We start from the raw sequence: 68819 nt of genomic DNA on the forward strand, positions 1-68819 counted from the left end.
ACCTCCGCCCCAGTCTCAAGTCTTTTGCAGACTCCAAGAGGTTTTCTTCCAAGATTGCCCTGTATTTGGCTCCATCCATCTTCCCATCAACTCTGACCAGCTTCCCTGTCCCTGCTGAAAAGAAGCACCCCAGAACATATTTGACAGTGGGGATGGTGTGTTCAGAGTGATGTGCAGTGTTAGCGTTTTGCATTTTGGCCAAAAAGTTCCATTTTGGTCTCATCTGACCAGAGCACCTTCTTCCACATGTTTGCTGTGTCCCCCACATGGCTTGTGGCAAACTGCAAACGGGACTTCTTATGGTTTTCTGTTAACAATGGCTTTCTTCTCGCCACTCTTCCATAAAGGCCAACTTTGTGCAGTGCACGACTAATAGTTGTCCTATGGACAGATTCCCCCACCTGAGCTGTGGATCTCTGCAGCTCGTCCAGAGTCACCATGGGCCTCTTGGCTGCATTTCTGATCAGCGCTCTCCTTGTTCGGCCTGTGAGTTTAGGTGGACGGCCTTGTCTTGGTAGGTTTACAGTTGTGCCATACTCCTTCCATTTCTGAATGATCGCTTGAACAGTGCTCTGTGGGACGTTCAAGGCTTGGGAAATCTTTTTGTAGCCTAAGCCTGCTTTAAATTTCTCAATAACTTTATCCCTGACCTGTCAATATTCTCTTAGACAACCTCTGAGGCTATTACAGAGCAGCTGTATTTGTACTGACATTAGATTACACACAGGTGCACTCTATTTAGTCATTAGCACTCATCAGGCAATGTCTATGGGCAACTGACTGCACTCAGACCAAAGAGGGCTGAATAATTACTCACACTCCACTTTTCAGTTATTTATTTGTAAAAAATGTTTGGTATCATGTATGATTTGCGTTCCACTTCTCACGTGTACACCACTTTGTATTGGTCTTTCATGTGGAATTCCAATAAAATTGATTCATGTTTGTGGCTGTAATGTGACAAAATGTGGAAAAGTTCAAGGGGGCCGAATACTTTTGCAAGCCACTGTACATGAGGGTGCATGCGAGTTTGCCCAACCAGCCTACATATGTTTTCTGGACTTGGAGAAGGCATTTGATGAGAGAACTGAGGGTAAAAGCGAAGCTCTCAATTTACTAGTCAGTCTACCCTCCCCTATGGTCATAAGTTTTGGGTAGTGACCGAAAGAACAAGATTGTGGATACAAGCGGCGGAAATGAGCTTTCTCTGAAGAGTGGCTGGCCTCTACCTTAGAGATAGAGTTAGTTCGTTCATCTCCTCCACAACGAAAGGAACCAGTTGAGGTGGTTCGACCTGACAAGAATGACTCCTGGGCGTCTCCTGTGTGAGGTGTTCCGGGCATGTCCCCCTGTGAGGGGGCTCTAGAGCAGGTCCAGGCCTGGAAATCCCTTGTTCCTAGACATTTGGTAGTTACATTAACATTTGCAAAGTCAATTTTTTATTCCCACTCTGTCTCTTAAGAGTGTTGTGAAGCATTTTTGTTGAAATTTTGTGTTTTTCATCTCTAGCAATGTCATAGATGAACAGTCTGAATATGTCAGTAAGCCTTTTAGTTACTAAGCTGAAATGTAGCCAAGGAGCTACCTATGAAATTACACAAGAAAGTAAAGCTTAATGTGGTATAACGAAAATTTGGATACCATATTCAGTAACCATTACATCTTTCACACAGGTTACAAATTGGATGTATTAATTTAAATGATCTTAATGAGCTGTCAGTTTCTGGTATATAAAATTTGATTACACATAAAAAATTGTGTGGTTTTAAATATAAAACCTTATTTCCTCATTCTACAGGAATGAGGAAATAAGGCAAGGAAAAAAATGTTGGTGTCTGACTGACAGCTTTCATTTAATAAAACGTGTACCTGACACATTCCTCAAGCTCCACTCAGTATCTTAAAAGAACCTGAAACTGGTTTTTGCTTCCCATTACAAAATACTGGTATTGTCCCACCTTTAACTGTGACAACTTACCCTGACCTCCGTTAGACTGCTGTTGTTCTGACGGACAGCAGAAAAATGCAGGGAGATATTAATGGTTTCATCTCTCACTGTCTGATTTTTTGACAACTTTTAACCAAATCACCCTAACAATCGCTAAAGTCTGTTGTGGAAAATATCATATTCCAGGCCAGATGCTGTCAGGGGTCCTGGGTCTTTGACCCAGTGTTTTCAGTTTATTCATGTTCTCTCTTTAGTTTCCACATATTCACATTTTCCTGTTGTATTATGTCAGCCCGTTGTCTATTATGTTCTAGTTCTACTTCCTATGCGTCATTAGTTAGATTAAGCTCAGCTGTGTACTCACCGGTCTCTAATCGTCATCATCAGTCAGTGTATTTAAGTCCTGAGTTTCCTCCTGTTCATTGTCTTGTCAATCCCAGTTCTGTATCTCAGTTTAGTTCAGCCAGCCAGTCATCCAGTCAGCCATCTTATGTTCCTAATCTATTATAATAAACACAATCCTTATCCTTCACTGTGAGTCATGCATTTGGGTTGTGTCTCCCTTCTCTCCACACTGCGAAGCCTGACAGAATGACAAAACCCGTGCTAGGATTGCATGCTAAGGACCCAGCGGACTGTGATTTATTCTAGCAGCAGGAAGCAGCGCTCTCCCTTTCGGTGGAGGAGCTCAGTTGGAAACAGAGGCTCACACGACCCAACCTAACCTCGCTGGAGGCTCAGGTGAACCCGTCCAACTATTGTCGTCATTTTGTGGTGGCTTGGAAGAGCTAGCTCAGCAACCTGGTAGTCCACCATTTCATCCACCTCCACAACCAATATTCCAGGCCCCAGCTAAGTCTCTAATGCAGTTAGCAGCCTTGTTCCCAGCTCAGGCATGAGCTCTATCAGCTCAGGCTGCAGAAATGCCAACATTGCCAGATCAAGCAATAGCTCAATCACCAGCTCAGCCATCTATTTAGCCACCAGATCAATCTTTCGCTCAACCACCAGTTCAGTCTTTCACTCAGCTGCCAGTTCAGTCTTTCGTTCAGTAGCCAGTTCAGTGTATGGCGCAGTCACCAGTTCAGTCTCTAGCTCAATCGCCTGGCCTGCAAACACAGCATCCAGAGCCGGCTGTGAGCTCTTCTTCATCTCAGCCAGAGGTTTCTGCACCTGCTGGCCCTGCCTCATCTTAGCCAGAAGTTTCCTCAACGGCAGCTCCCACGCCGTCGTCAACAGTTCCACCACCGGTGGCTCCCAGCCCATCGTCTGCAGCTTCACCACCAGCGGCTCCCACACTGTCATCTGCAGCTCCACCACTTGCAGCTCCCACACCATCATCTGCAGCTCTTCCACCCGCCTCGTCTGGTCCTACACCTGCCAAGGTTCAACCAGAGAGGCTCCAGTCATGGTTTCGCCTGTGCCACGGTCTTCCTCATGGCCACCCTCTGGATCAGCTCCAGCGCCACCGCTTGCAATGCAGCCGCCCACCAGAATTGATTCACTTTTGACTCAAATTTCTTTATAAATATTTACAAAATACATAATATTTAAAAGTGATAAAGATTTGTAAATTGAAAGTGTTGTGACTGAACACTTAAATGCTGCTGTTTTATTCTCCTTCACTGTGTCTACTTGGATTAGAAAGGTCATTGCACAAGACTTTGTTGTAAACTGACAGTGATCCACTGTAATAAGCAGTGGAAACACGAAAGGAGAACTTCTGGAATGTCGAGTTTTCAGGGTTTTGTTTCTAAAAGGAGACAGTTAGGGCGGTAGGTGACAACAGGTTACCAAAACAAAACAAAACAAAAATTCCATGCTGTGCTGTATTTCACTTTTAGAGTGGCCTACTGGAGTTGCAAGTCACATTTTCTTCATTGAATTCACAGGGACTACAATTATGAGCCATCGATGGTAAAAAAGTGTTGACAAGTAGACAGATGGTATCCGGTAAAACGAAGCCTCAACATTCCAGTGGGAAAATTGTCATTCTCTTGTATATGTGTCATCTGTCACACACGGCTGTCATCCCATAGTCTGAATAAAAGACTTATGCCTGCAGTTAAGTAAAAGAATTGCTTTGCTAAATGCCAGCTGTTAATTAAAGCGGATTAGTAAAACTATAAAAACAATGTGGATGTCATTTGGCAAATAAGTTCTTTATTAATCATATGCATCTGAAACATTCATGTGCACACACACACACACACACACACACACACGTGCACGTTCGTTCTTACTTAAATTGTTAGGTAATTTATGGTGGTATTGCTATATGAATTATTGTACTCGGCCCTGAAAATCTTAGAAATATGGTATCTAACCAGATTCTTACTCTGGATGGCATTACCTTGGCCTCCAGTAATGCTGCGAGGAACCTTGGAGTCATTTTTGACCAGGACATGTGCTTCAACGCACATATTAAACAAATATTTAAGACTGCTTTCTTCCATTTGCGCAACATCTCTAAAGTTAGAAATATCCTGTCTCTTAGTGACGCTGAAAAACTAGTTCATGCATTTATTACTTCCAGGCTGGACTACTGCAATTCTTTATTATCAGGCTGTCCTAAAAACTCCCTGAAAAGCCTTCAGCTGATCCAAAATGCTGCAGCAAGAGTACTGACAGGGACTAGAAAGAGAGAGCATATTTCTCCTGTTTTGGCTTCCCTTCATTGGCTTCCTGTTAAATCCAGAATTGAATTCAAAATCCTGCTCCTCACATACAAGGTCTTAAATAACCAGGCCCCATCTCATCTTAATGACGTTGTAGTACCATATCACCCTATTAGAGCACTTCACTCTCATACTGCAGGCCTACTTGCTGTTCCTAGAGTATTTAAAAGTAGAATGGGAGGGAGAGCCTTCAGTTTTCAGGCCCCTCTTCTGTGGAACCAGCTTCCAGTTTGGATTTGGGAGACAGACACTATCTCTACTTTCAAGATTAGGCTTAAAACTTTCCTTTTTGCTAAAGCATATAGTTAGGGCTGGACCAGGTGACCCTGAATCCTCCCTTAGTTATGCTGCAATAGACGTAGGCTGCCAGGGATTTCCATGATGCATTGAGTTTTTCCTTTCCAGTCACCTTTCTCACACACTATGTGTTAATAGACCTCTCTGCATTGAATCATATCTGTTATTAATCTCTGTCTCTCTTCCACAGCATGTCTTTCATCCTGTTTTCCTTCTCTCACCCCAACCGGTTGCAGCAGATGGCCCCGCCCCTCCCTGAGCCTGGTTCTGCCGAACGTTTCTTCCTGTTAAAAGGGAGTTTTTCCTTCCCACTGTCACCAAAGTACTTGCTCATAGGGGGTCATATGATTGTTGGGTTTTTCTCTGTACCTATGAAGCGCCTTGAGGCGAATTTTGTTGTGATTTGGCGCTATATAAATAAAATTGAATTGAATTGAAAATTGAATTAAAATTAATTACAAATATCAGCAGCAGAAAAAGTGGCATCAAAGCACAAGGTGAACCTTAGAGAATAGTGATAAGCTTTTCTTTATTGCAATGACCATATGCTTCTCTAAAGGTTTGCAGACACACATTTACTAGGAATCAAAAACACAGAGACACACACACGAATGCACAAGAACACGTATACATGAACACACACCTAACTTACACGGGAGATACAATGTGGTCAGAACCCTTCTCTTATTGTTAGAAAGTGTAAAAAAATAAATAGTATTTTTTTATGTATACCTTATTTTACTTGACATTACTGTACTTATGTTCATTTAGTTATTTCTGCCTTAAAAAATGTTTTCTTTAATAAAATATGATTTTGATGTGATACGTAAATGCAGGATTGAGCCTTTTTTTAAACATGTTTTGCAGTGAAAGTATTAAAAAGATTTTAAAATGAAAACCAATGAGCAATTCATTTTAAAAGACCCATGTTTTTTCTCTTTTGATTCAGGTTTCTGCTTTTCATTGTTATCCACTGATAGATGTCTCTTAAAACAGATCTTTGTCATGTTCCTCAAGTTTTACCGATCAGTCATTGTTAAAAGATAATAGCTGTTCACACCCTCAACTAACGTCAGAGATCCTAATTTTATTCTCAGTCTAAATTCTCAACGATTTACTGTCAGTGTTAGGCCACTAAACTTATTGTAAGCAGTTACTTCCTTATTCAAACTAATGATGTGTTGGTATAATGGTGATTTGCCTATGTTTAAAATTTGTATGAAAGAAGACCAAAACATGAGCCATCAAAATATCAATTTTTGTCAGTTTGTGTCCTCTCTGAAAGATTCATGTGCAGACATATTGACTGACATGTGATTTAAAAGACAAAAACAATACTGTTTAAATCTAGTGCATTAAAATCCCTACTAAAAATGTAATAACCAATTACACCAAAATGTTGATTTGTTAGGTCATGCTCTTTTATATCCTCAAAGTTTTTTTTAAAGTCCTCTCATTATGGAAGTCACATTAAACTCTTCAATCTACTTGTTATACTTGTGGTACCTTTTGCCATTCCATTTCATTCAGACTTTTGTTGTTTTCAATTCTAACAGAAGTCTGGTGGGATTTGTATTGACATTCTAAATGTAACTGTTAATTATGATGTGTAATTCCAAATACAAAATGGTCTCAAAATGCATAACAGAATTTCTAGTGCCGTCTTTCCTGGTTTTAGTCTATGATCAGTGTCACTGGCAGGTTTTTTTTTCTCAGCTCTTCCAAGAAAATGATGTAGGCACTACCTATTCCAGAGTTCAATTAATATTGAGGTGTAAATTTTAAATGGATTGCTTTTAATATATCACTTTTATATTCTAACTGACCAGTCAAAATGCTTTCTACAATTGCCTCATTCGCCACTTTTTTCTATGCTTTTTCTGTGTGCTTTCTATCTAACATTCACACACATTCATAGTCTGAAGGATGCATTGAGAGCAACTTCGGGTTAGTATCTTAGTCTCTGCAGACTGGAGCAGGTGAAGATCCAACAACTAAGCTTCTGAATAGTAGGTGACCTGCTCTACCTCCTGAGCCACAGCCACCAAAATCAAATCAGCCACATCAAATTCAGTTGTGGTAGGATGCATAGTCTGAATCCCCAAAGCTATCACTCAAACACCTCTTAATTTTCCCTTTTCTTCTAGTATAAAAAGTTTAATAGATTCTTAAGACAAACTCATTCTTAAAACTGATGATAAACAGCCAGATATGGCTTGAGAAAATAAGTGTAGTTTCAACCATATACCCAAAATATAAATATATTGAGTGGCCATATAAAGACTAAATACTTTAATTATACAAAACCATGTATATGTTTTGAACTGAAATCGATGTGCATGATCTAGTAGTGACTAAAGACTTACATTGTTGTTTTATTCTCTGGCACAGTCTTGTTCTTAAAAGCAGATGGTGATAACTAACAGCACGTCACAAAAACAAAAAAATGTTCATTAAAGATTTGTGCAAATTGTTTACAAGTAAATACCAGTTTGTTTGTTTTCTTAAAGTTACTGATATCTGGTGAAAGGAATACTCAACATTACGATGACAAAATAAACTTAGGCGCCCCAGTTTCATAATTAGTTACATGATGTGACTACAGGACTGGTGGAAATAGTCGTGGAAACATCTGGTTTTCTTGGTCCTGCCACTAATTAGAGATTTTTATGGCTGTGCTCATCATTTCTAATAGGTAAAGAGTAATTTATTCTCACAGACTTTACATATTACACTCTGACTAGAAGACTCAAAGACTAAATGCAAACTGTTAAGTGAAGTGGATTAGCCATGTCATTTGGTCCAACAACTGTTCTCTGGTATGTAGCTGTTTTATAAGATCAGATCACACCCTTATATGTGACACATAGTTGTATGTGACACACACACACACACACACGCGTGCGCGCGCACACACACACACACACACACACACACACACACTATAAGAAAGGGCTTTGTTTTGTTTAAGTATGTATTTATGCAATTAAATTTGTCTTGTACTTAAATGTTAGGTAGTTTATGTTAGTTTTGCTATGTGACCTTGTCAGTTTATCTACTCCCTGGTTAATCCTAACAGTAATTGGGTTCTTGACCTGAAATGGGCTGATTCTCTTTGATACCTTTCTCCTGACCTCCTCTGATAATAATCTTGCATTAACTAACAGTTCATGCTTGAGTTCTGACAGTGTCAAAAACTCTGACATTGTCAGAATTTTATCTTGTGTTTTGTCAGTGTTTATTTAATGTACTACTGATAAATCAGAAAAAAATATCTTAGAATTTAACTTACAGTGACAACGGTGTTGAACTATCTTCTGCACTATTGCCAGCGACCAAAAGAGAGATATTTAAATAGATTTGTGTGACACAGAAATCTCTGGCTTTGTATAAAAGCTGTGAGGTATACAAAATGAATCACTGCACCTGGTCGTGAAACAAATGTTTGAAATAATAAATATACAGACAGACAATAGTGGACATTGGACATTGGATGTGCTATATGCATAGATCATTTTATGAAAGATTAGTAAAACACTTTTTAAAATGTATTTAAAAAAAACCCCCTAATAACCACAAACACAATTTACAATATTTCCTGAATATGGTGTAGAATATCTTTTCACTCGTTTTCATGTCACTAGGATTTTTTGTTTGCGATTGCTTCCAGTTACTAGTTCTGCAGGAAAGATGATGAGAGCAAGCCAAGAAACCACAAGGCTGACAGGTGATATAATAAGATGACTGATTGCCAAGTTGCATAGCATTACTCAAATCAATTTCCTCTTTGAGAAACATCGTTTGCATTTTTCATTGACTATATAAAGGCCACGACTGATGTAGCCTGGTCCAGACGTTGAAAGGCTTGCAGAGTTAGACATTTAAATAGACTCATCTGGATTCACAGGAATAAAGTAGAAACATCAAGCAAAAAGAACATTTTATTTTCTTTTGTATTGGGTGAGTTGTTTATATATGCATGAATTGTATGTGTTGTGCTTGATTTCTGTGTATTGTTAAATCAGTACATTTGACATAAGATCAGTTTATGTCTGTTACCTCTATTATCAGATAACTTACCACTGTTAGGGAACGTGGGTCATTGACCCAGTAGTTTGGTTTATAGACTTTTTAGCACCTGTTTATTGTTGTGGTGATTTGTTTCTTAGTCTTGGTTTGGTATAGTTTAGTTTTCTTGCAGCTCTTTGTTTCCTCGTTTGTGTTCCTACTTCTAAGGGACTGATTTATTTAGTCTGTTTCCTTTCATGCCCTGTTTTTCTGGGTCTTCCCTCTGTGTGTCCTCCCCAGCATCTCCTGTGTGCCTTCCTGTTAAGTCTCGTGTCTCCAGTTTTAGTTGTCTGTTTCTCCAGTCATGTCTCTGTGCCTCTTGTCCTGCTTTGTCTTGTCATCTGCAAGCTTTTAATGTGGCTAAAATTAAACCATAAACCACCTTCCTTTTATTTCACAAACTGTTGGAAGAGTAGGTACAAAACAGCTGGGAGATTATTTGCAGATTTTGATGATTTTTGATCTGGATTAACAATTCATGATACTACAGGTTATGAATGACCATGTTTTGGCCTCTGGCAGTACTCTTGTTTCTGTGCTTGTTTTGCCAAACCCTCATAGCAGCATTCATTAATGTTCAGAGCATCTTACTACAGAGAATTGAATAGACTGTTGGTAGTACAGAAGATGTGCTGCAGTGGTTGGAATTCTATCTGATAGGTTTCAATTTTTAAAAAGGACTGTAATTCACACATGAAAATTATTGATGTAGTTCGACAGGGTACACAGTTACCTTAGTTAATAATAGAAAACACCACATATTTTCATTGCTATGCAGATGATACCTTGCTGTATTTTTCTATGAAGCCAGATGGCACACACCAAATATCTTAAAATTCCCCAATATCTTAAGTATCTAAATTTTATTGTAAAGACTTACATCATTTATTTTCCTAAATTATATTTAAAAAGAGGTTAATATATTTGGCATTAAAAATCTGAGAAATACAGTGTCTAACCAGATACTTACTCTGAATGCCATACCTTGGCCTACAGGAAAACTGTGAGAAATCTTGAGGGTGGAAATGTTATTCAGTGCCCACATTAAATAAATATGTAGAACTACTTTCTTTTATCTGCACAGAAAATGAGAAACATCCAGTCCCGGAGTGATCCTGAAAATTTAGTTCATGTAATTGTTTTTAGGCTGGACAACTTATTAAGTTATTATTATTAGGTTGTTCTTAGGCAGATATAATTTGTTCCATTTACTTTAATTCGATATTTTAAAAATGCCTATCAACTTGAGTCCACTTAGGGCAAGTGGTGTTGGAGATCTTGTCAAAACTTTTGACAAAAATCTTTTTGACAAAAGTTCTGAATGCAGAAAAGTACCACCAGAATTGGATCAATCACGCAATACCATCTGGAAAGTGTCTGATTGGCAGCAGCTTAATTTTTCAGCATGACAATGATCCCAAACATGCATTGGCAGTGTGTCTGGAGAGAGAGAAAAAAACAGCAAGTTTGAATGAACATAGCATGAATACACACTTACATATCAATATTAATAACTTGCAGTTCATAACAAATATGCACATGTCAAATATTTCAGGACACAATGGGTGCTGGTCGAGCCATGACTGTTTTGTTAACCATTTTGGGTAAGTAACTGAGTACTTTACAAAAAAATTATGATACAGGTCTCAGAAATAGAAAAAATAAATGTTACTGTTCACATGTTCAGTAGCTGTTGCAAAAATAGAAAACGTGACAACAACAACTGGTTCAACTGTGGATACAACACCAGAAACTGCGGCAACAACAACAACTGTTTCAACTGCGTCAACAACAACAGAAAATGTGGCAACAACAACAACTGGTTCAACTGTGGGAACAACAACAGAAACTGTGGCAACAACAACTGGTTCAACTGCCCCAACAACAACAACAGCAACTACAGCATCAACAACAACTGAAGGTACAGCTGAAACTGCAGAAACAACAGAAACTACAGCATTAACAACAACTGAAGGTACAACTGCAACTACAGCAGCTACAGCATCAACAACAAGTGAAGGTACAACGGCAACCACAGCCTTAACAACAACTGAAGGCACAACAGCAACCACACCATCAACAACTACTGAAGGTACAACGGCCACTACAGAATCAACAACAGCTGAAGATTCAACAGCAACTGCAGAAACAACAATAACTACATATTCAACAACAACTGAAGGTTCAACTGCAACTACAGCATCAACAACTACTGAAGGTACAACTGAAACTACAGAAAGAACAGCAACTATAGCATCAACGACAAGTGAAGGTTCAACTGCAACTACAGAAACAACAGCAACTACAGAAACAACAGCAACTACAGCATCAACAACAATTGAAGGTACAACGGCAACCACAGCCTTAACAACAACTGAAGGCACAACAGCAACTATAGCATCAACAACTACTGAAGGCACAACAGCAACCACACCATCAACAACTACTGAAGGTACAACGACCACTACAGAATCAACAACAACTGAAGATTCAACAGCAACTGCAGAAACGACAGTAACTACATATTCAACAACAACTGAAGGTTCAACTGCAACTACAGAAACAACAGCAACTACAGAATCAACAACAACGGAAGGTGCAACTGCAACTACAGCAGCTACAGCATCAACAACAAGTGAAAGTACAACAGCAACCACAGCCTTGACAACAACTGAAGGTACAACAGCAACTACAGCATCAACAACTACTGAAGGTACAACTGAAACTACAGAAAGAACAGCAACTATAGCATCAACAACAAGTGAAGGTTCAACTGCAACTAAAGAAACAACAGCAACTACAGAAACAACAACAGCTGAAGGTACAACGGCAACCACAGCATTAACAACGACTGAAGGTTCAACTGCAACTACAGAAACAAAGGCAACAACAGTTTCTGAAGCAACTACAGCATCACCAACAACTGAAGGTTCAACTGCAAGTACAGCATCAACAACAACTGAAGGTACAACAGTCACTACAGCACAAACAACAACTGAAGTTTTAACTGAAACTGCAGAAACAACAGCAATTACAGCATCAACAACAACTGAAGGTTCAACTGCAACTACAGAAACAACAGCAACTGCAGCATCAACAACAACTGAAGGTACAGCTGAAACTACAGAAACAATAGCAACTACAGCATCAACAACAATTGAAGGTACAACGGCAACCACAGCCTTAACAACAACTGAAGGCACAACAGCAACTATAGCATCAACAACTACTGAAGGCACAACAGCAACCACACCATCAACAACTACTGAAGGTACAACGGCCACTACAGAATCAACAACAACTGAAGATTCAACAGCAACTGCAGAAACAACAGTAACTACATATTCAACAACAACTGAAGGTTCAACTGGAAGTACAGAAACAACAGCAACTACAGAATCAACAACAACGGAAGGTGCAACTGCAAGTACAGAAACAACAGTGACTACAGCATTAACAACAACTGAAGGTTCAACTGCAACTACAGAAACAACAGCAACTACAGCATTAACAACAACTGAAGGTACAACAGCAAGAAATGCAGCTACAGCATCAACAACAACTGAAGGTACAACGACAACCACAGCCTTAACAACAACTGAAGGCACAACAGAAACTACACCATCAACAACTACTGAAGGTACAACTGAAACTACAGAAACAACAGCAACTTCAGCATCAACAACAGCTGAAGGTTCAACTGCAACTACAGAAACAAGAGCAACTACAGCATCAACAACAATTGAAGATACAACGGCAACCACAGCCTTAACAACAACTGAAGGCACAACAGCAACTATAGCATCAACAACTACTGAAGGCACAACAGCAACCACACCATCAACAACTACTGAAGGTACAACGGCCACTACAGAATCAACAACAACTGAAGATTCAACAGCAACTGCAGAAACAACAGTAACTACATATTCAACAACAACTGAAGGTTCAACTGCAACTACAGAAACAACAGCAACTACAGAATCAACAACAACGGAAGGTGCAACTGCAACTACAGCAGCTACAGCATCAACAACAAGTGAAAGTACAACAGCAACCACAGCCTTGACAACAACTGAAGGTACAACAGCAACTACAGCATCAACAACTACTGAAGGTACAACTGAAACTACAGAAAGAACAGCAACTATAGCATCAACAACAAGTGAAGGTTCAACTGCAACTACAGAAACAACAGCAACTACAGAAACAACAGCAACTACAGAAACAACAACAGCTGAAAGTACAACGGAAACCACAGCATTAACAACAACTGAAGGTTCAACTGCAACTACAGAAACAAAGGCAACAACAGTTTCTGAAGCAACTACAGCATCAACAACAACTGAAGGTACAACAGCAACCACAGGCTTAACAATGACTGAAGGTACAACTGAAAGTACAGAAACAACTGCAACTACAGAAACAACAGCAACTACAGCATCAACAACAAGTGAAGGTACAACAGCAACCACAGCCTTAACAACAACTGAAGGTACAACAGCAAATACAGCATCAACAACAACTGAAGGTACAACAGCAACCACAGCCTTAACAATGACTGAAGGTACAACTGAAAGTACAGAAACAACTGCAACTACAGAAACAACAGCAACTACAGCATCAACAACAAGTGAAGGTACAACAGCAACCACAGCCTTAACAACAACTGAAGGTACAACAGCAACTACAGCATCAACAACAACTGAAGGTACAACTGAAACTACAGAAAGAACAGCAACTATAGCATCAACGACAAGTGAAGGTTCAACTGCAACTACAGAAACAACAGCAACTACAGTTTCTGAAGCAACTACAGCATCACCAACAACTGAAGGTTCAACTGCAAGTACAGCATCAACAAAAACTGAAGGTACGACGGCAACCACAGCATTAACAACAACTGAAGGTTCAACTGCAACTACAGAAACAAAGGCAACAACAGCTCCTGAAGCAACTACAGCATCACCAACAACTGAAGTTTCAACTGCAAGTACAGCATCAACAACAACTGAAGGTACGACGGAAACCACAGCATTAACAACAACTGAAGGTTCAACTGCAACTACAGAAACAAAGGCAACAACAGTTTCTGAAGCAACTACAGCATCACCAACAACTGAAGGTTCAACTGCAAGTACAGCATCAACAACAACTGAAGGTACGACGGCAACCACAGCATTAACAACAACTGAAGGTTCAACTGCAACTACAGAAACAAAGGCAACAACAGTTCCTGAAGCAACTACAGAATCAACAACAACGGAAGGTACAACTGCAACTACAGCAGTTACAGCATCAACAACACGTGAAGGTACAACAGCAACCACAGCCTTAACAACAACTGAAGGCACAACAGCAACTACACCATCAACAACAACTGAAGCCTCAACTGGAAGTACAGAAACAACAGCAACTACAGAATCAACAACAACGGAAGGTACAACTTCAACAACAGCAGTTAAAGCATCAACAACAACTGAAGGTACAACAGCAACTACACCATCAACAACTGAAGGCACAGCTGCAAGTACAGAATCAACAACAACTAAAAGTTTGACTGCAACTACAGAAACAACAGCAACTACAGCACTAACAACAACTGAAGGTACAACATCAACCACAGCCTCAACAACTAGTGTAGGTACAACTGAACCTACAAAAACATCAGCAACTACATTGTCAACGACAACTGAAGGTTCAACTGCAACTACAGCATCAACAACAACTGAAGGTACAAGAACAACTACAACATCAACAACAACTGAAGGTTCACATGCAACTACAGAAACTACAGCAACAAAAGAAACAGCAACTACAGTAACTGAAGCAACTACAGCATCAATTACAACTGAAGGTTCAACTGCAACTACAGAAACAACAGGAACTACACATTCAACAACAACTGAAGGTTTAACTGCAACTATCGCAACAACTGGCAGAGTAACTACGGCAACTGAAGCTCCAACAACAGCAATTATAACGTCAACAACTGAAGGTTCAACTGCAACTACAGAGACAACAGCAATTGCAGTTTTAAAAACTGAAGTTTCAAGTGCAACTACAGCAACCACAACGGCTACAACAACAGCAGCAGCAACAACAACAACAACAACAACAACAACAACAACAACAACAACAACAACAAAGCCAACAACAACAGCAGTTGTAATAACAACAATAAACCCAACAGCAACGGCAACAACAATAACAGCAACAACAACAACAACAACAACAAAGCCTACAACAACAGCAGCTGCAACAACAACAACAACAAACCCGACAACAGTAGCAACAATAGCAACAACAACAGCAAATCCAACAACAACAACACCAGCAGCATCAACAACAACAAAGCCAACAGCAACAACAACTACAGCAGCTCCAACAAAAATAACAAACCCAACAACAATAGCAACAACAACAATAGCAACAACAATAGCAAATCCAACAACAACAGCAGCATCAACAACAACAAAGCCAACAGCAACAACAACGACAGCAGCTGCAACAAAAACAACAAACCCAACAACAACCGCAACAACAATAGTAACAACAACATCAAATCCAACAACAACAGCAGCAACATCAACAACAACAAAGCCAACAACAACAGCAGCAACAACAACGCCAACAACAACAGCAGCAACAACAACAACAACAACAACAGCACAGCCAACAAAAACAGCAGCAACATCAACAAAACCAACAACAACAGCAACAATAATAACAACAGCAAACCCAACAACAACAAAGCCAACAACAAAGCCAACAACAACGGCAACAACAACGACAACAACAGCAGTGCCGGTAGTTCGTGCACCAGTTGTCGTTCTTGCAGCAGTTTTGTTTAGACCCTTTGTGCCTGAACTCGAAGATAAAACCAGTCCACAATTTAAGGCACTTGAGGAACAAGTGGTTCTAGTGGTGAGTTAAATACTGAGATGCATTCACAAGTTTTGTTAAATTTTGAGCTGATTACAACAATATCTGAATGAATTAATTTTCTGCATGTTTGTTTTGCACAGTATGAATTCATCTATAGAGCTCAATATGGTTCACTTTTCAGCCATGTTGTTGTCATAGCATTTAGGTAATATTTTTACTTTTGTTCATTTTCAGCAACACCAAGCTTATTATTGAGAATGACTAAAAATACTGTTAATTTAGGATATTTAATTAAAAATTGACATTTTTTGTTTTTTCTTCTTTTAGACAAGCTGGGACCAGAACACGAACATCAAATACTGAAGCTGAAGTGGAAATTGTGTTTAACAACACGATAACACCTGCAGAAATCCCAGAGGCTGCAGATGTTGCAAAAACCTTAGTCACAGCTGTGTCTAATCCCAACAACACTTTCAACCTGAGTATTGATTCAACGTCTGTTGTAGCAACCCAAGTAAACAGTAAGTAAACAGAAGTCACACATGTCGCTGAAGGATTTATTTTAAACAAGGCAATACACAGATTCATATTTGACATTATATACAGTTATTTTCTGTGGCATGAACACCCATGTAGTTATTCATATAAATATTTTCTAAAAAACCCCCCACAAAGATAACAATTTAATGTGATACACTTTAAATTAGATTTAATATGTATAAAAAAAAGTGTTCAGTCAGCGATTTAGGTGAAAAATATTTAATATGATCATATTTAAAATTCACGATGTCTCAGAACAGTTTGTTAAAGCAACACCTTGTTTCCTTTTTTTTTTACATTTACAACAGCTTCAACTACACCTACAAATGCAACCACAGCAAATCTTACAAGCACCACACCTGTAACAAATACAACTACTGTGTCTACAACAGCTTCAACAACAACTGTGAACACTACAACACCAATGATCACTACCCCTACAAATGCAACCACAGCAAATCTTACAAACACCACACCTGAAACAAATACAACTACAGCTTCAACTACAACTGTGAACCCTACAACCACTACAACTGTAACAACCACTGAGCCAGTCAAAATACTGGCGGTGAAATTCAGATCTGTTAAAGGGATATTTACGACTGACTTGCTGACTTCATCATCCACAGCGTTTAAACAACGAGCTATACTGATAAGGACAGCAGTAAGTTTGTTTTTTTCAAGTTGAACAATAATTAAATGTCTGTACTCTAATTAATTGCAGAATTTCTAGATAAAGTCACATAACAGTATTTCTGTAGCATACCTTAAAAAAAGCAAACAAATGATATGCTTGTCCTTTTTCTATCCCTACTTTCAGGTCTCCTTTCTAAAGTCAACAAGTTTTCCGTTGTTACTAATATTATACAGACTGAGAAAAAAAAAAAAAAAAAATCATATACATTATATCCCATAAACAATGTGGAAAAATATTTGCACCATGTAACTGAACTAAAACTCCACAGTAAAACTGCTGGGGTTTCTATTTTTACCAACTGGATGCCATGATTTCTAAGTGATCAAAGAAGAAAGATAAAGCATAAATGTGGCCTGTGACATATTCATTATGTGCTAACCATTCAAATTAGGGGCAGCTGGATGAACAGAAAGAAAATATTGAATATTAATTGCACTATGATATTACATAGATTACATGCAAATAACATATCACAAATAACATGGAAGTGAAGGAGCACAAGCCCCAAAAGCAATGAATACATACTTACAGTGTGTTTATTCATATTTCTGCAGCTTGAACCTTTCTACCAGGCAAGATTTCCTTCGTTCCGCTTCATCACCGTGACTGCATTCAGGTATATTGTTTATGGTATACGATTTCACAAATATTTAAACTAAATAAAGTAAAAAAATAAAGTTTGGGGTTATTCCTTTTGCAGTAATGGGTCCATTGTCAATGACATGGACATTGGATTTGCATTGTCACTGGTCCCTAATGCGAATGAGATTGCGCAAGTTTTGATTGATGCAGCCAAGAAGACACCCTTTGACATTGAAACCAGTTCTATATTTGTGAACGGCACACGTAAGATATATTTAATACAATCATGTCAAACATGTTTCTATATTTTAGAACAGTTTTCTGAACGCAATGCATTTTTTTTTCTTTTTGTCAACATTTACAAAAGTGTCACATGGAGTGAGCCACAAGATCAGTCTCCTCACTGCCTCCTGTATGGTGCTGCTGTCATGGCTCCTGTCAGGCCAGCAATAACATCTGAGTTGATGCTCTTGTGAAATAACGTGAGGAAATGTCTCCTGTGACTGGGTATGAAAAATGATTTTTACAACAGAAAATCCACGAGGAACTTCTGATGAAGAGCAATCACAATATGATTTAGAAGTAACTAAAGCTAAAACGAACCTTTATGTAATCAATCAGTATAAACTTGAACATAATTTCTGACGAAGGTGTCATTGGTTGTCAATTTATAATGTAAGAGATAATGTCATAATGTAAGTTAGACATATCAGTGAGACAAAGTTTTATATCCATAAAGCATCTCCTCAGCTCCTGAATCTGGCTGTGAAAGAAATGAAGTGATACATAGCATCACCTCACCTGGCATCCAGGAAATATAAGATGTGTGAAAATATCCTGTCCTATGATACCTATGATACCTAATATCCTATGATTACCAGTCACTTTTACCAGTCAATATTTAAATATATTTGTTGTATGTATCTTATTCTTGTATTGTATGCATTATGTTTGTGTTGTATTGGATAACTTTGACAAAAAATCTAAATCTAAGTGATTCTGATATTTGTTTGTTGCATAACTGATGTAATTAAATAATAACTCATAACGGCATATTTATTTACAATTGTATATGATTAATGTTGTGTGTAGAAGTCAGTCAGTGACCTGGTGACATGGCCATGTTGTACACCTCCTGGGACTACCAAGAAGAGATATCCCAACTTACTTTGTAGGACTGTAAAATCAACATTAAAATAAATAAATAACAATAATGATTATAAATAAAATGTCATAAATAACAGGAAAAAAGAAAAAATTAAGGATGAATAAACAATACACAAAAATAAAAACTGAAAAAATTAGTAATACCATTTCAACAACCTTCTATGCGACTTCTACACGTCTACATACAGATATATAAATAAACTAACACATGCATATAATTTCTTATATCAATGATATAACAATGATGATATTTAAATGCATGTACAGTGAAATGTGTTTTTGCACCCTTCCTGATTTCCTAGTGTTTTGCATGCTTTTCACACATGTTTCAGATCGTCAAACAAATTTTATTATTAGACAAAGTAAATACAAAGAGTAAATGTAAAGAGTAAACACAAAATGCAGTTTTTAAATCATGATTTCATTGATTCAGGAAGCAAAGTAATCCTAGCTGGTCCCGTGTAGAAAAGTAACTGCTTCTGTTGTCAGATAATGAAAGTGTCATTAACCAAAACTGGAAAAACTTAATCATCGTCGCTGGCATGTTTTGTACCTTAGGCTAATCAGAGACAATCATATCCAGGTAAAATAAGTTTCTTTAATCTACGTGCATTTAGGAATTACTTAGCTAGTTTCATGGATAATTTCAGTGACTGAATTATTGCCGGTCATTCGTACACATGTACTGTATTATATAAAATATATAAACTAAATGTCTTCGAAACTTATAGAATCTAATCTTGTGGTTTCTTTTTTTTACATAGCACTTCATCAACTGTTGTCTGCTACAGAGTTAGAAGTATTATACTAATAGTAATATAGCATCCATCGTCTCCTGCTTGCATATTTCTGAAAACATGTTAGTGGTGTGGCAGCCGTCGATTGAGCCAGCACTGCAAAACTTGTGGATGGACAATGCAGTGGACAGTGGGAGGAAGCATCCTAAAGCTCTCTTTGCAGACCACCCTGTGTGATTCTCCACTCCCCAACCAGAAAAGACAAACCGCATGCACATGCGCTGCCCCATCCAAGTCTGATCTTACTTCGGCAGATTCAGCAGTACTGCCAGAGACTTCCTGTAAGCTATTACAGTTGTTAAAGAAACGGTCCAGGAACAGGTCACTCAGGTTAATCCCGTGTGACCAACTGTAAATATTTTTTTTCTTACTTTATTGTCATCAAATAAATATCCATGTAAAACTGTTCAAAGTTAGCATTATGTTCAAACATGTTACAAATACCTGTAAATAAAATGAGTTCAGTGAGAGTTATTGTTTGTTCTAATCAATTTATTAATAACACAAAACTTTTAAACTAACACAACACATATAGCAATGTAAAAAATACATTCAAATAAATATATTTCTCATTCTAGAACTAATCTTTCAGGAATTGAAAACAGTTTGTCCATCCTCTCCCAGCTCTCCTTCGCTCTACTCTCCCCAGCCTCTCTTTGTTGCCTCATGTCCTCTCTGATGAGTTCTAGCAGCTCATCATCCCTGTATCTTTTCCTCTTTCTCCCTATTGTGATTGGCCAACCCCTTCCTCATCACTTAGACATAAAGACCTGGATGGCCGCTAACTTTCTGCTTCTTAATTCAGATAAAACTGAGGTTATTGTACTCGGCCCTGAAAATCTTAGAACTATGGTATCTAAGCAGATTCTTACTCTGGATGGCATTACCTCGGCCTCCAGTAACACTGTGAGGAACCTTGGAGTCATTTTTGACCAGGACATGTCCTTCAATGCACATATTAAACAAATATGTAAGACTGCTTTCTTCCATTTGCGCAACATCTCTAAAATTAGAAATATCCTGTCTCAGAGTGATGCTGAAAAACTAGTTCATGCATTTATTACTTCCAGGCTGGACTACTGTAATTCTTTATTATCAGGATGTCCTAAAAACTCACTGAAAAGCCTTCAGCTGATCCAAAATGCTGCAGCAAGGGTACTGACAGGGACTAGAAAGAGAGAGCATATTTCTCCTGTTTTGGCTTCCTTCATTGGCTTCCTGTTAAATCCAGAATTGAATTCAAAATCCTGCTCCTCACATACAAAGTCTTAAATAATCAGGCCCCATCTTATCTTAATGACCTTGTAGTACCATATCACCCTATTAGAGCACTTCGCTCTTGCACTGCAGGCCTACTTGTTGTTCCTAGAGTATTTAAAAGTAGAATGGGAGGCAGAGCCTTCAGTTTTCAGGCCCCTCTTCTGTGGAACCAGCTTCCAGTTTGGATTCGGAGACAGACACTATCTCTACTTTCAAGATTAGGCTTAAAACTTTCCTTTTGCTAAAGCATATAGTTAGGGCTGGACCAGGTGACCCTGAATCCTCCCTTAGTTATGCTGCAATAGACGTAGGCTGCCGGGATTCCCATGATGCATTGAGTTTTTCCTTCCACTCACCTTTCTCACTCACTATGTGTTAATAGACCTCTCTGCATCGAATCATATCTGTTATTAATCTCTGTCTCTCTTCCACAGCATGTCTTTATCCTGTTTTCCTTCTTCACCCCAACCGGTCGCAGCAGATGGCCGCCCCTCCCTGAGCCTGGTTCTGCCGGAGGTTTCTTCCTGTTAAAAGGGAGTTTTTCCTTCCCACTGTCGCCAAAGTGCTTGCTCATAGGGGGTCATATGATTGTTGGGCTTTTCTCTGTATTTATTATTGTGCTATCTACTGTACAATATAAAGCGCCTTGAGGCGACTTTTGTTGTGATTTGGCGCTATATAAATAAAATTGAATTGAATTGAATTGAATCACTTTCGTTTTGCTCACCCACTGCTGCGCTTGGCCGTGGAGTGTCCTCAGGGAGAGAGGAAATTAGGACAGGAGGCCTAATGGAAGGCTTCTGTCCTATCACCTCATCCATGCGGGCAAACCAGGGCCAAGTAGCACCAGTGGGCTTCCCACTGACTCCCTCTCCTGACCCTAGATACTTGCAACCCTAAAGGCAGAGAAAATCAAAAATCACAGTAGACAAATAAAAATGATCTTCTTGTATAACTACATAGTGTATTTTTTTTTTTTAAGTTATCCCATTTCTTTCTGGCCTGCAAGGGGATGACTTTCCCCTGCAGGCCCATCTTCTCCAGAATTTTCCTGATCACACACAAAAAATAAAAGAAGAGAGAAAACCATGGGAACTATGTTAATCCCCAAATCCAAAAGTTTTCACAACAGAACACAAGAGAACAGGTTCTGTACAGCATGAGGGTTAATAAAACCGTAGTCATATAAATATGATGTGTAAATTGATTTATGCTTGTACCTCCTTGCCACAGTGGTCAAATTCTTCACCCCAGTGAAGAAGTAATCGTTATCTCATCATTTTAATAAATTGAGGAGTTTGGTCTTTGTTCCCTAAAACATATCACAAAAAGGTTAATTCGAAAAAATCAAAATTGGCTGTATGAAAAACCAACAGGACACCCATTACAAGCTAGTTCATGATTATTTTAATAAAAAAAACATGTCCGTGCCGATGCCCAAAGCCTAACAACACAACCGCTACAAAAATGTAACTTTTGTACCACCAGATTTTCATATACTCACATTTGAAAGTGTTTTCCTCTCCTGCATTGACTCCTGCCTCAAAAGCCATTGTTATCAGAAAAAAATCTCCTGTATGGCCCGCGATGGATCCTGGGATATGGTAGAGCACGAAGGATACACCCGACCCATCCTACAAATTCGGGGAAAAGAAGAACGTATTTGTTGCCACATTTGGAGGACTTGTCGAATTTGGACAGCCTTCGTCACATTGCTGTGACGTCATTGCCTCCAAATATGGCATTTCAAGCATCCTTCTCCTGAATTTGGACACAGCCACTTAATAGAAGTGGAGGATCTATCGGTTTTGTGAGGAACGAGAAGATGAGAGGTAAGTGTATTTTAATCTCATGATTCAAATAATACTGTAGATATATGGAATATATATACAAAGCTAATTATAGCAAAGATCCTGTTTAATGTAGCTTTAGAAATGTATCTTTTTAAAACTTGAGAACAAATACTAATAAGTAAAAGTTATTAAGGTGTGTTGCAGTCATCCACTTTTTTTTTTTTTTTACTGCTCTCATAATTAATTAAATAAACAATTTACTCTCATTTGCTTTTAAGCCTTCCTAAACGTGTATAGATTTCAATTTGGCATTCACTTTTTGTCTTCATCAGGCAATGTATTGTCCATATTGTGGAATTTAGCTAGTGGAGCATATTGGAGTTTTTTGTGGGTCCTGTGGAAGAAACGTTCAAGTTTTAGCACCTTTTATACAGAATGATATGAACTTCAACTCCCTAAAGTCAATTATTTACCACCAAAAAAAAAAAAAAAAAAAAAAAAAAAATTATTTACCACTCACCTTTTAATTGCTTAATGATGACTGATATACACCACAAATTTCAGTCAGTGCAGTCTGTTCAGTCTGTCTATGGATTATTATTCATGTGTCAGTCAAAAAGTACAACAGTGGTTTCCTTATTCTAAGGATTTGCATGCCAAGATAAATCAGAAACATAATTCCAAAAACACAAAGGCTTGAACAGGCATGCACTAAGAACAGTATGTTTGTTTTTAACCTTGCTAGCTGGTTCTAGGGCATAATTACAATACAGTGGTCCCTCGCTATAATGTGGTTCACTTTCGCGGCCTCGCTGTTTTGGAGATTTTTTGTGTGCAATTTTGCATGCTTCTTTTTCACAGCGCACTGTGTTCTGCATCCTGATCGGCTTTAGACCATTGCCAATCAATCTCCTTTCTGAGGATGGAAAAGGGGGAAAAAAAAGTTATTTCTAATGAGAATAAACTGAAAAAAATGTCCCATTACACTATGCCTACATAAATGTACACATTTCTACACATTCAACCAAATTTAATACCTTCTACAGACAGCAGATAGTCTTGCCAGTGGCTTAGTACTCTCGTCTCCTCTTGACGCCTGGTGCTGCCAGGTGGATGGAAGATGTTTTCCAGAACATCAGCTGTCAGCCTGGTCTCGGTGTAGCACATGAATTAGAAGAAGAGTGAAGGATGCTGTTCCAGGTCGTTAACAAAATCCAGTGTTGCTAGACTTTCTCTGAAACTACAAAACAGTGTCATTTTTAAATAATTGATTAATGTTATTTCTCAAGGTTGTGGTGCCTTACCCTAAAGCATAATCTGCATCTCAACAAGCAAGCAGAGTTAACATGGCAATATACTGTGTTAAGAAATTAACCAGCATTTTTATCTTGCTAAGACATCCTCCTAAAAAAGCTCTTGCATTTGTAATATTTGTTTTTCTGAGAGCTCATTTAGAGATGTTACATTCTTTATCTAAAGTAAAGAAAAAAGCAGGTTCACATAAATTACAATGCAATTTAACACACTCTTGAATTACCTAATCAGCAAAAACTTTAAGCATCAATTAGTTACAATATTATGTTAAGTGGATAACTACACTGAACAAAAATATAAACACAACACTTTTGTTTAAAGCTGGCTTCAAACAAATGATTCATTTGTTTGAAGCCAGCTCACCTCCTGCAACCACTTTTCCTAGAATACGGGCTTCTTTTGCGGTTGGGACTCTTTCTGACATTTCTTTGGAGGTGGAGGAACATCAAAGTAATTGCTTAAAGGAGCTTGCTTCTTCGACATCTTTAACCTCCACTTATGTGCACCCCTGCTTATACTGTCAAATACTGCAGAACCAGCCACAACGGATGATAGACAAATCTTTCCAGGTTTGTTGACATTTATAGGTAAGTTATTACTTTATTTATTTTAAAAAAATGTATGAATAGCACTCTGAAATAAAGTTTCATAAAACACATTTATTATTCTAATTTTTTCATGCAGTGATAATAATCACAAGTTATTGCACAAACCAAAAGAACTTAAAAAAAAAGAAAATTATGCATAACTGGAGGTATTCATCATACTATAATAAAGTTTTTTCTAGAACAAAATGCTGGCTGGATTAAAAACTGCTTTTTTTAATCATAAATGTTCTGAGGATGGAGAGGGAGGAAGACTCCCGAGTGGAGTGGAAAATGCAGACTCTGCTACACAATAAGCAGCAGGACTCCAGCAGTTGTGGAGTTTTAGTGTTGAAGGTACTTATTAAACAATTGTGTTTAATTATGGCTAACTAGAATTAAGATAATACATTACAATTAATATAAAATATCTTACAGTTTGCAGAACACTACCTTCTGAGTGTAGAGGTCACTTAGGTGCTGTCCACTCCAGAAACTGTTCGGCTGCAATGTATTGAAATAGCTTGTGAAGTGCTAAAACATCAAAGTAAGTTCAGTCATGTCCTTTTGAACTACAATAAGTAGTTGTAATTTAAAAAACTGTTTGGTTAAACACTGATGTGTTTCTAGGTAATGTGTAGGACTATTGTGTGGTTTGTTCCGTGCTGGAAGGTGAAGGTGAGTCCAGTATGATTGAAATGGTAAAACAAAATGAATACCATAAATGCATAATGGTCATTATTTTTGAATCATATTTATAATGTTAGTTAACACACTCACATGTACTACAACCCCCAGCCCCTTCTCCCTCTTTAGGTGCAGTGTGACTTTTGTCACAGATGGGCACATTTCAGATGTGCTCAATATGATAGCAGCCAGTTGAAGTACTTGTGTGAAACATGTACATAATTTATTATGAATACTGTTTCTTTTCCACTTCTTTCTCCTTGTGTACTGTTGTATCTGTAAATATGCATTATATATGTATCTTTAAACATATTCAGTAAATATATGCTGTACGTCTTATATGGAAAAGATATATATACATCTTATAAAGTTTGTATCTGTCTTGTGTGAAACATATGTTTTGGATACTTACTAAAACAATATATGAAAGTAATGAGAAAGTGGCCACTTTCATGAGTAAATCATATGAGCCTTATATGATTCACTATATGAAGTAGGCCACATCTTATGCTTTTGTAAGTTTTTACTATTTCTTTTCCATATGGGGTAAGTGGGGTAATGGAGTGAGTTCATTGTCAAAGATTGTATATTCAGGTGTTCCATTCACTTCCATGGCAACAGGTGTCTAACTTCACGCACCTTGGCATGCAGACTGCTTCTGCAAACAAGTGGCAAACTGTCCTACCTTTATGAATATGCAAAAAGTTTTCAGGAAAATAACTACTCAAGTAAAGGACAGATCCCAGAAAATTCTACTTAAGTACAGTAACTAAGTAAGTAAGTATTTGAACTTTTTTACTTCCGACTAATATGCACAATATTCTCAGTCTCATGCTTTCATCGGAAGACACTTGAAATCAAACAAGAATACTAATAGTTTAACAAGCCAGAATTAAACCCTGTCTGTTTAGCACTACTTAGCCAGGTGTACCAAATAGCTCTAAGTGAACAGGGGATGTAGTTGGCAACAGACTTGAGATTTGACACAGGTAATCATCGTACTATTGCAAACAGATGGCACGTGAGTACAAATGTGGTCCAAGTCAATGGAAAACTGATAGCATAGAGACTTTGTCTTGTTGTCGTTTTATCACTCCATGACATTTATCACTTTAAATCTCAACATACCAAAATTGATTTAAAGATGGAAGCTGACTGCAGGTGGTCTCAGTCCTGGTCCCTGTCTTTAGAGAAATCCTTAGAAAGTAAGATTGGACATAGTTGCAGTGATTGGGGATGTGCAGTATTCTCCAATCACTGTTTTTAGTATGCGTTTTGTTTCCTTTGTTAACAGATTTAACAACAATAAAAATAATTCTTTTTGTTGATGTGTGGGTTTTTTTTATTATGTTGAGTACAATGAAACTTTTTGAAATCCAGAAGCTTTAATAAAAACAAGATCATTAACAGAAAAATCCACTGCTGCTATTTGGTTTAGTGTCTGTTTTGGTGTGTCACGGTATCAGCTTTGTTCAGACAGAAAGAGCAGAGAGTGGCCACTGGTTTATTTATCCCAATTATCTTACTTATTCAAATACCATCAAATGGCACAAGTGATTATTGCCTACAACTCAGTTAGCTTTAGAATTGAAAAAATAATAACATTGATTTTTATCTGCCAATGACTTAATTCTCTTATTTGACTGCTCACTGAAACAGTCCCTCCCTGTTCTTATGAAAAACCAATCTTGTGTATGTTTTTATGTTGTATAATTAAAGCCACAAATGCTGACTAAATAACTATATAAACAGCAGCTAGTGCAAGTCACTTGCTGCTGATTCATCCCTGAATATGACCTTTTAACAAAGGCTGCTTGGTATTAACAGGACAAAAGGACTTTAAGCTTGTTTGTTCAAGCATTTATGTTATTAAGTCTTTTATTTACATTGTTAGGTAGTTTATGTTCCTTTTTAGATGTCAACTGTATGACCCAGCATGTAAAAAACACTTTATTGTTCAAAAGCGTGCCAGAAACAACACTGGAGACAAGATAAGAAACAATGCACTGGCTTAAAGACTAACAAAGACAGTGAGACTATCCAGGTACCACTGCCGCCAGCTCGTGTAAATACCCCTCACAAAGTCACATCTCTGGTGGGCAGGCGATTTCTGGTTGAGTGTCTCCTGGATGGCCACAGGCTTTAAGCTGTATGGGATTCAGGCTCACAGGTGTCGACCATCGATGAGAAATGGAAAAAGGACTATTTGCCACACACAGAGCTGAGAGACGTCAGAGATATTATGGACACATCTGAACTCACCCTGACCACAGCAAATGGGACCAACATGCCATATCTTGGGTGGATCGAGACAACCTTCCAACTTGTTTCCGGGAATGAACAAATTGAGAAGTAGACCATCCCAATGTTGGTAATGAAAGGTTTTCAGCTCACATGCCCTATTATAGGCTACAATGTCATTGAATACATTGTAAATAAGACTGACCAAGCTACACTGTACAGGAGAGTGAGAAAAGCATTGCCTAGCCTCAAAAGACACAAGGTGAAAGCTTTTATACAGGCTGTTAGTGCAGATACAGTTGACGAGTACAAAGTGATGACAAAGAAAGACTGTATTACTGTACCTAAACAAAGCCACATGCATGTTGAGGGTCGTGCAGCAGTAGGACCATTTAAACAAGACATGGTTGTGGTATTTGAGCCAGACTTAAACCCACAGTGGCCAGACAATCTTGAGTTTTTTGACACTTTGGTTAAAGTTAAGAAGGGTACTTTACCCGTCATAACACTAGGTGTCTCTAACCCAACTGACCATGAAATTGTCATTCCAGGCCGTACATTAGTTGGCTCAGTTCAAACTATTACAGTTTTACCTGCCCAGGTGTTTGATAAATCCACATCTGTAGCAACTGTTAACCAGACAAATACACAAGCCCAGTGTAGCTTTAGTGAAGAGTGGGACCCACCTGTAGATCTTAGCCACCTGGGTGAAGAGCAGAGAGTATCAGCGAAACAAATGCTCAGAGAGGAATGCCAGTCTTTCTCTAAGAGAGATAATGATATAGGCTGTATTGAAAAACTGAAAATGACCATTTCACTCAAAGACAATGAACCAGTCAAACGCACATACCTGTCTGTGCCACATGCCGCTCTACCAAGAGATGAAACGTTACCCGCATGATTTAATAACACAAGGCTGGGTCAGAAAGTCGGACTCATCATACTCCTCACCAGTCTTTTGTGTTAGGAAAAAAGATGGTACTTTAAGACTGTGCATAGATTACAGAGATCTGAATCAGAAAACACATCCTGACCGCCAGCCCATCCCACGCGTCCAGGACATTATGGAAAGTTTGGGTGGAAACTCCTGGTTTTCGCTTTTGGATCAGGGGAAAGTGTACCACCAGGGGTTCATGTCAGAAGAAACGTCTTGATGCATTCTCAATCATCCAGATAAGTAAATCTCCAAAAGTTGATTCTGTTCATCAATGGGCTGGGAGGTCACCTTCATCATAATTATGACACGTGCGGTGTCAAGATAGCTTAGCCCTGGGAGATAACCCTCTGATTTTGCTGCCTCAACCTCTTGCAGCAGGTCACTAAGCTCTCTCAGCTTCACAGGATCCTTGCTACTGACCTTTGGGAAGTTTGGAAGCCTGTCGAACAGTGTTTTTTCAATTATCTCTGGAGAGCCAAAACATTCCTCCAAGCGCTCCCAGGCTTTGTCCAGTCCAACTTCGGGACGACAGACGTGCACCGTCTTTATTCTTTTCACATGCCGTGCTGAGTCGTGCCCCAGCCACTTAATCAGGAGGTCCAACTCTTCACTGGAGCTGAGTTTTAGTCCACTGATTGCATTCAGAAAGGAGGATTTCCACGCCCAGTAATTTTCAGGGCAGTCATCAAACTTTGTGAGACCAGCATTAATAAGATCCCTCCGTGCCAAGTACCTTGCTATATCACCCACCTGAGCACTGCCATCTGGTAGGACTTGTGGTGTGACTCGATCAGGCGACCTTTCCCTTGTGCTCTCTGGTGGGTGCGGTGTTGAGTGGGGGTAAATACCAGACTTTGGTTCCTGAGATAGCCCTGATGTTGGAATGGCTTTGTTTCTCATTTTGAACAAATGGGATTCAACATATGGAGTACCAAAGCTTTGCCTGGGAGGAATCGTGGGCTTCAGCTCATGAACAGTTGACTCTCTATGCTCTGCCTCTGGTTTAGCACTCTCGGTTGGCTGTAGATGCTGCTCCACATACTGGCGTGTCCTTTCAGCAGTCTCTTCAAAGGCTGGTTTCCTTTCAGTTTTGACAGACTCCTCTGCTGCAACCTCAAGGATGCTGGCTTCAGCCATAGCTGCTGCTACCTCCTTTTCATACTGTAAAGTGTTCAATTTGGCTTCTATGCGAGCCTTCTCAATCATCATTTCTGACTCTATTTTGGCATAATCGGCTCATGCACGAGCTGCCTCCAGTTTAGCACGAGCTGCAGCAGCAGCTCGATTGGGTGATGATCCACTAGATGCTATAGAGGCCACTGACCTGGTCTCTAGAGCCGACAGCTGCGTTATTTCTTTTGCGGCTTGTGTGTCCTCCATCCCACAATGCTGCTGTGTGGCAAGCGTAAGCAGTAGTAGAGATGAGACGTGCTGGCAGCCGAGGTTGCTGTCTTTGATTATCTCTGCCCGCTGAGAAGCTGCTTTTTTACTATTCTGTCCTTATTGTGCGTCCCTTTGCCCAACTTGACAGACAGCTAACGGTTTCAATGAACATTGGAGGCAGAAGTAAGTTTAAGGCTTTTTACTTCGTCAGTAGTTCAGTGATTGACATCCTTTTCTTCCCGTGAAACTAAAAACAAACACAAAGTAAATGTTACAAGATGTATTTTCCTTTTAACTCACACTTCTAGGATATGAACTACACTGTTATATAGAATGCGTAATCAACAGCGACTCAGTAGTGATCACAATACAACTTAGCGAGTTTAGCTTCCTCAAAGATAAACATAACAGATGAAATAACTGGTTTCTAAACAAATCTATGTAATAGAAATGCACCAAATAAACTTGTAAACATGTTGTACATTAATACTCACAAGCAATAACTCTCCAAGGCAGAAATGTTTTAAAGAGCATCTAAGGCGACAAACAGCATATTCTGCAGGCTAACAAGCGACCAGCTTCCTGTTTCCTCTACCCACAGGAACACAGAAAACCCCCACCAAAATATAAGCTTGTGAGTATTCCCACTATGACCAGCAGAGGGTGCTGAAGAGAAAGAACCTATGCATGTCATAACAATCTGTGCAAGCAAACTAGATGATTCCTAGAATTATATAATTATTAATGGCAAATTTATACATGAAAGACTCTGTCCCAACCTTTATGATTCACTTACAAGGTTTCTACTGTATCCATGCAGGGAACGTATTTCCGGCTACTGTGGAGGTCACGTGTTTCCGGCTACTGTGGAGGTTCCAATATGGCACTCCCCAGTGGCTGCAGCTAGACCCTCCTCCAATCACCTGTGTTGGTCCGTCACCACCTTGCACAGCGTTAATGCAGTTATGGAGGTCAGCATTCTGTTGCTCGGCCTCACTTTTCATCCGGGCTTGGTGGGCGTGTTGTCACAGCTCTGTCAGCTGAAGCTGTCTGGGAATTTCCTCCCGTGTAGTAAAATGGGCCTTCGGTTTAGTGCCCTCCATCTCCCCTGTGTGAGATGCCTTTCCTGCAGCACTGTTGACATTTTCAGGTTGTTGTGGGTGGGTCCAGTTGATGCAGCGTTTGATCATTGTCACGTCGAAGAGGGTAGAGGGGGTCCAGGTCAGCCTCGGCTTCCAGGGCCTGCAAAGCAGCCTGTAATGGGGCATAACGGAAAAACATTTTTTTAATGATATAATCAACTCATAGCCCACCAAGTTGATAGGACAACACAAATATATGTTTAAATTATTAAGATCACGTTTAAACTCACAAAAGAGAATTTCATTCCGATAGTAACTCACTTGTGTTTTTCAATCAGCAGAAAACATCTCACAATTATCTTAACCAGTAAATTTATTATGGCGTTATTTTTGTGCCACTATTCTGAGCGCATTTTGAGGAGAAATTTATTTTGAGCGAAGAAAAGCTAAATTTGAGTGAACAAAATTCACTGCTGCGTGCAAAAAATGTATTTCAGTGTTTGCTATAATCCATACACACACACAATAGCAGCCCCTCTCGCTCAGTTTTTGCATTTGCGCTTGCTCGCAATGTGTTGCTTGCGCCTCAACATTTCTGCCCGTAAGCATCCAACTCTTTCTGTACACCATTATATTTGTGCCACAAAACCAGCCAATCACAGACTTGGATGCAAAAAAATCTGATAGGCTGTTTTGGTCTCCAATCAGCTCGAAATGACAAAATGCAATATCCCACAATCCCTTTTGTCCAAAACTCAAACAAGGTAGTGGCGGAGGAACACAGAGTGGCAGAGTTTGAAATATGACTCTTTCTGGATCACAAAATAAACTTTTAAGATATTTTCATGTGAGAATGATGCTGTGTAACCTTCAAATATCTGCTCTATTTATCAAGACATCACATATTTGCAAAAGTGCTCTAATGTTTTCGGAGATGCCTGTTATTATGTTATTATTATCTAGTTATTATGCCAAAATCAGGAATGCGTTCATGGTTACTGGGATTTAGATAGGGTCGTTATTCATTACTTTGTGTGTTGCGTTCGACTTAACTCGGAAATCGGAAAACGGACCTGGGAACAATGTCACACTCAAGTAAACGGCGTTCTGGTAAGCCTCGTCAGAGATGGAGGGATTAAATTATGACAACGGCCTCGGGCCGATGGTGATTTTTCGTTTTTATGGGCCGATGTTTTTTGTTTTGTTTTTTGTTTTGTTTTTTGTTTTCGTAAAGGTATAAACAATGAGGTCTAGCATGATGGAGTTTATATACTGCTGGGCGGGTGCTATGATGTTACTGATGTTGAACTTTATTTTATTCATAAGGTTAGTTATTAGCGTTGCCACCCGTCCCCTAAAAACGGAATCGTCTCGTATTCAGAGAAAATATTACGCGTTTCATATTGAGGTGAAAAGGAACGCGATTTGTCCCGTACTTCAGCTACAATGAAAAAAAGACACAAAGCTGGAGTTATTCTGTGTCTTTACGCTGCACAGCTGCCTCTTCTTCTCTCATTCTCTTCCCTTCTTTTCCTGTTGCTACTTCAATCATGAAACTAAACAATGATCAGCTGATTGGCTTTTCTGTTCCAAGTCCACTCTCTCTTGTTTGTTTATCGCCCACTTTGCCCAGAAAGAGGAAGCCAGCGGAGGTCGCGTTAAACAACAGCAGCACGTTTAAGCATGATAAGCTGTTGTTAGAATTTTGTAGTATCAGCTGATGTTTGCTGGAGCCGCAACTGTAAAAGCTGCTGGTCATGATATCGGTTTGTATATGTGGTGAGAGGGAAACATGAAGACGAAACCAGGAGATGTCCTTACTGAATTATCAGAGCTGAACAGGTGATGGAGAAACAGGATTACCTTTTAGGTGACATGAATGAATTGAAGGGAAGTTATGAACTGTTTCTGAGAGACAAAAAACACCAGGATCCTTTTTTTACATAGCTGAAAGCTGGTAATTGTGCAGGGGCGGGTCTAGCACAGTTTTGCCAGGGGGGCCAGGTAGGGCATTAACAGGGAAAAGGGAGCACAAAGAAATACTTTTCTTTCTAATTGTCTAATTGTCATTTAAAATGTCTCACTTTTAACAAATAATTATCTGAATCTTGCAAAAGTTTTCATCTGATGTAAAATGTATAGAAATCCATTCTTGTACAGTCGTGGCCAAAAGTTTTGAGAATTACATAAATATTGGAAATTGGGAAAGTTGCTGCTTAAATTTTTATAATAGCAATTTGCATAAACTCCAAAATGTTATGAAGAGTGATCAGACTATTGCATAGTCCTTCTTTGCCATGAAAATGAACTTAATCACCCAAAAAACCTTTCCACTGCATTTCATTGCTGTCATTAAAGGACCTGCTGAGATCATTTCAGTAATCGGCTTGTCAACTCAGCTGAGAATATTGACAAGCACAAGGCTGGAGATCATTATGTCAGGCTTATTGGGTTAGAAAGGCAGACCTGCCATGTTAAAAGTAGGGTGATGCTTGAAATCATTGTTCTTCCATTGTTAACCATGGTGACCTGCAAAGAAATGCCTGCAGCCATCATTGCGTTGCATAAAAATGGCTTCACAGGCAAGGATATTGTGGCTACTAAGATTGCACCTAAATTAACAATTCATAGGATCATCAAGAACTTCAAGGAAAGGGGTTCAGTTCTTGTTAAGAAGGCTTCAGGGTGTCCAAGAAAGTCCAGCCAGTATCAGGATCGTCTCCTAAAGAGGATTCAGCTGCGGGATCGGAGTGCCACCAGTGCAGAGCTTGCTCAGGAATGGCAGCAGGCAGGTGTGAGCGGGGTTGCTTTTCATCCAATGGAGTGGGCTCACTCACAATTTTGCCCAAAAACATAGCCATGAATAAAGAATGGTACAAAAAAACACCCTCCAAAAGCAACTTCTTCCAAAAATCCAACAACAGTTTGGTGAAGAATAATGCATTTTCCAGCACGATGGAGCACCGTGCCATAAGGCAAAAGTGATAACTAAGTGTCTCGGGGAACAAAACGTTAAAATTTGGGTCCATGGACTGGAAACTCCCCAGATCTTAATCCCATTGAGAACTTGTGGTCAATCCTCAAGAGGTGGGTGGATAAACAAAAACCCACTAATTCTGGCAAACTCCAAGAAGTGATTATCACAGAATGGGTTGCTATCACTCAGGATTTGGCCGAGAAGTTGATTGAGAGCATACCCAGGCGAATTGCAGAGATCCTGAAAAAGAAGGGCAAACACTGCAAATACTGACTCTTTGCATAAATGTCATGTAATTGTCGATATAAGCCTTTGAAACGTATGAAGTGCTTGTCATTATATTTCAGTACATCACAGAAACAAATGAAACAAATAAAAGCGGTTTAGCAGCAAACTTTGTGAAAAATAATATTTGTGTCATTCTCAAAACTTTTGGCCACGACTGTACGTAGTAAATTTTTTTCAGGGTCCCATTATAATTTCTTCAGAAGTAAGTACTGTATATGATGCCAGTATTTTCCCACATTTTCTATATTCTGTACCAGTACTGTGTAAATGCCATCAAAAAGTCAATTAAGTTCTATTCTTGCTCACCTGTCTTTCTGTCTCCTTTCACTTTTGAAAGGTTGCCCTGTTAGAAAAAATATTTTGCCCTGCCATGCTGTTTACTGATGTGGTAAATAAATAGTTTATGAAAACATATCTAAATCTGTCAGTTATTATTTTTTAATATTCAGTAATGATCATGTCTCACCTCTAGTCTTCTCTGTCTTAATTTCAGGTTTCCACCATGTGTTGTAGATAGTTCAGGAGGTTAACTCAACCAAGCAGTCTTTGGGTTTTGGCTAAGTACTGTTTAGAATACCAGAATAGGGAGGATGGTGTAGGTTTAAGTTTATTAGGTTGATACATATATAACAACAAGACAGTATACATCACTGTCACAACAGCGTTTGTTTTCATTCAAAGGCTTTAGATTTTCCTTTAATACCTGGTGGGCCGGTCTCTAGTCACAATGCCCGGGCCGAGTTTTTGTCCTAGTCCAGCTCTATGTGACGTAGGTTAGAATCATGGCGGCAGTCGACAACGGTCCAGGCGTGGGATTTCTCTCGTGGAAATATGAACATTATTTTTTCCTTTCTGTTGATAGGTGGCACAGTGCACTTGTGGCAGGATAGTGCTAACATGTAAGCAAGCTAGAAGACTGGCATCCTTGCTGGGTATCCAGCTAGGGGAGCAACACATTAATAAGAGAATTCTGATTAAAGCTAAATTTACTTTCCCTAGTAACTAGTTACTTTGAAAGTAACGAGTAACTTGAAGTAACTGAGTTACTTTTGATAGAAGTAACTAGTAATGTAACTAAGTTACTAATTTAAAGTAACTTACTTAACACTAGACAAAACTGACTTCAAAGAGAGATATTATCACAGGAAACGAAACACAAGAACATTTAATAAAACGGGGATTGAGAATAGAAAATCTAAGGCTAGATAACAAACAGACCTGAAGATAAAACAGAAATAAAAACTAGTACCTTAGCCTCAGAACATTAAATACACCAGAATCAAAAGTCCAAAACCAAGAACACTGGGTACAAAACCCCGGATCATGACAGTGCAATCATATGATCTGGAGCTGGATCTTGATTCAGGAAGTAACCGCTGACAGTAAATCTTCATTGTCACTTTAGATTCAGAAAATATCTAGCATCAATGACGTTAGTTGAGCATGTGAACACTGTTATTCTTTTGTGATAGGAAGAAGTAACAATAATTCATGAATACAACTTGAGGAACTTGACACACATTTTTAAGAGACACCAATGAAAAACAAACAGTGGTTTGTTTTATTTGGTAAAGACTTACAGTGTTTCTCTGTCATGTCCTCATTGTTTCAAGCTGTGCCCTGCCAAGTGAGACTAACAGAGTTAAGATTAGTATCAAACATTAGGTAGCAAAACATTCCCATGAAAATTATGGTTCACTGTGTGCATTGTTGAGATCTATGAAATTGTCATTTTTGTATATGTTAGGGTTTATATACATGTCACTGCTGATTAGATGACCTACTAATTGGCAGAAACTTACCTTGAAGCAATTCAACAATAGTTTTGTCACACAGAGGTTATTCAACTCCAGAATGAAAGAAAATACTGACCACTGTTTTAAGATTTAATTCGCCACTGGCTATTGCATTTAATCTCATCTCACAAGGAATTTATTAAGATGTGGGATAAAATCTTCATCTCCAAAAGTTGATTCTGTTCATCTGGATGTAACCTTTTGTGGGTGAAACATTTCGTCACTCATCCAAGTGACTTCAGTCTCTGCTGACTGCAGGTTTCCCCAACCTTATAAACAGTACATTTGCATAATGACTGAAACCAGCCCAGTGAAGGAACAATGGGCTGAGAGGTCAGTTCCTTAATCATAATTATGCAAATTCTCATGACCATTGATCAAAGCCCACTGATCAATGGTCATGAGTACCATTCACAGAGAGTTGGGGAATGGTTGCAATCACTACATTGTATGATGGCGAAAGATGTACCCGAGCTTTCCTCTCTTCAGGAACTCTCTCTGCAGGAGGGGGAGATACAGGAGAGGTGGAGGAAGATCTCAGCCTGGGCGTCTATTGTCTAGTGTAGTCTGGAAGATGAGTGGATGATGGGATGGGTGCAGTTTTCTCTGTGGTGGGGTCGGGTGGACTGTCCCGGGCTCTGTGGGGCCGGGCAGCTGCTGCCGCTGGGCCCCGGTCCGGATGGGCCTGGGCCCCCTTTCCTGGCGGGTTGCAGAGTATGGGGTGCCTACTGGGGTCAGCGGGGAGCTGGCCCCAGGAGGGGTTACTTGCCCCTCCTTCCTTCCCTCCCATCTCCAGCTGCCTCCCTCTTCCCGCTCCACCACAATCACCCACACATGCAGGGCCTTGGGGTAGGGGTGTGTCACCAGGGTGCAGGGGAGGCATCCCCCCCCTCTGTCCCCTTCTGGCTGCCTCTGCCTCAATTTTATCCCACACCTTAGACATTCACATTACTCACACTCTCATTACACATACATATAGGATCTTGGGGTGGGCACGCCACACAGAATCCAAATTACCATCAGGGTGTACACCTCACCCCTGGCGTCGCTGCTCCCACCTCTCAATTTTAAATACACGTAGACATTGAGGGCTAGCAGGGGGCTATGCGCTACCTGCTGCTCTGGCAGGTAGCTCCATGCCCTCCTGGGTTTTAAATGCACCTTAGAACACACATGCATCAACACTACATATGAGCGGGTGGAGGGAGGTTTGAGTCTTCACACACCCCGTTCTCTGCGGCCTGCTGGAGCGGGGGCTGGGAGGAGGAGTTGGCCGTCCGACTGGGGTCTGGAATGTGGGGCCTCCTGCTGCTACGGAGTCGGGCGGTCTGCTTCTCCCACCGCAGGGAAAAGGGTAACACCACCTGGGTCTGGGTGCAGTTTCCCCTCCAGGGCAAGGGTACCCAGACCCGGTTCTTAGAGTACGCTTGGGGAGAGTGATTGTGTGTACAGCGCCTCTTTATGTCTGTCTCCACGTTGGTTGAGTGTGGAATAATTGCTTATGAGAGCATGAGGGTGGGAATGGATGTTTGTATCTGTGTGTGCCTGTATGTCTGTGTCTATATGTCAGGTTGGGTATCAGACGCCACCTCTCTGGGGACATCTCAGGCCCTCCAAGGTTTGGAGGCCTATCTCCCCACCACTTCCCCTGCCGGTGGCGGACGCCTCAGACATCGGTGCGTTGGTGGTTCTGTGTGTCCGGGGTGGGCGCCCAGGTACACACCGGCTCACCTTTGGCGGCTGCTTATCGGGGCCTGGAGCCTGGGGCTCGCCGGGCCACGGAGGCGGGTGCCCCGGCCTCGGCCCGGAGCTCGGTCACTCAGGCACAGCTGGCTGCCGGCGGAGCTCACGGGCACGCCACTGCAACCCCCCTGGCTTCTGCTCCGCGGCTGCTGAGTGACCCCTCATCTGGGACTCTCCTCAGCTTTTTCTGGGATAGTGACGCTGCTGCCCCTCTGTTGGTCTTCCTTGGTCTCTTGTGTTCTGGGGCCTCTGAATGTCTGGAGTTTTGATCTCCTCCATACCTGCGTCATGCCCTGGAGGACGGAGCAGTGGCCCCCACACCCTCTAGCCGATCATTACATGAAGGAACCTTTAAAAAAAAAAAAAAAACAACAAGCGCCCATGCTCACAGGTGTACACACAGGTGATCACACACACAACTACACCCTTTTGGCTCCTACCTCAAAGCACACTGTGCGCTGTCGATCTTACGTGCTCACAATAATGTTTAATATTTAGTATTTACTGTCACATTCCCATAGATCATTGTGATGATGTTTATTACTCTCGTTTTCTTCTGCTTGCTTTCTTCTTTCTTTCTCAACAGGTGATCCAGGTGATCGATATATGTATTTTTTTGTCTGCTTATTCTGTTGGTTTTGGTTTTTGCCCTTTTTCCCGTCCCTCTTCCCCGCTGTTTTTCTTTCCTCTTTCTTTCTCCCTTTCCTTCCCGCAGTCAAGTCTGTCCCGTATTCAGCAAGTGAAAATAAAATAAACAATAAAGGCGAATCAAATGGACCATTACAGCAAGGCTGGGATGGTCCATTTGGTAAAAGTAAACCGTTGGGCATCTTTCTTCACCTTTAGACAATAATTCTGATGGCAAAAGAACCAAACGGGACAGGTTAAAAAAAAAAAAAAAAGAAAAAAGAAAAAAAAAGAAAGATGTACCCTTAGCCCCCCTCCTCGATTCAAAGATGGTCTTTCCCTTTTCACGTAAATGGCCTCCTTGACTGCTCACTTAAACCAGCGTTCCTCCCTGTCCAGGATGTGTACATCCTCAACATTGAAAGAGTGTCCACTGGCCTGTAGGTGTAAATAGACTGTGGAGTCCTGGCCTGACAAGGTAGCTCTTCTGTGTTGTGCCATCCGCTTCGCCAGAGGTTGTTTGGTTTCCCCGATGTATAAATCCTGGCAATCCTCCTGGCACTTAACAGTGTACACTATGTTACTCTGTTTATATCGGTGGACCCAATCCTTGGGGTGGACCAATTTTTGGCGTAGCGTTTTTTGGGGTTTAAAAGCCACAGAGACACTGTGTTTAGAAAAAATATATCTCAACTGCTCCGATACTCCTGACACATACGGGATCACTATGGGTTTTCGCTTAGGCAGCGGTTGTCCTTCTCTCATGTGTCAGCTAGAGTTTTCTTTAGGCGTCTTCCCAGCTTTCACAAAAGTCCAGCTGGGATAACCACATTTACTCAGGGCCCTCTTTATGTGACTTTCTTCTGCTTCCCTGGCCGCTGTGTCTGTGGGCATGGTGTTTGCTCTATGTTGTAGCGTCCTGATGATACCCAATTTATGCTCCAGTGGATGAGGAGAGTCAAACCTTAAATACTGATCCGTAAGCGTAGGTTTATGGTACACATCAGCTTTTAGATGTCCCCCATTACTGCTGGAAATATCACAGTCTAAGAAGGCTAACCTGCCGCTTTGCATAGCCTCCCTGGTGAATTTGATGTGTCGGTCCACCAAGTTAATGTGATCCGTGAAATGTGGTACGTCCTGAGATTTGATTTTCACCCAGGTGTCATTATTATCAGTCATTATGCAAATATAGTCTTTATAAGATTGGGGAAACCTGCAGTCAGCTGAGACTGAAGAAGTCACTTGATGAGTGATGAACCGTTTCCCCACTGAAAACGCTTACGTCCAGATGAACAAAATCAACTTTTGGAGATTTACTTACCTGGATGATTGAGCATGCATCAAGACGATCAATCATTTTAACTTCCATTAAAATGGGTGTTGTGTTTTATGTATTTGCAATAATCTTTCATGAATTTACACTTTGTTTGGTTTTATTTACTTTCATATGTTTTTATTTGATTTGACATTGGTAAAGTCTGTCTTGGATAATGTCATATTCCAGGCCATCTGGAAGTTCAAGAGTCATTTGTGTCCATTGAGATGAAGCTAATGTGGCTTCCTGCCATTAATAAATAAATAAACAAAAAAAAACCATGAACATAAAAAGGGAATGCTTTACATAAATTACTTTTTTTGACAAATATGTTTGTAAATCATACTAAATGTCTTCATAAATATTTACAAGACATTTTTTATAGTTTGTTTTTTTTAAAAAAAAAGATAAATAAAAGTTGAAAATGTTGTGCCTGAACAATTAAACACTGTGGTTTTATTATCCTTCACTGTGTCCACCTGGATTACAAAGGTCATTATAGAAGACTTTCTTGTAAACTGACAGTGATGGATTTCTTATAATACGCAGCAGAAAAAAAAAAAAGGAGAACTTCTGGAACGTCGACTTTTCAGGGTGGAGCTGGTGAGTTTCATTCCTAATAGAAGACAGTTAGGGCGGTAGGTAACAACAGGTACAAAGTTTACAAAACAAATTTCACTTGGGAGTGGCCCATTGAAGTTGTAAGTCACATTTTCTGCATTGAATTCATGGAGCCTACAATTATGAGCAGTCTATCATGAAAGTGTGTTGACAAATAGACAGATGGTATCTGGTGAACCGAAGCCTCAACATTCCAGTGGGAAAGTTGTCACTCTCTTGCATATTCAGGTGACATCTCATAATCTGATTAAAAAACTTATACCTGCAGTTAAGTAAAAGAATCATAAAGGAATTACCCATCCACAGCAAAAGTCTACAGTAAAGCTACATACATTAAAATAAAATATGCAGATGAACTGGTAACTTGGACAAAATGTCTAAATGAGGCTGTTTGCTGAAGACTGACATCCCATTTCCTGGGGGGTACAAGTGTACTAGACCATTTTTCTTTCAATGCTTTAGTAACATTATTTTTGCTAATTTGGATTAATTTAAATACAATTTTTGTAATAAAATTGTATTTATATTGTTTTCATGTTTATTAATGATTAGAATATCAGAAAAAGTTCTCTTTTCCACAGGTCAGCAATATTTTATATGGTCCAGTAAAACACTAAGGAGCTGATTTGGAGAAGTGTTAGGCTGCACATTAAATTATTATTCAAATTAATTATTAGTATGAGCAGCAGAAAACATGGCATCAAACACGAGGTGAAACTCAGAGAATGGTGATGCTTTACTTCGTGGCAACGACCGTACGTTCCTTTAAAGGTTTGCAAACACACATACTCATTTACTATAAATCAAAACGAGACACACATATGCATGCACAAGAATACATACACATATCTATTCATAGATTTCTCTTTAAACAGATGCATGTCATGTTCCTCAAGTTTTACTCATTAATCATTGTTACTGCTTCCCATCACAAGAGAAATGCAGTGTTCACACCCTCAACTAACGTCAAAGAAGCTAAACATAATCTCAGACTAATCTCATAATGAAGATTTACGGTCAGTGTTAAGTACCTAAACTTACTGTCAGCGTTTACTTCCTGATTCAAGACGTGTAGAGACAGGACTGGACTTAGCAAAAAGTAAGTCGATTATTTATCCTGGAGAAAAAACAAACAAGAATATTAAACAAAAGGCAAAATGAGAATCAAACTTTACTAACTAAACTGAGCAAAACTAATCACTGAGAACATTGAATAGGAAACCTGTGGCATGGACAAGACACATGAAGGGAGGTGAACTGACATTCCAACAAGGGACAAAGGGGAACTAACACAATAAATACACAGACACAATAAATACTCCTCACTGCATCCTGTATGGTGCTGCTGTCATGGCTCCTGTCAGGCCAGCAATAAGCCAATAATCTGCGCTGATGCTCTTGTGAAATAACTTGAGGAAATGTCTCCTTTGTATGTAACAAAAAATGTAACAACCACGCAATTTCACTTTTTTGAGTGTAGTGAAGGCATATATGTAGTGTGTGTATGCACTGAAAAAAAGGCCATGTTGGATTTACTTGATTCAATAGTGGACAGTGGTTGCACACAAATGTTTTGCTTTGGCAGAAACTTAAACAACTGACTTAAATCAACACAACTTTTTCATATTCAATAAACCTGTGCATTTTGTGTTCATAAAACGCGACTGAAACATGTTCAAATGAAGTAAGTTGAGCTCTTGGAATGTTTTAATCCTTCACAATTTTGTAATTTTATTTCAACACCATTCAATAACTTTTACCCCAATACTACTTGGTCACTTAAATACTACATGTTGTCTTCATATTACATAATGTTCAACAAAGTCTAGATCCTGGTTACCATAAAAATTGAATGGGTCTACAACAACTACCATCCTCCTATCTTTATCCTGGTTGCAGGGGGGCTGGGAAATAACCCTGAAGTGATAGGTTACGAGGCAGGGTACACCCTGGACAGCTCACCAGTCTATCACATAGAAACAAACAACCATTTACACTTACATTCACAGGTAATTTAGAATCACTCGTTAACCCTAACAACTGCATGACTTTTAACTGTGGGAGGAAACCACAATACCCAGAGAGAAACCACTGCAAACTAGCCAGAATGTAGATTTGAACCCAGGACCTTCTTACTGTGAAGCAACAGTACTAACCACCATGCCAACAATCTAGGAAATACAGAAATGCTATGATTTCCTGTATAAGATAAGATAAGATAAGATAACCTTTATTAGTCCCACACGTGGGAAATTTGTTTTGTCACAGCAGGAAGTGGACAGTGCAAAAGTTATGAAGCAAAAATTAGAATAAAATAAAATAAGAATAAATACAGTACACAACTGTACAGAATAGAATAAAATAAAATACTATATACAGTAGAATAAAATAGAATAAAATATACAATAAGATAAAAATAGAATACAAATGCTATATACAACTGAGTAAAAATACAACGATGCCAGAAAAGATTATTGCACATTAGTGTTATTGCACATGTGTGGATGTGTGTGTTTGATCAGCTGCAAAAGTCTTTATTGTGGAGTCTGACAGCAGTGGGGAGGAAAGACCTGCGAAATCTCTCCGTCCCACACCGTGGGTGCCACAGTATTTGATGCAGAATAGTTTTGTTTTTGTCCTTGACAGTTTAATCCACAATAAATAGCAATAGCATGCACGTGTGTGTGTGTAGTTGTCTGCCTCTTATAACTCCAGTGATTTTCCTGCAGTTTGAAATCTTCTGCGATCTTGTGAATTTCATGAGTTCAACTAACCACTCTTACTAGATTGTATCATGTCATCTCAACAAGAACAAATTAAGTTGTTCAATTTCGTACAGATCCTGATTCATTGAATATGAATAAGTTGTGTTGATTTAACTCATTTGTTTAAGTTGCTGCCAAAGCAAAAACATTTGTGTGCAACCAATGTCCACTATTGAATCAAGTAAATCCAACATGGCCTTCTTTTCAGTGTAGACTGCATCATGTCATCTCAACAAGAATAAATTAAGTTGTTGAATTTCATGCAGATCCTGCATGATTTAATTTTGTTCACCACAGAAACATTATTTTGTTCACATTACAAGTTTGAATGTGGACTTTATATATATATATATATATATATATGTACATAAAGGAGATCTTTAGCAGATGTGAGCCTATACTGGAATAAAGCAACATATGGCATGTTGGATTACAAAGCTAGAAGTTCCCAGGAAGTTAAAAAGGGAAAGTGCACTCCAACCGACAGAGGAGCTCCAAGGACACACTGACAACATCTTTACTTCGTTCACCTCTTCAGATGAAAACTGGCTCTGGTTGGCACAATCAGGGGAAAAAAACCCAGATGCTACCTCCCCAGCTCCTCCAGTTACACCAGAGAAGGTCTTTCTTTCCCTTCACCAAATGGGTTAAAATTGTGAATTTGAATTACATTTTCATTGTCATCAACGGAACTGATGCTAATTTAAAAAACTAAGTCAGTGAAAGTGGAACAATCTTTTAATACATATTCATTTTATAGCATTTTGTAAACATAAACAAGAGGTGGCCATTTTATGCCACAAACCAACTGAATGGGAGTTTTATCTATTTAGCTTTCCCTGCACAAAAATAACATTGCATTATAAACCATGTTGTTGTTAATCAATTATCACCAGGCTTGATTCAGAGAGATTTAGGAGAGGTGGAAAATGAGCCTAACCTGGGTGTCTATTGTCTTGTGTAGTTTGGGAGATGATTGGATGATGGGGTGGGTACAGTTTCCTCTGCGTTGGGGTCGGATGGCTGCCCTGGGTTCTGTTGGGCTTGGAAGTGCTGCTGCTGTGGGCCCCGGTCTGGATGGGCATGGGCCCCCCTGGACTTGGTGGATTCCAGAGAGCGGGTGCCTAATTGGGTCAGCGGGGGAACTGGCCCCAGGGATGGGCTACTTGCCACTCCCTTCCTTCCCTCCCCATCCCCAACTGCCTCCCTCTTCCCGCTCCACCACGCCCATCCACACATGCAGGGCCTTTGATTCCCCCACCTGAGCTGTAGATCTCTGCAGCTTGTCCAGAGTCACCATGGGCCTCTTGGCTGCATTTCTGATCAGCGCTCTCCTTGTTCGGCCTGTGAATTTAGGTGGACGGCCTTGTCTTGGTAGGTTTACAGTTGTGCCATACTCCTGCCATTTCTGAATGATCGCTTGAACAGTGCTCCGCGCGATGTTCAAGGTTTGGGAAACCTTTTTGTAGCCTAAGCCTGCTTTAAATTTCTCATTAACTTTATCCCTGACCTGTCTGGTGTCTAAATCCAATCGTGAATCTGTGGCAAGATCTGAAAACTGCTTTTCACAAATGCTGTCTATCTAATCTGACTGAGCTGGAGCTGTTTTACAAAGAATCGGCAAGAATTTCAGTCTCTAGATGTGCAAAGCTGGTAGAGACATACCCTAAAAGACTGGCAGCTGTAATTGCAGCAAAAGGTGATTCTACAAAGTATTGACTCAGGGGCTGAATAATTACGCACACCCCACTTTTCAGTTATTTATTTGTAAAAAAATGTTTGGAATCATGTATGATTTTCGTTCCACTTCTCACGTGTACACCACTTTGTATTGGTCTTTCCCGTGGAATTCCAATAAAATTGATTCATGTTTGTGGCTGTAATGTGACAAAATGTGGAAAAGTTCGAGGAGGCCGAATACTTTTGCAAGCCACTGTATATCACATCATCTCAACAAGAATAAATAAAGTTGCTGAATTTCATACAGATCTAATGATGATATAATTATGTTCACCATATAAACATAAAATTATTTTTTTCAACTTAAATGTTAGACTTTTGTAAATGTAACAACCACGCAATTTCACTTTTTCGGGTGTTGTGTAAAGTGCTCAGATAGAGTAGAAAAGCCCCATTAATGATGATTAGACTAACATATTACATATTCCTTCATTGTGTGAGAAAATATTCCTTCATTTCTCACACAATGTATGGATTGGATACAAGATTTGGCTATTTTCAAGCCTCCACATTGTGAATTCGCCCTCATTCAAACAAAGGTAAGTCAGCTTGAGTACTGTGAGTAAAATGCGTTTGATTTCCCTCCAAACAGTCAGATTAGTGTAAGCATAAATTCACTCATGAGGGGGAAATTACAGTGAGAACATGTTAGGGCCCTGTTCGATGGATAACATTGTGAGTTCAGTGCATTGATGTGACATTGTCCTGAAGGATTTAGTTATTCTCTATGGTTAAAGAAATTGGACTAATTAATTCATATTTATTATACATAATCCTAATTATACAGCTTGTGTCATGTGTAACTAAAAATACATTCTATTTTGGTTTTATACATTGATTAATGACCTGCAGAATCTTCTTATCATATTAAGTGATTCATAATTGTCACTTAAAGTGGAATTTATGCTTTCTCCATCTTGAAAGTGATTACATCCTTGCATTACATACTTTAGGCTCATTTTTTACAGCAAAGAAACCAGATTTGATGTATTGGTTTGTAATCTGCCATAACAAAAATGGATTGAAACCAAAGTTTTCTCAGTCCACCTTTTCATAGACAAAAATATGAAATTAGCAATTTTTGCATAGGGTATGAATAATTTTGGGCTTAACTGTACATATCTATATTATTGCTAATATACAGGGTGGGCCATTTATATGGATACACCGTATTAACATGGGAATGGTTGGTGATATTAAAGTCCTGTTTGTGGCACATTAATATATGTGAGGGGGCAAACTCCTCAAGATGGGTGGTGACCATGGTGGCCAATTAGAAGTCGGCCATCTTGGATACAACTTTTTTTTTTTCAATAGGAAGAGGGCCATATGACACATCAAACTTATTGGTAATGTCACAAGAAAAACAATGGTGTGCTTGGTTTCAACGTAACTTTATTCTTTCATGAGTTATTTACAAGTTTCTTACCACTTATAACATGTGTTCAATGTGCTGCCCATTGTGTTGGATTGTCAATGCAACCCTCTTCTCCCACTCTTCACACACTGTTGGCTAAAGCACTTTTGGATGGATGCAAACTGCATTTCATTGCCCTGTACCTGTGACATGTGCAATGACAATAAAGCTGAATTCTATTCTATTCTATTCTATCCAGGCTAGGTGCCTTCTTTTGGTAACATCCAATACATAAGCTCCCTCACATTGCTTCCAGGTGGGGAAAGAATAAAAAGAGAGCCCATCTTCCAGCTTATTCCCTTCCCGATCGTGTGGTCTGAGGGATTTATGAAGCAAATTAAAACGTACAGCTCTGATATCACTTCCAACATAAATGAAGATAGGAAAGTAAACAGTAGTGATGTTTGTAGTTTTACTGAAGTTGGGCTAGCTGGTATATAATGATGTGCTACGTGATCGCTAGCGTGACAAAGCTATGTTAGCATAACATAAACAGTAAAGCTGGAGCACGAACGCTAACGAACTGAGGACTTTTCTCCACTCCATAAAAGTTAATGTGAGGGTTCCCAATGGTTAGGGGCAAATGCAATCGCATTGCAGGATGCTGTAAACAGACCAAACATCAGTCAGGAGAACCACCGAGATAATCCATCCGAAATACGAGGTTAGTCATTAATATACTGCTGCATGGGCTGAACAAGATACAAAGCATTAAAACATATTAAAAACACAACATCCTTATTAAATGCAGACTATTTTGGGCCCGGAAGCACGATTCATCACGTCATCACTTAAAGACCAGATATGGCCCTGAAGGTAAAAAACCACTACATTTTCCGTGAAAATTACGTCACTTCCGGTTTCGGGCAGGTAATGGTGGACATACGATAGTTTGCAGTGACGTCTATTCCAACATAGGAAGTGCTATGAACAGCTGATCAGATCAGCAAAGCGTGTTTATGGAATATTATTTTTTTGATGCTGCAAGTGCTTTTTATGCCATTTTTGCAAAGCTATATGTGGAAGGACCTAGGACAAGCTGATGGCATAAGATGTAAGTACAACTCCTCTGGTTACATATGCAAAAAAATGATTGTGCTAGTTTATGTGGTTGCAGTTCTACAGGGATTTAAAAATAGTTACGCAAAATGGAGCGTGCCCGCTCCGACTGGTCTTAAAGGGTGAAATCACCTTCAGGTGGTCCAAAATGCCGCAGCAAGGCTTTTAACTCACAGTCATAAATTCTCTCATATCACTCCTGTGTTAAAGTCCTTGCACCGGCTTGTGGTTGGTTACAGATATCAGTTTAAAATCCTCACTCTTACTTTTATGTCTTTATGAGGAGAGGCCCTCACTTATATTATTGAGCTTCCTCACCATTACTCTCTAAACTGGATCCTTTAGATCCACTGATAGCGGTCTTCTGACTATTCCATGGACCCGTTTGAAAACAAGGGGATTGCACTTTCCAACACTAGCACCAATACTGTGGAACAGTTTACCTCCCCCTCAATGCACCATCAACTCTGTGGCTTCTTTTAAAAAACACCTGAAAACAGATCTATTTAGACAGACGTTTGGGTAATGTCCGTGTGTAATATGTTGTTTTGTCTGATATGTTTTTACCCATATGGAAAAGAAATAGTAAATACTTATATGATTTACTCATGACAGTGTCATGATCCTGAGTCCATGGGACCGTTCTTCGTACCTCGCTTACTACATCCAAGATCAAATGACACATCCAAGATCAAATCATCGCGCCAACTTTGAGCTCGCTAATCCGGTTCTCCGAACACACCTGTTGTTGACGATTAGTATAGCTGAATGAAGTAATCTGAGATCACTGGGTGGCTTAAAAGGGGCTACGCATCGATAGTAGAAACATTGATCGGCAACCCTTTGATTGGTCGGCGAAGATGTCGAAGGAGCGCGCTCAGTATTTTTCGGCAGCAGAGCAAGAACTCTTGATTGAGGGATTTCAGGGATTTCAGAGTTTAATTAAAACGCAAGGGAACACTGCAAAGGCTGCAAAAGCAAGGAGAGAGGGCTGGCAGAAAGTTGCTGACAAATTAAACTCGTAAGTAATTTATTATATTATATTACATTATATCCTCTTTCACATTGGAGGCACAACAGGACCCACTAGAACATGGGAACAAGTAAAAGTGAAATATAAGAATATTCCACAGAATGGTAATATTTATCACTTATATTGCTTTTAGTCTCTTGAAAAGAGACCCTGAAATAATCTGTTTGTTTGTTTATAACAGCAACCAAGCAAAGAGCAGAGCAAATAAAGACAGGTGGTGGTCCTGCACCCCTCGTCACACCCGGCTTTTTGTACTGTGACATTTATTGACATTGTGGGTTTTTTGTGTGTGTAGTTTTACATAACACTCCATCACTTTTACCTGTTCCCATGCAAGGGGTGACTGAAGCATGCACAGTAAGTTGGGAGATATCTATCTATCTATCTATCTATCTATCTATCTATCTATCTATCTATCTATCTATATATATATATCTATCTATATATATATATATATATATATATATATATATATATAGAGAGAGAGAGAGAGAGAGAGAGAGAGAGTGTTAAGTAAATAATATCCTCACGGGAAAATCGATATCTCTCTATGAGCACACTGTCGCGCTGAGCTAAAGGATCCTGTCTATCCCGCAATATCCGCTGAATTCTGAAAACTCTCCTTATCAATCTTGCACCTTCCGCAATGGGTTGCTCGCGTACAAACGGACAGGACATGGCTGCGACAGACTTGCCAAATCCACCTTCGCTTTTATAGCCGTGGTCTCTCATCTTGATTACACGAAGTGTTTTACTATTACTACTCTAAAATATGAATTACATCTGAAATAATCAAATACATGAAATAGAATGATTAATAGTACATTTCCCTTTATTTAGGAAATGACCTGTATGTATCTGTATGAAATCAATAAAAGAATCAAATACTGCATTATCTTTAGTTACATTGATAATATTTATTTATGGAAAAACAGTGGCGAAATATCGCTGTTGCTTTCGTATAAATGAAGCGGACATACCTGAGTGGCCGCGATCTAATCCTGTTTACATAAAGTAAGCCTGCTCCCAAGCAGGTTTACGCTTACGGATCTGTTGCTATGACAGCAAGTCCCGGATGAGCTTCGGAGAACCGAACGATCCAAGATCACGCGAAATCGTCAACAATCAAATCCAGCTAACTTACTTAGCGAGGTACGAAGAACGGACCCCATGACTCAGTGATTTTGTGTTTGTGTATTTATTGTTATTATTTTCATTATTATTTGTGGGCTGTTTTGGGATGGTTTGTGTTTTGGGTTTTTAGATACTGGGTTTGTGCTCCCTCTGTTGGTCCCTGGTGTTAGTGTTCCCCTGTCTCGTCAGGTTAATCAGGTCCAGCTGTGTCTCCCACCTGTGTGTGATTTCCCAGTGTCCCTCTGTGTATTTATAGTGTGTGTTTCCCTCAGTTCCTCGTCGCGTTGTCTGTGTTCATCCTCTGTGTTACCCGGTGTTCTGTGTTGCTCCGCAAACCTCTCTGTGTCTCCTCTATGTGCTCTCCCTGCATTTCTCCTCTCGTGTTCCAGGTTTGCCACTCTATAGTTTAGTTTTCCCAGTTTAGTTTATCCTCAGTTTTGTTTTGCCATCCCCACTTTGTGTTCTGTCTTCTGTAATAAATCTCCCTGCCTCCTAAGCAAGTGCTGCACTCGAGTCCTCCTTCTCCACACTTCACACGGCTGCTGCCCCGAGCCGAGACAGTATGACACGACCACAAGATGGACCCAGCAGCACTTAATCCGTCTAGGGAGCTACGGGAGAATCTTATCGATGCCACACAGGAGCTCATCGACCTGTGGCTGGAAAGCCAGGATGACGAGTCCCAGCGTGCTATAGAGAGGCGGCTACAGCATCTGGTGACCGGTCTCCCATGGCTTCTGGGCTCGCTATATCTGTGGGAGCAGGAATTTCTCCTCTTGGATCTCGGACTTCATCCCCCGTCTGCATTCACTTTCGAGCAGCCAGATGCGGTGAGTGAGCGGGATACTTTGGCTTCCCCAGATTCCGGGACTTTGTTTTCTGGGGCTATTCAGAGTGGGATGAGAGACAGTATGTGTAGATTACCTACCTTTGTGGTAACAGACCCTTCCCAAGTGGGTGTCTATACACCGTCTGCTAAACCTAAAGTCTGTGACACAGCTGGTAGAGCTGGACTTTATTGCCACCCTCCAGCTCAGTTTTGTGTTCAGCCATTAGCTCCTCAGTCAGTAGCACCGCCATTAGCCTCCCCAAGTGCACTATTTCCTGTTCAGCCACCATTTCAGTCAGACACTCAGCTACCATCACCACTAGCATCACTGCAACCCATATTCCTGTCCATGACTCAGTCAGTAGCTCAGTTACGGGCTGAGTCACGATCTTCACTCACCCCTCTACAGGAAGCTATGTCCGTACACCCCTTAAAGGACTGTTTATCCACCGCTGTGTCTGAGCAGGGAGACAAACTGTTTCACAATGGACCTGTTCCTCAAAAGCTGGCAACGCTCGAGACGGTTACTCACTCCAGGGCTTCCCCAGAGGCTGGGTTACAACCCTCAGCTAACTCTGGACCCCTGGAGGCCAAGTTGCCAGCTATGGACTACACTCGGCTGTCACTGCCTGAGCAGGGTCAGGGCTCTGTGCAGCTACAGCCCTCCTCGTGTGTGCCAGAGGCCCACGTGCCTACTGGTTTTGTTTCACGTGTACCAGAGGCCCACGAGCCTGCTGGTTTTGTTTTGTGTGTGCCAGGGGCGCCCATGCCAACTGGTTTTGAGCCTGCTTTTGCTGGGGGGACCGAGGAGCCCGTCCAGCCTTCGCCGTCATCAGCAGCTTCCGCTGAGAGGTCTCTGGAACCGCTTCAGCCTGCTGCTTTCGCTGGGGGGACCGAGGAGCCCGTCCAGCCTTCATCGTCATCAGCGGCTTCCGCCCATCCAGCTATCACCATTGCCTGCAGCGCCACCACCAGCGGCTCCTACGCCGTCGCCTGCAGCGCCACCACCTGCGGCTCCCACGCCGTCGCCTGCAGCGCCACCACCTGCAGCACCACCACCCGCGGCTCCCACGCCGTCGCCTGCAGCGCCACCACCTGCGGCTCCTACGCCGTCGCCTGCAGCACCTTCATCTCCGGCTTCCACGCCTCCGCCTGCAGCACCATTGTCTCAGGCATCCTCGCCAGCTGCAGCCTCATCATCCTCGCCAGCTGCAGCTTTTGCTTCTGCCTCCATGCCTTTGCCTTCAGCGCCGCCTGGCCCAGCCTCTGTGTCTGCATCCTCGTCTGGTCCAGCCTCCGTGTCTGCTTCCTTGTCTGGTCCAGCCTCCGTGTCTGCTTCCTCGTCTGGTCCAGCCTCCATGTCTGCTTCCTCGTCTGGTCCAGCCTCCGTGTCTGCTTCCTCGTCTGGTCCAGCCTCCGTGTCTGCTTCCTCGTCTGGTCCAGCCTCTCTGTCTGCATCCTCGTCTGGTCCAGCCTCCGTGTCTGCATCCTCGTCTGGTCCAGCCTCCGTGTCTGCATCCTCGTCTGGTCCAGCCTCCGTGTCTGCATCCTCGTCTGGTCCAGCCTCCATGTCTGCATCCTCATCTGGTCCAGCCTCCGTGTCTGCATCCTCGTCTGGTCCAGCCTCCGTGTCTGCATCCTCGTCTGCTGCAGCAGCTTCATCATCCCCGCCTGCTGCAGCAGCTTCATCATCCCCGCTTGCTGCAGCAGCTTCAGCATCCCCGCCTGCTGCAGCAGCTTTAGCATCCCCGCCTGCTGCATCAGCTCCGGCCCTGCCTGGTCCGGCCTCTGCATCAGCTCCGGGCCCACCTGGTTCGGCTTCGGCAGCAGCTTCTGCCTCGTCCTTCTCCTCATCCGTGCCTGGTTCTGCTGCTGGCACGCCGCCATCCGGTCCACGTCTGGCACCTCATTTTCACTGGCTGTTTTCTAGGCCACTGGCTGTTTGGGTGGGCTGTGTGGGCTGTTTCAGTTTCGCGTGCTCCCTTTTGGACTCTGCAACACACCAGCCACTTTTCAGAGGCTGATGAACAACGTCTTCAGTGGCCGTGTTTACAAGATGTGCTGTTTATCTGGACAACATCGTGGTTGTGTCCCCTACCTTCGAACAGCATTTGTTGGACCTGCGGGAAGTCCTTGAGAGACTTAGGTCTCTCGTTGAAACTCACCTTCCTGGGCTACCGGGTTACCCTGGATGGCATTAAACCAGACGATGACAAAATCAAGGCTGTGATGCAGTTCAGAACTCCATCCTCAATGAAACAGGTGCGGCAGTTCCTCGGTCTGATGGGTTACTACTGCAGATTTGTAAAGGAATATGCTCGCCATGCAGAACCTCTGCACGGCCTGACAAGGAAGGATGTGACCTTTCAGTGGGATGACAGGTGTCAGGAGTCCATGGACTTCCTGAAACAGAGCATCGCGACAGCACCTGTCCTGTCACTCCCCGACTTTCCCCGGCCTTTCTTCATCTATACGGACGCATGTGACCTGGGCTTGGGGACGGCCTCAATGCAGAAGGATGCAGAGGGTAGGGAAGTAGGGAAGAGCTCTTCACAATGCAGAGGAACCATACTCAATGCCAGAAAAAGTGTCTGGCTGGGATTTGGGCCTTAGAACACTTTCTACCCTATGTGGAAGGGCTTCACGTGACGGTGTTGACTGACCACAACAGCCTTAAGTGCCTGATGTCACACCCAAACCCCACTGGCCGGTTGGCGCGGTGGTCCCTGCGCTTGCAGGACTTTGACTTTACCATCATACATAAGGCTGGGGTGCACAACAGGGTCCCAGACGCTCTGTCTCGCAACCCACTACCTGCACCTGAGGGTCCCCCTATTGAAATCTTGCCAGAGCATGCTGTCATCTGGTGCATGAATCTTCGTGCTCAGCCTCCCCTTTTGTTAGAGGACCGAGCACAACTCAGGCAGCTGCAGTTGGATGACCCAGATGCAGGTCCGAAGCTCCGAGACCTGGAGTTGTCCCCCCATCCGGGTTCGGGCGCCGGTCCTCCACCATTCTTGGTGGTCGACGACAGCCTGCTCTATTGCCGAGGCCCGAAACATAGGCGCAATCTTCTGCCCCAGGAGGAGCTGAAGCTGTATGCTTCTACGGCTCTCCGGGGTACCCTGTGCGGTTATTATCATGACCACCCTACGGCAGGTCACCTGGGGATTGCTAAGACACTAATGAGAATGCAGTCTAGGTTTTACTGGCCCAAGATGGCATCTGACGTTAAGGGCTACATCTTGTCTTGCCCAGTCTGTCAACTCACAAAACCCAGTCAAAGAAAGCCAGCGGGCTTCATGGTCCCCATCTCGCCCCAGCGACCCTGGGAATACACAGGGGTCGATTTTGTCCGACCACTACCTTGCACCGCTTCGGGGAACTCGTACATACTGGTCTTCGTGGACTACTTCTCCAAGTGGATCGAGGTGTGTGCAGTTCAGGATGCGACGGCTCACGTGGCGGCCAGTAAGTTCATTGGCGAGGTGTTTGCTAGACATGGGGCCCCTAGGTACCTTATTTTGGACTTGGTGAAAGCCTGGATGAGACTGAAAGGTGGGAACAGCCCTCACTCCTGAGTTCAGGGCATATCGGAGCAGGCGGGCACCCCGCCGAGGGCGTCTCTGCGTCGCCACCGGCCGAGGGGGAACACTATCGTTTGAGACCCCGCCGGTGCCCCAGAATCACTGATGGTTGGACTGATACCAGGTGCACTAACCATTATCATATGGACAGACTCAATGTTGACTGAGGGTTGGTTTCATACATCTACGTGTTGTAATTATTCTGTTCATAAGGGATGATTGCTTGTTCAGTTCCACTGAACCCTCTTCATCATGGCCATGAGAGGCTTTTGGTTTGGTTTTCTGTTGTACTGATGTACCGGTTGTGTTGTATGTTTGACTGTTTTGACTATTTCCCTTATCTATGACCATCTCTGGAAGATGAATAGGCAGTAATACTGCATGTTCTGTATTGTTTGCTTCAAGCACTATTGTTGTTTATTGACTGTACCAATGCTGTGAGGTAAGGGGGTATAGCAATTCCTCCACAGCCTGCTTACTACCTAAAGTAGCTATGTATAGTGAAAGGGGGTAGCAGGAGGAGGGTCACCTGGGTCCGGCTGAGGACAGCCTTCTAATTGCTGGGGGGGTGATGTAACAACCCTTTTGGGTCATAGCACCACTAGGGGGTTGCCCTACTATTGTAATAGCTGTGGGAGTCTCCTAGTGGGTGTGTGTTGTTAGCGGCAGCCATTCCCTGCTGCTCGTGTTCCATTCCCAAAGAAACACCGTACTTTTGTAACAAGCTGGCACCAGCGATACCAATCTTCGCGCATGTATGCACGGACGAGTACAGCCGTGGAGACCTGGCTCATAAGGTGTAATGTTGCTGACAGCAAATAAAAGTCTGTTTTTGGATTTAACCAACTGGCTTCGGGTTATTCGGCTAACCCCCACACGACACGCTCGCTGGACCTGCTAGCCGCTCCTTCCTCGCCAGACTGCTGTTACAATATTTCAAAGGTTTTCACTGGAATTTTAAATACAAGGCTGAAAGAAATGTCACTGTAAGTGACAGAAGCCATTTGGCTGAAAAAAACAAAATAACTCTACCAGAGAGATAGCAAAAACTTTAGCTGTGGCCAAATCAACAATAGGGTGTATAGGAATTTGTGGAGCAGCTCAGCAATGCTGAATGGCCGTTTTACAGATGATGTGAGGCCTGAAAGAAGTAAAATAAATTCTTAAGTCTGTCAAGGTTCTTAGTCATCTAGGTCATCGTAGTCTAAGGAGCTTGGAAAGAAAAGCATTTGTATTTCTTTAAGTTTCTTGAAGACATTTCACCTCTCGTCCGAGAAGCTTCTTCAGTTCAGTAGGATAAATTCTTAAGTTTTAAAGGGCTATACTCTGCTCATATTTAGCCAAATGCTACAAAAGTGATGGGATGGGCCTTCACAATGTAAATGGATAATGAACCAAAGCAAAAGCAAGCCAAGAGTTTCTCAAGGCAAAGAAATTGGATATCCTTTAATTGCAAAATCAGTCAACAAACACAGGGTCAAATGACGATCTCTGGCAGAGACGAAAGATTTACTATAGCTATATTCAAATGCGTATCAATCCTTCCTTGTGCTTAGTGAATACATCAGGAAGCAAAAACCCAAGAAAGAAAAGGTGCAAGAGGAGGAACCATCACGGAAGGACAGGCCCCTGCATGCTATGTACTACTGGCAAATAGCGGAAGTGGCTGATATTGAGAAATCCTGGACAGGAACAAGCTCCATAGAGGTCGGGGGTCTATCACACCAGGCAAGACCCCAGGTGCAGGCTGTGTAAAGATGCCCCTAAGACAGCGCAGCACATAACAGCAGGGTGCAAGAGGCTAGCAGGAAGGGCATGCATGGAAGGCCATAACCAAGTGGCTGGCATAGTGAACAGGAACATCTGTATCGAGTTTGGCCTGGAAGACAAGAACAGCTCCTGTGAGTTCAAGAAGACATGGAGGGTGAAGGCAATAGTGGTCCCATTGGTGATAGGAGCACTCGTTGCAGTGACCCCCAAGATTCATCAGATCTCAGCAACAACATCCAGGATCTCTGTCATGACTGCTTGTCCCTGAAGTAGCTTAACTAAAAGGCTATTTTTTAACTGTCCGATGAATATGTTCTGTATTGTTGTCTAAAGGAACCACGGAATATTAAATGAGAGAACCTACACTACTCAGCCTACTCAGACAGGGACCAAATGCTGTAACAAATATTCAACCAGCTGAAGCTTTCACTAGGTAAAAAGGCAGAGGTGGGGGGCTAATGGGTGTTGGAGACAGAGCCAGGGCATCTATCATACCTTAGTTAAACGAGTTTATTCATGATAAGGGCCTACTGTCTGGCGATGGCATAACATTTTATAATATTTTTTACAATATGTTTTTCAAAGTAATGAAGAAAAGAAGTCTGGAAATAATATCTCTGAACGAGAGAACAGAAGAAATTAGATCCAGTGGGACAAGCCAATTTCCAGCACAGCACAGGGATGTGTACCTTATCTTATTTGGAGTGAAAAAGATGCACGTAGAGAGAAGGATACTAGCTTGCTCTCCAGGAAAGTGTTTGAGGGTTGTAGGATGGTGGCTAGGCAGGTGAAGTCATAAAGTAAAGTGACTGGAATGAATCCTTAACAAGGTATACTGACTCAGAGAAAACAGGTGTTCAGGAGTCCAGACAGGAGTCCAGTCATCAGCATTGTAAGTCAGCATTCCACTGATGTGAACTGATCAGATGTCATAACATTATCTAACAAACTGAATACTTTGAATTTAAATACTTTTGATGAATAATGGAAAAATGCATAAAATATACAACAAGCATTTTGAGATTAAAAGTATATATTTCCACAATTCTTTAATACCTTTTTTAATTTCCTCTTTCTAATTTCCAATAGTGACTGACAAAAAATACAGACAACCAGATGACGTCTGTCTTGTAAGTTAACCTTTGGCTTTCACTTTGTAAGAGGAACAAAAGAAAAGTATTTTAAAAATGTGATCTGTATACATTGCAATGTTATCTTTTCAAAAAATCCACTGACATTCAATGTGAGATCTATTTGCCGAAAAGGAAACCAAAAATGCTCAACAACAAATTTTAACGACAAAACAGAGCATACATACAGGAACGAAAATATTGTCTCGTAGTACAACAGGTGCTCGAAAAGGAGTGGGAAGAAGTAATACTCACATTCACTGCCCTTCACATATTTATAGCTCAGTCTCGTAGTGACTGATCTGATTTCAGAATGATTTCCCCAACCATTCTGTTTCCTGCCACTCTTATCTTTCTCTTCCAGTCATTTCCGTATTCTCAATAAAGCTTTAGTAGTTGCCAAATTTAGCGTACGTAACGTGACCCAGAATTCGCCCCAAAATCTAAGCAAAATCATATCAGAAAACATCAGACTGACAGCCTGATGTAATTGAAAAAAGAAAAACATTTTAATATGCATGTGATGGATCTCCTCAGATAAAAAAAAAAAAAAAAAAAATCAATAGGTCTAAAATGACTAAGACACATTTCAAGTGGCACATCATTGTACTTGGAATTTTACTATCACAAACAAAATCTATATCTTTCTGTTGCTCTGTTTCTCTTTTTGTACTTCAGGTATTGAACATATTAATCTCTCGAACAGCTCCATCTTATCCCTTGAAGGTTGTTATTCATATCAGGCATGATGGCATCTTTATTATCTAGAAAATATTTGTATTCGTGAAGAAGGAAAACTGCTCTACACAGCAAGAGAGAAGGGTCGGCTGAGCGAAAAAAGGCTGAACCGCATCACTATTTTTGTTGAATAGGTTTATTTGTACTATAACTGGGTTCCAGAGGCAGTTTATAACTTTTCAAGGATCGGGAGATTATTCCATTGCGCTGCATTAATGATGTCTGCATTCAGGTGCTCTCATGTTCGCTCTGTTTACGTAGCTCTGTTAGCTTGGTAATTTAGACAATAGGCTGTTGACAGAGTAACGTTAACGTTCGGTTTAAAAGGTTAAAACAATTCTTGTGTAGTTGTGTCGAATTGTATACACTTGTGGGAGTTATATGGTATGTTTAAGTTACTCTGTCTTTTGCAGACAGCAAGATGTAGACTATAGGCTAGTTAACCTTAGCATAGTTTCCCGTCACTTATGAATTAGGGCAACCAAATAGAAAAGAGTGTTGCTGCTGCTGAGCCATCTCTTGATCCTAAACGAGGCAAAAAACTTGCTCAAGTTCTGTCTGGAAGCATTTTACCATCATTGCTGCAGATGAATGAAGTGATGATGAAGTGATATGCAATGTGTGCAAAAGTCAAATCAGCAGAGGCAGACATATCAAACGTGTGTCAACATCTGCTATACATAATCACATGCACTTAAAGTATCCTCTCCTGGTACTGTCTGCCAACTCCCCCCACAAGCACCAATCCCCCCACCAGCACCAATTCATCATCACAACCTCTGCAAGTCAGTTTCGCTGTCTGTTCAGCGTCCTCCAAGAAGGTAGGATGGTGGTGGAGTTCATAATGTTCACAATGGTATTTTATTAGTTATTGGTTTAACCATGGATGAGGCAATGGCTGTTATGTTATTTTCTTTTCAATGACGTTTTTTGTTACATGTTCATTACTGGATATATGGAAAAACATCAACTAATATTGCATATCCATAATTACTATAATAGATATAATTAAAGAATACTTACACTATAACATTAATTAGAAGTGTAATGCAAAAAATATGGATTTTTAAGCCTATTTTGAATTTTACTCGAAAACGAATACAAATACAAATACTTTTCCCCCCCTCAACAAATACAAATACCGGCTGCTTTGCACATCTCTAATATATTCATACATATGATGTGTACATCATATATATATATATATATATATATATATATATATATATATATATATATATATATATATATATATATATATATATATATATATATATAGCTCCCATATATAAGAAATAGAGTGTAAAATGTAATTTTGTTTTAATGGTTCATGTTTCTTAACTTCCCAGTTACTGTTTGAATAAATTAATTAACTTTGACTTGCACTATTTAGTTAGAATTTTGTGATTTCACTTACTTTCATAATTTGAGATTATTTTAGATATTTCTTTAATTGTATATGTAATTTTAATTTTCTAATTCCAATCTAAGGAGATCATTACTATCTAATAATTTTTAAATTATGACTATATGAGTTAAAAGAAAATATAGCTTATTATATGAATATAGTATCATTATAATTTTTGAAATCTAATTATTTCAAATGCATATATTTAAAAACTGTTTGACTTTAACCAAGATACTTACTATTGTAACTATCAGATTTACTTGTTGTTTAAACGCAAATAAGCAGCAAATCGCTTGTAAATGTCTCATGAGTTTTAAATGACACTTAAACTTCTGTTTTTGTCACACGATTAGGGCAACAATAACACCAACAACAACAACAACTGGAAGCTGGAGGTGAAATTCCTAACATTGTTGGACTTACGGTTTGTCCATAAGTTAGGTAACTTGAGTTGTAGTTGTCCCTGTTGTAGTTGAAATGGGAGTTGTTGTTGACCCAGTTGTAGTTGACTGAGCAGCTGTAGGTGACCCAGTTGTAATTGGCCCAGCATTTATAGTTGTGCCAGTCATAGTTGACTGAGCAGTCATCTTTGACCCAGCAGTTGTTGTTGACCCAGGTGTAGTTGAGTGGGATGTAGTGGATGTAGTGGATCCAGCATTTGGATCCAGGACACATAACCCTAGTGACAGGGCTGCACCAAGGGACTCTTTTATTGCTCCCATCTTTAGCATTTCAGCCAATTCTTTTGAAACAATTTTTCTCAGATAACCTGTAACATCATGCACCTTCACATAAGGCCACGTTTCAAATGGTGTTCTAAGAGATTAGTAGGACCGGTCAGCTGGAAGAACACATCTGCAAAACAATGTTGCAAGGCAGAAACATCCACTCTCTGGGCCTGTGTGAGACTATCATCACAATGGAGTGGGGCGTTAATGATGAAATTTTGAACCTCTGGCCAAACTCATCTCTCTCCTTCACCAGACTCACCAGAGAAGTGATTTCAGCTCTCTCTATGCTTTGAGGAGGTCAAGGTGATACACCTGTTTGACTGCTCCCCTGTCCAACTGTGCCACTTCATAGTTAAGGTATTTTTAATGTAGCAGCCTGACTTCTGTGTCATTATCAGGAAGTACAGAATGAATTGTTGTTGAACAGGACTGCATTATCACTGATCAGCAGAAAAGATTCCAACAACCCTGTAACTAAAAATGGTTCCTTATCTTTTCTGATGATCAGTGATAATGCAGTTCTGTTCAACACAATTCATTCTGGACTTCCTGATAATGACGCAGAAGTCAGGCTGCTAAATTAAAAATAACCATTAGTTCCACTTACCCTGTTCAGACACACCCAACACAGATAAATGCAGTAAGAGCAGTGGCTGGGAATTGATCAGTTTGCTCACGTACAGTTTTTAACTGTACTTTACAGTGATGTAGGCAAATATTTAATTCAGTTCAGTTGTTTTATTTACTGCTAACTCACAGTCCCCTCAAGGTGCTTTACATTGTATATTGAAATCCATCAACAATCAAATAACCCTTTGTGAGCAAGCACTTGGTGAGAGAGGGAAGGAAAACCTCCCTTTTAAGAGGAAGAAACCTCAGGTGGAACTAGTCTCATAGTAAGCGCAGTCATCTGCTGCAACTGTTTGGAGATGAAGGGAAGGAGACTGGGAAGAAGACACTGTAAATAAGAGCCAGATTAACAATAACTAATAATTAGATATAAGTGTCTCATAAATTGCAGATGGTGAAAAGTAGGATGCCTGGTTTAATATTTAACATTTCTCCATTTTTATTGCTTTATTTTTTGTGGTAAATGGCACATATGTATTCACTGTCAAATTGAGAACACAATATTAAAATTGGTGAAGTGAATAACACTGGCCCACTCCAGCAAGCAGATTATCTGCAAAAATCCATTATCTTTACTTTCCACAAAGTAAAGATATGTATTTACCTCTGACTTCAACAATACAGACCCTTTCCAAAAAATTAGAATACCATGGAAAAGTTTATTTATTTCCATAATTCCATTCAAAATGTTAAACTTTCATAGATTATAGATTCAGGGCCCACAACTTAAACGATTTCAAGTACTTTTACTTACAAGTTGTTTATTTGTACATAATTTGGGCTTCCAGCTCATAAAACCCACAAAAACAGGATTTTAAAAAATTAGAATACTGTGAAGACATCACCATTTAATTCTCAGTTTTTGCAGGAAAAAAAAGAAAGAAATTAGGATCACATCAAAAGAAAGAAAGAAAGAAAGAAAGAAAGAAAGACAGCGGCCGACAGTGCTGTACACAACGGCAGACTGTTGGGTAATAAGCGAACGAATAATGCAGAAAACAGAGATTTGAGATGGGAAACTGTTCGTGAAGTACACTGAGAGAGAGAGCTGTGCAAGAAGTGTGATTTTATTGTGGTGGAAGCAAAACAGCAACAGTAAGAGGGAATTAATGACGACATTTATCAAATGTGAAGCGTAGTTTGGATCTTCTTTTGCTGCTGGTTCAGTGAATTTTGGTTGGAGAGAGACAAAACCTGCAGCTCAGAATCTAGCGCAAAAAGACGTAAACACAGCGCGGACCTGCTGACGAATCAGAATCTTTGAGCTGCCGGGTTTCAGCACCGACGGTATGTCTGTCTACTTGCCAACGGGTGAAAAAATCGAGAAAGAGAAAGCTGATTCTGATGTGTCGGGTTCGCGCTCTGTGTTTACATCTTTGTGCAGAATCTGTTTACCTGCTCTCATTTACTTTTTTAGCTTTTTGGTGGTTGTTGAAATAGTTTTGTGAGCTTTAACCTGAGATTCTGGCGTTTCTGGCAAACTACATGTATATTTATAATTTGACTCAGGATTTAATGAATCGATATTGCTTTATTCAAGCTACTCACCTCTCTCTATCCACCTGCACTTTCAAACGTACACACGAAAGACTACAGGAATATCTGGACCACGGCCAGTCAGAGAGATCCCGCCCCTGACTATCTCTGATTGGTTTAGACCACGATATGGGCATAATGTGTGTCTGTTGTTGGCTGCTGCGAAGACCTTTTTTTTTTTCTTACTGAACAGCTGGCCACACAGGTGTGACCTGGAATATTTTTTTAGTTGCACCATTGAAAAATGTGGTCGTATTCGTGACCAAATTGGTCGCACTCTAGAGCCCTGAGTAGGGTAATATTTATCATTCATGAACATGTTTTTGTATATATTCAGTGTTTCGCCACACAATGACTTTAGTTTGACAGGCTTTATTTATTTTATTTTTTTACCATTACAGTATGTGTTTAGACATACTTTTCAAAAGGTGCACTGGTCTGTCGACGGACATACCAGTGAGCCAGATCCAAAGCAGTTTTTTGTTTTCCATTGTTATGCAAACATTGTGACTGGCAAGACTGATCAAGCTGGCTGCCCGTGCAACTGCATCTCGCAGTTGTAGATCATTCTTGGCCTGTAAGAACCATACCGGGAAATTAAAATAGTAAATATTTGACTCTACTATTTAGAGGAACATACAAAACTATTAGCTTATAGAAAACCCATAACCCATCAAGAGGCTTAGGTATAAAGTTATTAAGCTGGAAAACAAGTTCAAGCATTAAATTTTTGTTTTGGGGTTTCTGGGCCACTAAGCAACAGACCCATAACCTGCCACACATATTTGCATTTCTGGGTATTCATAAATGTGTTATTCTTAAGTGAGTTCTTCCTTCTTGTAGCTTTTAATATATTTGATCTTTTACCAGAGAGGTGCAGGACTTAGGCAAGAAAAATTAGGCAAGAGTTGGTAAGAATGTGACACAAGCAAAAAAGACCTACACAGAAATCAAAAGAACCAAAGGAAATATGCTCACCGACTTCACCTGTGACCTTGTTTCTTCATCAGTAATATGATCAGTGTTGACTTTTACATTGTCTGGACCCTTTTGAATAAACTGATACAAGAGTTCAGACAAGACACATGGACTCTGTCCCCCATGGGCAGTTGACATTGCCATGATCTGGCCAGCATGGAAGTGTCCATTATCGTTCATTGCTGTTATCAAATAAAATAAAACATCTAAAAAGTAGTTACCAAGTGTTAGTTCTGAAGAAAAGTATTGTCCATACAGTTACACCCATAAGAATTTGGATAATGACAAAATCACTGTAATTTTGCTCTGCACCACCACCTTGGATTTTAAAAACCAAATCAAGATGAGACTGAAGTGCAATTGGTCAAGGTATTTTATAAAAAACTGGCACCAGCTGATTAGGAATTACAGTCAATTTTATACATTATACACCATCTTTAGAGGCTAATGATGGTGGCTTTGGATAAGTGATTGGATGAGCTAACAAAATTTTATGTATTATTTTTGATACAAGGATTAAAATTCTTTACAGTCCTTTGCAGCCTTACAGTCAGGTAAGTGAGCTGACATTCTTCCTCAAAAAGGCCAAAATATGTACTGCAAAGCCAGAATGTGTTTTAAATAATTTAGTTAAATTACATACAGTGTTGGGTGTAATGTGTTACTAAGTAGGGCTGGGTATCGTCACTGATTTCTAGAATCGATTTGTTTCTGATTCACAAGGTCCCGAATCGATTCGATTCGATTCAATTTGATTCGATTCAATTAAATTCGATTTGAATCTGGGAAATTTTGACAGTCAGAAATATTATAATTCAGATCAGTACATTTACATATTTTTGTAGCTATAAAAAGGAAGCTGACACACGCAAGACTTTATCAAAGGTGTGAGCGTCACAGCAGATGCCTTTGTGTCAAAGTAGCTGAAGATAAAACACAGAAAAACATGAAGGTGGTTTTCCTGGCCTGGGATTTTATAAAAATATGTATCTTCAGTACATCAAAAACGAAAGAAAACCATTAATCAACATATGAACCTTACCTCTGACATTACAGCGGTGTTATTAGAGACACCGCTAAGCGTTTTGCATTTTGCATAATTTTAAAAAGTTTAAATTTGTTCAGTATTGAACGGCAGAAATTAGGTTTTCTTTTCGGAAGTATGTAAAAGGAAAAAAACAGCGGTCGACAGCGCTGTAAACAACGGTAGACTTGTGCGGAACAAGCAAGCGAATAATGCAGAAAACAGATTTTTAGACGGGAAACTGTTCTTGAAGTACAGAGAGAGAGAGAGAGAGAGAGAGAGAGCTGTGCGTGAAGTGTGATTTTATCGTGGTGGAAGCAAAACAGTAAAAGTCAGAGGGAATTCATGACGATGTTTATGTGAAGCGTAGTTTGGATCTTCTTTTGCTGCTGGTTCAGTCAATATTGTTTGGAGAGAGACAAAACTAACAGCTTTAGAATCAGCGCAAAAAGGGCGTAAACACAGCGCGGACCCGCGGATCAGAATCAGCGAGCTGTCGGCTTTCAGCCCCGACCGTGTCCGTGCAGTTGTTGTGCCAAAAAGTGATTGTCTGCCAGAAAGTGATTGCCGTCCGCGGGAGCGCGCGCAGCCGCTTAAAGCTGAGAACGGGTTGGCAGTGCCCATCAGGTGAGAAAGGCGACATCTCACTGATTGTGATCCGCCGGGTCCGCACTGTGTGTTTACGTTCTTGTGCAGAATCTGTGTACCTGCTCTCATTTACTGTCTTAGCTGTTTGGTGGTTGTTGAAATTTTGTGAGGTTTCACCTGAGATTCTGGCGTTTCTGGCAAAATAAATTTATATTAAAAAATCGATTCAGGATTTTAATGAATCGATTTCACGTTATCCAAGCCAGAATCGATTTTAATCGATGAATCGATTATTAAAACCCACCCCTATTACTAAGTAACGCGTTACTGTAATTAAATTACTTTTCCACTGAAAAAGTAGAGTAACTAATTACTGTTCATTTTTAGGTATTTTAATTACAGTTACTTACAATGTACTTGCGTTACATTGTAAAATAATTAAAATCGCTGAATATCATTATTTAATTTCAATAATTTATCTTCTAAACGTAGAAGTAAACTCTGCCGCTTTAACATCGCTGTAGTGCAGGTGCACGTCATTTCGCGCCAGTTTTTTTTTTGCCATTCTCACTCTCATTTTATTAACATACATTTGCTGAAATGAGCAGGATTACTGACTGATTCATTGTCCTCACATAAAATGACCTTGTCAAGTCTGACATAAATTGACTTCTGATGAAACAGTTTTTTCGCAAGGTCTCCAGTCAAAGACTGTTTGGAAGTGAGTGATGGCTCAAATAATTTGGTGTGGCATGCCAGCAAAATTTGTAGGGAGGACAAAAACATAGTGTATATGAAAGTTTGTTAATGCTAACAGACTACAATACAATACAGTACATTAAAAGGTGTAATTTTTTGTTAATTCTAAAAGATATCAATCCAATATTCTGATCAGTGCTCCCAAATCCTTTTTGGAAACACCGAAAGTTGGCCTTTAATAGTATAATACTGTAAGTAAAAAACCCCCATCTTTTTATGAAATATGAAGCAAAGGATTGAAAGTTTACCTGCATCCTTCCACAACTGGCGGGAAGGGAGTCCTTATTGCCTGCATTACTTTGAGTCCCAGTCACAGCTAAACTCCAGTGCAGATTTTATATGTCCATTTTCAAAAAACTAAGCTTTTTTGTTACGCTTGTCTTATGTGCCGTTAGATGGCCTGGCAAGAGGCTCACCTCTTTAACTGTGCTGGAAACCTAATGGAGGATAAAGGCAAAGCAAACATTTCTGCATGTAATATACTCCCACTTCTTTTATCAGTGAAGTACTTTTAATTAAAAAAAATTCTCCACGCTGTACACATGTCCAATTTGCAAAATCCTAACACCCTCTAGCCCCGTGGTAGCTGGGATAGGCTATTGGAATCCTAAATTGGAAGAGAATGGATGGATGAATGGATGGATAGATGATGGAAGACAGTGTGATGGATGGGTGGAGAAACTTAACAATCACATCAGAAATAATCTTAGATAGTACTTTACGGAGTACGGACTACTTTTTGTGGCTTTAAAAAAAGTTTCATTAAATTATATACTACCAAAAACTATGTATTGTAACAGCTGAATGATGTCTTTGGCTTTTACACAGTGTTTGCAGATTACGCTTACAGGGTGTGAAATATTATAGAAATTGCATGTTTCCACAATTAAACAAATTAACTGTTGTGCACAGTTTAGTCTCAACAATCACACACTGTCAGTCTATCACACACTGCTTTTTACTGTGATATTTTTGTTTACATGGTCTAGCAATTGAAACCTACGGGCAATTGCTAACCTTCCACTAGTAATTTTAATGCATTTAGTTCTGTTCTTACTTCTTCTGTCTTGGGCCCTTTCGAGTCAAAGGTGTAAGATTGTAGATGGGACCTGTTGTGGGGGACACCTGTGATGTGGAAGACATGTTCTCCATAATGTTAGCTGGATAACCAGGAGCTGTCTAACCCGAGAGGTTCACTTCCACGATGAAAGTGAATAAATTTCTTCATCAGTAGTATGATGGACACTGGTACTAATATTAGGTTGGCCAGAACATGCATTTGCCAGGTTGTTAATTAGCTCCTCATTACTCAGCCACAAGATTCCATGCGGACTGGCTCATAGTGCCACTTCTTGAGGCTACAAACCATGAAATACTATTCAATTTCAAATCAATTTTATTTATATAGCACCAAATCACAACAAAAGTCGCCTCAAGGCGCTTCATAGGTACAGAGAAAAACCCAACAGTCATATGGCCCCCTATGAGCAAGCACTTTGGCGACAGTGGGAAGGAAAAACTCCCTTTGAACAGGAAGAAACCTCCGGCAGAACCAGGCTCAGGGAGGGGCGGCCATCTGCTGCGACCGGTTGGGTTGAGGGAAGGAAAACAGGATGAAAGACATGCTGTGGAGGAGAGACAGAGATTAATGACAGATATGATTCAATGCAGAGAGATCTATTAACACATACTGAGTGAGAAAGGTGACTGGAAAGGAAAAACTCAATGCATCATGGGAATCCCCGGCAGCCTATGTCTATTGCAGCATAACTAAGGGAGGATTCAGGGTCACCTGGTCCAGCCCTAACTATATGCTTTAGCAAAAAGGAAAGTTTTAAGCCTAATCTTGAAAGTAGAGATAGTGTCTGTCTCCTGAATCCAAACTCGAAGCTGGTTCAACAGAAGAGGGGCCTGAAAACTGAAGGCTCTCCCTCCCATTCTACTTTTAAATACTCTAGGAACAACAAGTAAGCCTGCAGTGCGAGAGCGAAGTGCTCTAATTGGATGTTATGGTACTACAAGGTCATTAAGATAAGATGGGGCCTGATTATTTAAGACCTTGTATGTGAGGAGCAGGATTTTGAATTCAATTCTGGATTTAACAGGGAGCCACTGAAGGAAGCCAAAACAGGAGAAATATGTTCTCTTTCTAGTCCCTGTCAGGACTCTTGCTGCAGCATTTTGGATTAGCTGAAGGCTTTTCAGCGAGTTTTTAGGACATCCTGATAATAATGAATTACAGTAGTCCAGCCTGGAAGTACTGAATGCATGAACTAGTTTTTCAGCATCACTAAGAGACAGGATATTTCTAACTTTAGAGATGTTGCGCAAATGGAAGAAAGCAGTCTTACATATTTGTTTAATATGTGCGTTGAAGGACATGTCCTGGTCAAAAATGACTCCAAGGTTCCTCACAGCATTACTGGACGCCAAGGTAATGCCATCCAGAGTAAGAATCTGGTTAGATACCATATTTCTAAGATTTTCAGGGCTGAGTACAATAATCTCAGTTTTATCTGAATTAAGAAGCAGAAAGTTAGCGGCCATCCAGGTCTTTATGTCTTTAAGACATTCCTGCAGTTTAACTAATTGGTCTGTGATACCTGGCTTCATGGATAGATAGGGCTGCGTGTAATCTGCATAGCAGTGAAAATTTATGCTATGTCTAATGATGCTGCCTAGGGGAAGCATGTACAATGTAAACAGAATTGGTCCTAGCACCGAACCCTGTGGAACACCATAATTGACCTTAGTGTGTGAAGAGGACTCTCCATTTACATGTACAAATTGGAGTCTATTAGATAGATATGATACAAACCACTGCAGTGCAGTACCTGTAATACCTACAGCATGTTCTAATCGCTCTAATAGGATATTATGGTCAACAGTATCAAACGCAGCACTGAGGTCTAGCAGGACAAGCACAGAGATGAGTCCACTGTCAGAGGCCATAAGAAGATCATTTGTAACCTTCACTAAAGCTGTTTCTGTGCTGTGACGAGCTCTGAAACCTGACTGAAACTCTTCAAATAAGCCATTCCTCTGCAGATGATCTGTTAGCTATTTGACAACTACTCTTTCAAGGATTTTAGATATGAAAGGAAGGTTGGAGATTGGCCTGCTTGAAGGCCTGTGGTACATAGCCAATTATTAGAGATAGGTTGATCATATTTAAGATTGAAGAATTAATTAATGGCAGGACTTCTTTGAGCACTTTTGTAGGAATGGGGTCTAAAAGACACGTTGATGGTTTGGAGGAAGTAATTATTGAAGTTAACTCAGAAAGATCAATTGGAGAAAAAGAGTCTAACTTAACATCAATGGTACTAAAAGTAGCTGTAGATAATATTACATCTGTGGGATGATTATTGGTCATTTTTTCTCTAATGATAAAAATTTTATTTGTGAAGAAGTTCATGAAGTCATTACTAGTTAACGTTAAAGGGATTGTTGGCTCGAAAGAGCTCTGACTTTTTGTCAGCCTGGCTACAGCGCTGAAGAGAAACCTGGGGTTCTTATTTTCTTCAATCAGTGACGAATAGTAAGATGATCTGGCTTTGCGGAGGGCTTTCTTATAAAGCAGCAAACTATTTCTCCAGGCTAAATGATGATCTTCTAATTTTGTGACACGCCATTTCCTCTCCAGCTTA

At 40.4% G+C, this 68819-nt stretch overlaps 1 protein-coding gene across 1 annotated transcript; it reads left to right on the forward strand.

The window, feature by feature from the left end:
• Window positions 1-8782: 8782 nt before the first annotated feature.
• Window positions 8783-22187, forward strand: LOC120433435 (mucin-22-like). Its single transcript, XM_039599614.1, has 6 exons — window positions 8783-8883; window positions 10547-10595; window positions 10682-15144; window positions 17671-17732; window positions 17817-17962; window positions 22156-22187. The coding sequence occupies exons 2-6, from the start codon at window positions 10553-10555 to the stop codon at window positions 22185-22187; spliced, it is 4746 nt and encodes a 1581-aa protein (XP_039455548.1). The 5' UTR covers window positions 8783-8883; window positions 10547-10552.
• The last annotated feature ends 46632 nt before the right edge of the window (window positions 22188-68819 follow it).

Source organism: Oreochromis aureus, linkage group 3 (genome assembly GCF_013358895.1).
Source record: "Oreochromis aureus strain Israel breed Guangdong linkage group 3, ZZ_aureus, whole genome shotgun sequence".
Classification (NCBI taxonomy): Eukaryota; Metazoa; Chordata; class Actinopteri; order Cichliformes; family Cichlidae; genus Oreochromis; species Oreochromis aureus.

What these genes read in the sequence shown, in the direction of transcription:
- LOC120433435 (XM_039599614.1), top strand. Translation starts at nt 10,553, where the DNA reads ATGGGTGCTGGTCGAGCCATGACTGTTTTGTTAACCATTTTGG. An exon ending in TGTTTTGTTAACCATTTTGG is followed by an intron (nt 10,596 to 10,681) that starts GTAAGTAACTGA and finishes CATGTTCAGTAG; the next exon opens with CTGTTGCAAAAATAGAAAAC. An exon ending in CAACAACAACAACAAAGCCA is followed by an intron (nt 15,145 to 17,670) that starts ACAACAACAGCA and finishes ATATTTCTGCAG; the next exon opens with CTTGAACCTTTCTACCAGGC.